This window comes from Acinonyx jubatus, chromosome B1 (genome assembly GCF_027475565.1).
Source record: "Acinonyx jubatus isolate Ajub_Pintada_27869175 chromosome B1, VMU_Ajub_asm_v1.0, whole genome shotgun sequence".
In the NCBI taxonomy this organism is placed as follows: domain Eukaryota; kingdom Metazoa; phylum Chordata; class Mammalia; order Carnivora; family Felidae; genus Acinonyx; species Acinonyx jubatus.
The window spans coordinates 179,264,573-179,336,661 of NC_069382.1; the positions used below are offsets into that span (position 1 = coordinate 179,264,573).

Consider the following 72,089-nt stretch of genomic DNA (forward strand, 5'->3'; position numbering starts at 1 on the left):
ATCCAAAATATACATAAAACTTAAACTTTAATAATATATTTTTAGATACTAAAATATATGATACTAAGACAAAACAAGGACTAAATTCGTAACAGATACAAGGCAGAATGTATACTATGTGCTAGGCAACATACCATGTGGGTTTTTTTTTTTAATGTTTATTTATTTTTGAGACAGAGACAGAGTGTGAGTGGGGGAGGAGCAGAGAGAGAGGGAGACACAGAATCTGAAGCAGGCTCCAGACTCTGAGCTGTCAGCACAGAGCCCGACGCAGGGCTCGAACCCACGAACCGTGAGATCATGACCTGAGCTGAAGTTGGACGCTTACCGACTGAGCCACCCAGGTGCCCTGCCGTGTGGGGTTTTTAAGATTTCATTTTAATTCCAGTTAGTTAACATAATATATTAGTTTCAGGTGAACAATATAGTAATTCAACAGTTCCATACCAATTCATGTGTTTTACTTGGATTGATTACGTTGCTAAACATGAACAATATTTGAGATAGGAACTATTATTATGCCATTTTTACAAATGAGTAACATTAAATTCAGAAGAACTAAGCAATTTTCTGAAGTATATCCAGACACTAGATGGTATTGTTAGGATTTGCAACAAGGTAGCCTTATTCCTGGGACTACCCCCATACCCACAACACTTTAAAAGAGCTTGTTTTCCAACAGTTAAACAGATATATTATAGCAAACTGAAAACTGAATGCAAAAAAATTCTCAAGTCAATTCTAGTATGGCTTTAGGCAATGTTCCCACACTGTGTGCCCTTGAGATTTTAATAAGCACTTGGGCAGAAAGGTCTGTGGTCAAATACATCTGTAAAGTAGCCTATCACGTTCCCCATCTTAGGTACTCAAATTGCATGTTTGAAGTTTGGAGAGTCTTTCTTAAAAATTATTAAATTAAGTAAAAGTAATTACATTTCTGAAGCCGGGAAAATTAATCAGGAGAATTTTTTTTCTCTTTTAAAGTGTGGATGTGGAAGTAGAAAAGACTTAAAATAATAGACATGGCATTCCAAAATAAATCAGTGGAATAGAATAATATATTTTTAGATACTAAAATATATGATACTAAAATAAGGATACTAATAAGATAATAAGAATTAGAAAATAGGATTATTTATACCTGGTGTGCTCTGATTTGAAAGGGCATATGGGCTCCAAGGACTTGCTTTTCTTTCTTTTTTTTTAATGTTTATTTATTTTTGAGGCAGAGAGAGATACAGCATGAGCAGGGAAGGGGCAGAGAGAGAGGGAGACACAGAATGTGAGGCAGGCTCCAGGCTCTGAGCTGTCAGCACAGAGCCCAATGTGGGGCTTGAACTCACGAACTGTGAGATCATGACCTGAGCCAAAGTCGGACGCTTAACTGGCTGAGCACCCATGAGTAGCTGCTTTTTCGCTGACAAGGCTGCTAGAAATAAAGACTATCAGACGTCACCCCAGACCCAGACAATCTGAATCTACTTTGTAATATGACACCCGGGTGACTCATATGCTCATCATTATTTTAGAAGGCCTGACTAAACTAAATCTTTCTTAAATTTAAAATGAATAGAATCACCGGGAAAGTTGATTGAAAACGCGTGTTCCTAGGCCCCACCTTCAGAGGATTTTAATTCATTATGTCAAGGGCAAGACTAAGGCCTCACCATGTTCAACAAGTGGCCCAGGTGATTCCAAAGTAACTGGTGGCCACAATACACTTTGACAGTGCTCCGGCTTTAAAGCTTCGTTAGTTTTGGGAATGTGAAGAGAAACAGGTTCAGATGAAGTCCCTTTGATGCCCTTACGCTCAGGAAGGAGTTCCTTAACTCCATTATTCCAAGCTGCTCATCAACTTTTTCATCCGCTAACATGGTGTTTAATGACTATCTCTATGCCAGTGACTTCTAATTCTCTGTCTGGATATCTCCTCCAAGCTTTAGGTTCTACAGATAACCACCTCTGAAACAACTCTCATTAGTGCTCTGTAGACCCCACGAGCTCATTATCGTCATGGTACGGTCTTTTCTGAGGGCACCACTCTCAATAATGCAAATATGAAATTGAAGTTATCACAGACATTTTCCTCTCCCGAGCTGCAAACCCTCCCCAACACAATCCCATAATCTTGCTGATTTGACTTCCTAACCACCTCTCAATTTTCTTCTTTTCATTTCTGTTATCATTACTTTCACTTAGGCCCCAATCATTTTTCTACTGGCTGACTTCAAAATCCTTCTAACTGATGCCCCTCATTCCAATCTCATCATCTTTGAAATCATCCTACCGAAAATAGCCAGATCTATCTAAATAACCAACCATCCTTCTTCTTGCAGAAAATCCCTTTAAACTCCTCATTATCCCTGATCCACAGCTGAAGTTTCTGATATAGGGTACACCCAGCCTTTATAAACTAGCATTAGGGATCCTTTCTACCACTCAAGCCTTCCTGCTTCGTCACCAGCAGCACCAAGAAGAAAACCAAAGCACATATATGATTTGTTATCTCCACCATGTGGAGATACTTGTAATGTAGCATAGATTTACCACGAGGAATCAGCGTCATAATGAAAATATAGTACAGTGAGTTATCTTCCTGGCCTCAATGCTCCATAAATACAAACTGGTGCTATTATCATATTATTATCATATTATTGAAGTTATCTGTTTGGGATCTGAATCTCCATATATCTTTATGCTAAGAAACCTCCTCCTCCCCTTCCCTCTCTTTCTTTACCCATATTTAGTTCGGTCCTTATACTTAGAAAGTGCTCAATAAATGTGTGTTCAATCACATTGAATGAGAATATCTCCAAGCCTCAAAAAGCCAAAACCACCTGTGCTAGCATCCAGAAGATTTCAGGAGATTAACTTTTTAATTTTAACCAAACTTCAATCACATTGAGGATTGAATGAAACAGTTAAACAGTGCTGATACTCATAAGTGTATAGTATATTCAAAATTCATTTTTCATGACTGTATAAGTAAAAATCATATGATGTTCTTGAGTCACAATGTATGCCAACTTATTTGATATTCATATTAGCCCCAAAAGGTAGAAAGTTTTCTTCTCTGGACGGATGACAACCAAAGCTCATTTGGTTAGAGGACTTTTCCAAAACAGAGCTAATAAATAATAGAGCTAGAAATTTAATCTGATCTCTGAATGTCAGGTTCTTTCTCCTATCCCAGACTGCAACAACTGCCCAACCCCAAAGGCTAGTCAATTATCTCCAACTTGTTTTTTCCCCTAGAATTTTGCTATAATAGATACCAAACATGAGAAATACCCACATGTTGCCAATTCTGTTCCAAGTCAATCCATTGATTACATTTTACATATTTGTAATCGTGCATTCTTCAACTCAAATAAAAACACAGTATGGGAGCATTGTTAATTTGTGCTTTGCACACCTAAAAGAAAATCTGCACTTTGAGTGTGTATTTCCAATGCTATAAATCATGCTGGTCCTAATGACTACCTTCGCAATTCACAATCCCCAGATTATTAGTTATATCCCTAACACAAGTACAACTTCAGCATTATATCTTTTTCTCATCCATCCCAGACCCATGAACATTCTTTCCATGCAGAATCAGACACCAAAACATACACTGTTCATCTTCATTTTTCTGGGGGTTTGAAATTTATCCAGTCTTTCCAATTTTTCATTAATCATGGAGTTAAACAGCATAAAATTTGGGAAATCCCTTAGAATATGAAGAGTATTCTCCACCATGATCATGAGTCCTCATGCTTAACCATGATCTTAAACATGTAGTGCTTAGTTTCCAGGCAACTTGCTTTCATAATTCTCATTTCTGAGGATCACTGAAAGGTTGACCCTGTGCAAAGATTTACAGTATTAGTAGTCCCAGGAAAACTCACCACAACCTCATTTGCAAGTTAGGATGCAGAAAACTTGACCAGGAAAATTCCATGGGCCATATTAAAGTCTCCTGGTGTTGTAAACATAGCATATTTCAGAGAAGGCTTCGGCCATAATCTCAGAAATACTATATACAAAAGTAAGGATTAAAGGCAGGAACTAAGACAGGCTCTCCCACTGAGAAGGTTAAGGTCTGCCTTTAGACAGGTGTGGTCACAAATACCTTGCAATGTTACCCAAACTGACTTAGTTATATACAGTAGCCATCTGCCGTCCACAGATCTTTATAAAATTCTCAAATCTGTTTATTCATAAAGACATTCAAACTGATGGAGGAAGAGAATGGCTTGGGCACTATATGTGTAGTAAGTTGAATATAGGGTCAGTGATATATTTCAGACTTTTGAGACTTTTCACCTTAAAATTCAGTTAATTCTTTTCCTAAAGAGTTTGAATTCCATCCAGTCTTCTTTTTTAAATTTTGTTGATGTTTATTTATTTTTGAAAGAGAGAAAGACTGAATGTGAGAGAGGGAGACACAGAATCTGAAGCAGACTCTAGTCTCTGAGCTGTTAGCACGGAGCCCAAGGCGGGGATCAAACTCACGGACCATGAGATCATGACCTGAGCCGAAGTCGGATGCTTAACCAACTGAGCCACCCAGGAGCCCCTGAATTCCATCCAGTCTTTAATACAAAGTAACATTTTCAGGTTTAGATTCTTGAATTGTCTATGTACATAAACAGTCTTAAAACTTTAGATGTTGAATAATGTTAGAACTCTTTCTCTCAAACTGATTTTGCATACTTAGAAAGTATCAGTGGAGATTCGAATGACAGGCGTAGGACCTGATCAGTTTTATGCACTGAGGCATGGAACTTATGTGTGCTTAATCATAGGACAGTAATGGTAATAATGCCTTCAGTTTACGTCTTTGGCTTTTGTTGTTTTGGGAGTATATATCCAACCTCCAAACTTTGGATCTATACACTATGTTTTCTAAGGTATATACTATTTATGAGGTGTGTGATTATATTACCACCAAACTGATTCATATAAAGCAGACTCCAACTCCCCAAGACGTGCTCTCATTTTCAACCAGGATTTCTAATAATTCTGTTTCATAATGATTTTTTTTAAATAAAATAAGACATGGTTAATGCTTTATCATAACAAAATATATCAATGATTTTAACCATGTTATTCAGAAAGTACAGTAGAAATGTCTTAATATTTTAGTAAATATAAATACATTAGTCTCCTGGCATAATGTCAAATATTAAACAAAGATTATTAATATAATATGTATTCCATGATATTACTGTCTATTGTTAATGACTCATTAGGCAAAGACAAAGGTCACTATTTGTTTCTCATTTCTGGGTAATTTTGAGGTGACAGCTTTGCATCTGTTCTTGTAAATTTTTTACACAGAAAAACTTTGGATGTCTCGCTGCCTATGAAAATAAGGAGATGTTCATTCAATTATTTCTATTTTCTTTTCTGCAACATAATTTTAGAAGATATGGTTTCAGAAAGAAAATGTAGCCATCTGTTCTGTTTGTTACCTGTTGACTCTGGGCTGTTGCTACAGATATCTACTTGTGTATTAGTCAGGGTCCTTCACAGAAACAGAAGCAAGAGGACAGAAAGATTTATATAAAAGGATTTATGATAAAGTATCGCCTCACGTAATTATGGAGGCTGACAAGTCACATGATCTGCCATCTTTAAGATGGAGACCAGGAAGACAAGGAGTATAGCTTGGTAGCCTGAGAGCCAGAGAGTGGATGGAGTAGATTCTAGGTAGAGTTTGAATGTATAAGAACCAGGAGTGCTGAGCACAAGAGATCAATGTTTCAGCTCAAGCAATCAGAGGGAGGGCAAATTCTCCCTTCCTCTACCTTTTTGTTCTATTCAGGCCCTCAGTGGATGAAACGATGCCCACTCACATTGAAGAGGGCAATGCACTTTGCTTAGTCTAGTGATTCAAATGCTAACTTCTTCCTCAAACACTCTCACAGATACACAGAGAAATAATGCTTAACCGGAAATCTGGGCATCCTGTGATTCAGTAAAGCTGAGACATAAACTCAACCATCACAATATGTAAATTCATTTCTTAAAATACAGTACAATTCTTCATTCAGAACGTGTAAATGAAAGTGCTACTTTTGGAATTGCTGATTTATAAAATGTTCGCCCACAATCACCTTGTGTGTTATGATACTAATATATTTTTAGAAGATAGATTTACTCATATTATATTTCCAAAGGTTGATAAACACAGAGGAAAACTTTGACCCAGAAAAAAGCTATGTCTGTGAGTGGTTTTGTATGTGTATGTTTTGTTCAGATAGGTTTCAAACAAAAAATGTGAAAAATAACTATCAAGCAGCTTATGATAATGGTACTTCAATTTTGCTCCACAACAATGCTCATGAATCTCAGTCTAGACAGAACAAACACCTGACAGAGGAAAATAAAAGAGTTCAGTCTAATAATCTGCTACTCATTGACCTCTTTTCTGAGATTCTCTACAGGGTGAGTAGTCTCTTATCCAATACATATCCCATTGCCACACAGATCTATTCTGCTATGTAATTGGTCACAAGGTATGTTTATAATGGACAATGGACAGAAGATGTAAGAATGGTGTCCTAGAAACTAGAATTTCTTACAACTGATAAAGAAAACTGAAATCCATACATTGATATGCTGCCTCATTAATAATGAAAATAATTTTGGATACAGGGATTCAAGTGAGACTAAAACCATGGACCTCATTAGGCTACAGATAATGTGTTTAACCAGACATTATGGTTTTCACATGTATTGAAGATATTTCAAAAATCAACATATGGTTGCTTGAATCTATTACCCCTATAAAAAAATGTTTTTTAGTTTATTTATTTTTTGAGAGAGATAGAGTGAGCAGGCGAGAGGCAAAGAGAGAGGGAGAGAGAAAGAATCACAAGGAGTCTCCGCACTGTAGAGCCTGATGTGGAGCTCAAACTCATGAACTATAAGATCATGACATGAGCTGAAATCAAGAGTGAGACGCTTAACTGATGAAGCAACGCAAGAGCCCTGTATTACTGCAATTTTGATGAAAGCTTTGCTGATTTTTCCAGAGTTCACTTTTAGTTTATAGGTAAGATAGGTATGAGGAAAAAGAAAGAAATGTACGATGTCTTTATTAATTTTAGTAAGATGGCCTTTATCTTGTGGTAACATACACACACACAAAGTTTTTATATGTTTAATTTACTTTGTATGACATCTAAGATTTTTGAAATATTTTCATGAGTTAGGAAAACACAAGCATTATTATCCATAGTTTACAGATAAGAAAAGGAAGGAAATCAGAGGTCCTAGTAATTGTCTAATTCTTTTTTTTATACTTCTGGTTCTAGATGAAAAAAAAAAACCACTCTCTTGACTGAAAGATCTCTATATGCCACACTAAAGTAATGGTGTGTGTGTGTGTGTGTGTGTATGTATGTATATATATGGTATATATAATATATGTATATATTATATGTATATAATGTATATGTGTATAATATATGTATAATATATATATGGTATATATAATATATGTATATATATATGCATGTAATTTTTTAAATATTACCTTATAATTCTTTACTTTGCACACTGGATTACTATGGAAACTTCATGTGACTAAAGCTTGTCTAATTAGTTGCTTTTGCCCAGAACACTGAGCTGTCATTGAATCAGCATAGATGACTGAAGAATATTGAGTTTGTTCACTGTGGTGGCATCTAGCAAGATCCAGGAGGCCCACTGTTGGAGGCACCACAGTGACTCTAGGCAGACTGTTCGTGCAGATGACGTGGCCCGTACTCTCTGATGGCCTTCTCAGACACAGAGAATTTTCTGGGCATTGCTCTCCAGACTTCCAATAATTTCATGAGCTCAGATATAGAACTCTACTAAATTGTATATCAGCTTAAGTTAGTGGGGGTTGATTTCTGAAATAGGCAACAAGATCGTGACAGGTGCATGAGTAAAGCACAAAACTGACACCTTCAGTAGATGTAAGAACAGCACATCAAAGGGCAACACATTTGGGTTCTAGTTTCAGAATTTTCACTTAATATCTGTATAAAATCTTGCTAAGTAATACACTTTCCTTGGACATTCCTTTTACTGTAAAAATGAAAGAATTTGGTTAATGATCTCTAAGATACTTCAAATATCTAATTTTCTATAATTTTATGATTTCTCTTGGTTTGGAGACAGTGAGTCAAAGTGGGATAAAGGAAATGACAAATGCATCAAGCCTTATGAACAATTTAACCCAACTCTCAAGTCAATTCAGCCTCTGAGTACATTAAGATTCTCTTCACGCACTCACTTGCTGTTATGGGACAGGATGAACTCTCAAGCAGTTTTACACATGTAGAGGCCAGGATTTATACATATATATATATATATATATAAGGTAGAAAATGCACAGGCTAAAAGGCTAAAGACTGGAGAGGGGAGGGGATGAAAAGTATAACAAACATTTGGAAGGAAGTAAAAACGCCTTTAAATTGAGTCCCAGAAAGGAATGTTGAGAGAACAGAGAAGTAATAGATGAAAATTTCCCAAAAGTAACAGATGAGGATTCAAGAAGTACAGCAAAACACAAAAAGGGTTTTCTTTGTAAAATGGCTGACAACCCAAGACCAAGATAAAATATTCAACACACACATACACACACACACGTCTTTAAAAAGAGGATCTTACTACATGACATTTACCTAAATTCACTGAAAACGTATGTCTACCCCAAAACATATACAGATGTTTATGGAAGCTTTGCTAATAATTGCCAAAACTTGGAAGCAATCAAGTTTGTTTTTTCTTTCCAATGGGTGAATTATTAAGTAAATTGTGGTACATTCAGACAATGAAATGTTATTCAGCATTAAACATAAATGAGCTATCAAGGCATGAAAAGACATGGAGCCATCGTAAATGCATAAGGAAAAGAAGCCAGTTTTAAAAAGCTACATACTGTATGAGCCCCACTAAATGGCATTGTGAAACAGAGAAAACTACGAAGAAATATAAAAGATTAATAGTTACCAGGAATTAGGAGAGAGGCAGGGATGAATGGGTAGAGCACAAAGTATTTCTAGGGCAATAAAACTATTTCCAATGTTCCTATAATGGTGGCTACATGTCATTATATATTATGAAAAAAAATCTGACCTCTAAACTGAAATAATAAATTTAGAAAACAATCGCATGACATTTTTAAAGTACCAGAAAAAAATTACTAAGTCGGAAATCTTTCTAGGATAAATAGTATGTAGAATGATGACAATATAAAGTGATTCCAGATGAATAAAAACCTGATATAAGTTGTCATCAGAAGATCTGCCCTAGCAGAAATACTTAGGGATCTCTTTAGGCCAGAGCAAAATGAGTTTAGGTAGGAACCTAAAAATATAGGAAAATACAAAAAGTAAAAGAAAAATATTGGTAAGTAGTTGAATGGAAATGAACATTGGCTATAAATATGATAATGTCTCTAAAAAGAAAATAAAATGCATGTGAGATTAAAAATCATGGGGTGCCCGGGTGGTTCAGTCAGTTAAGCATCGGACTTGTTTTTCATCTCAGGTTGTGATCGCGTGGTTCCTGAGATCTAGCCTGGCCTCAGGCTCTGCAGAGACAGTGTGGAGCCTGCTTGGGATTCTCTCTCTCTCCCTTCTCTCTTTGCCCTTCCCCCAGGTGTGCTCACATGTTCTCTGTCTCTTTCTCTGCCTCTCTCAAATAAATAAATAAACATTAAAAAATTTAATTATAATGAGACATGAGAAAAATAGAAAACAGAAATATGGTAGATCAAAACCCAATATATTACTGATTATGTTGAAAGTAAACTGACTATTATAATAAAGAGAAAAATTCTCAGATGATAAAGCTATCTATCTATCTATCTATCTATCCATCCATCCATCTACCTATCATCTATCTGCACACAAACACCTCTTTACAAGAGTCAACACGTGACAGGTGACAAAAAAGTTAAAGGTAACATGATTAAAAAGCAAAATAAGAAAGTCAAAGGAGTTGTAGTCAGATTCACTCAAATGGCGTAATCATTACAATGTTGTCTTGGGGTCCAGAGAAATCCCAAAAAGGACTAGTCCTAAATTTGGGGGAGTAAGGGTGAGAACTTACCTCACATTCCTCATACATGGAAAGGAACTTCTTTCCATTGCCCAAAAGAATCAACTAGAAAGAGCACATGCAGCCTCCTATACCCCTCACTCTTCTTCATTTGTCTGGTTGGGCAAAAGAAAACAAGAAGCCACATTGCTCAGTCCTTCTCTTTTCCTCTATCCTTTTCCAAGGACTTGGCGATAAGCAGTTCTACCAAAAATACCGAGGGTGAAGAGAGGGGAGAGACGTTCTTAGGAGGCTTGTTTCCCACTGATCCAAGTCTCAATCTTTAACTAGTTTTACCCCTAATAAAATTCATACATTGATCTCTAGCTTCTCCTCATAACTTATTTCTCACGTGGTATGTGATTCAACACTGGAGCGATTTAGGCAGGAGGCACATGATGAATCTTGAACCTCCAAACAAACAGGTGTGAAAGTTCTCAGGAAAGATGCATCTATTCTTGATTTTGTTTCTGTTCTCAAACACACTAAAACAAGCATGCTCATTTATAAACGAAATAAGATTAAATTAGTACCAAAAGCAACATTAACAACAGAGAAAATCTATTGTAGAAGGGCAACTTGAACAAGTGCATATAATTCTGGTAGGGTTTGTTCTCTGTTCTCTTGACATCCTTTGGAGGATTATCCCAGATAGGATCTGTGGTGCAAGATTGCATGAATGAATGTTAAGACTTGTTCAAAGCACGGTCCAATTACCGCCAAGGATTAATATTTGATAATCCATAGTATTGAAGGTCAACATGTATATGAATCTAGGTTCAGAACATAGGGAAGCCAGGATCTACCTACTCAACTGGTCTGAGATTGGACAAAAAAACATGAACAATAATTTCCAGGAAGGTTCCTAAACTTTGACAAATAGACAAAATTTGTTTTTCTTATTTTAATAAATTATACTTAATGGAAATTACTTATGGTTTTATTACAAGTAGCATTGATGGTAATCTTTCACCTAGTTTTTCCATTTTTTTTCTATTACTGAGATTATCAATGTTTACTGATTCTGTAGGCTCTCTCTGCCCTACTTAATCACAATTGTTCTTTCTTCTTAATGTTACAGTTTTTTTTTAAATCTTGTTACTTCTTATTACCAGTCACTCACATTTAATAATGTACATAGATTCACCTTTATACTTTACTTTTGATACCTTAGACTTAATGATATACAGTTGCTTGATATTCCTTTTTGCAGAAATGTGTCACTGCTCTGAGTTAAAGCTATTTTGAAATACCTTTCATCTTTTAGCATTTAAAAGATCTAAGTCTGCATGTAGCTTGCTGTATTTTTCTTTATTATTTACTCTTCCTCCCACGTTAATATCATGTGTTGAAATTTCTGCTGCTTTTTAAAATTCCTGCTCTTTGTTTTAAAATTTTCACGTCAACCTTAGGCTTCTTTATAATTCTCATACCATAAGCATTGTTTTACATCCTGTCTGAAAACTTTAAGAATACATTTACAGCCCACTTTGAAACTCTTAAAATTAACTCTTAAAATTATAGAAGCATATTTTAAACAATATAAACTTTAGAAGAAATCTGTTTTGAACCCCACATTTCCAATATCCTTAATTTATGATGAAGAAAACTGAACCACCAGAGAAGGGAAGTTATTTGTCTGTTTCACAGTCACAAAGACTTTAGTGTCAAAGTCATCATTAGAATTTCAGTCTTCTGGATACCAAGTTGGTACTGTTTCCATTACAACATGCTATTGTTTGTACAAGCCCTTTTATTGAACACTTCTAGGAATTTTGACATTTTCTCACCAACTGACCATAATCAAAATAAAATTCATAACTCCATTAACCTGAACACTCTAGAATGAACTCTAGAACTTTCTAAAATGTCACTATGTGTAAGTATGAATGTATGTATGTATATACAAACATACATAAGATCTATATTTATGTATGATATAGTATGTATATATATATATATATATATATATAGGATATATGTGTGGGTATATATGTACAACTATATATAATATACTTAATGTACAGGAATTCACTAAAATGTCTTATTTTGCCATCATTGTATACTCTTTTCTTTGTCAAACATAATTAAGAGAAAACAATTCAAATTTGTTATTTTTTATTAATACGGATCTTGTAGGTAATGAAGATATCAATAAATGTGAATTACTGTGCCATGTGTCCTTTCGTAGAGGAATCAGGCCAAATTTTTACTGATTCCAGAAAGGTAAACAGAGAGTTTCATAATTATCTCCCTGCAACAAGGATTTGCTATTATTTTAAATATTAAACATAAGGATAATTCCAGTTAATGGGCTTTTTTCATATTTGTTGGTTCAATGTTATTTTTATGTTTGATATTCTCTTTGACAAAAGAAACATCAATCTACTCTAATACTTGCTCTATTTTTAGAACCCAATGGTAAAAGATACAACTAAGTTAAATTTCAGTATGATTTGAACCAAATCTATGAGCCAAAAGCAGTATGGGTGGACAACTGCAAGAAAATGATGCAATTATAAGGATTACAAATTTTACCTTCAAAAAAATATTAGCTATTGAAAGTTTTATATTAGGAAGTCACACCATCCTTCTCCTACCCTATGGAAATGGAAATTTTTGCTGTTAATCTTTCTAACACAGTTCTGATCATGCTTGTCTTCTATTTAGTTTTCAATGGCTTCCCATCACCTGTAACAGTAATTGTTTCTCTTTACTCATTCATTGTCCCCTGCCTCTTTTGAGGTAATCATTAAATCTAGACATGTTGAACTTCTGCAAACAGAGTACCTGTTTCCAGACCCTCCACTGTAATCATTTGATTTCTTCAGTAGAATGTTCCATTACCCCATCCTCCACCCCTACTTCCTTTTACCTCTAATGCTCCTCCCAAATTCTCCCAAATCTTCTATTGGTAAATTTTCTTTCTTCATCCTGGGCCAAGCACAATTACACACATTTCCAATGTCAATCCCAAACATGTTGGTCCATCTTTTCTTTAGGACCCTCAGGACTTTGTATTTAAATCTCGTAGTATTTATTTGACTGTATTATGTGTTCGCAAATTTGTTTCCTTCACTGAATCCTAACACCAGCTGTGGTGAATGCATCTTTATAACCTTACATACAGTTGGTGTTCAGTAAATGTTTGTTAAATAAAAGAAGGAAGGAAGGAATTCATTGTGAGGAAGAGAAAAGTTGATGAAGACTAGAGAGATCTATCTGTTCTATCAGATGACGAAGTTTGTGAAACTGAAGGCACTAGGAATCTGAATAGCAGGAGAGATGCCAGAGAAGGATACATCAATAGTAATCTAGATGAAATTGTCTATTTGCAGGTAATGACTTTGCACTGAACCTTAATCTTGCTTAACCAGAGTTGGAAATGCGGGTGAGGGGTAGGCCAGATGAATTCCCTAATATTCTAACAAAAGTTTCTGATTTCTTCCAACTTAACTGTGAATATTGCCTGATTAACAACATGAAAATACTTTTAAAACAATTTAGAAACTGCAATATATTTCGTAATACTACCAACCAATTGATTTAAGGCAGCATGAATTCAGTGGAGGCAAATTACATAATAAGATCATTTAACATGATAGATAATTTAAATTATGATCATCTTGTCTATAATGTATGCACTTACTCTTCCTGAGCTTGTGAAGTAATGAGTACCTTATGCCAGCCAGACCTTGTAATAGCACTGATGGAATTTTTAAACAACTCTGTCACATTTATACCATAGCATACTAGACCAAGATGCCAGTAAGTTTTATAAAATAATGAGGTGCCCATATTTCTTCCTTGAAAAACCTGAGTATAATAAAACGTTTAATTTTGTCCCAAAAGAGATCTAGCCTTTGCCCTCAGATTCTAGAAGCTAATCTCTACACTCAAAATGTCATGCCTGATAATAACCTTTGTTCAGGGTGGGGGTTAATCATGCTACAAAGATCAATAATATGATTTAGGGTGGGGGTTTTGGGTCACACAGTCAGATGACCTGGAGACTGAGAGAAAACACTGGGCAATCAATTAATTAATCGTGACCTCAAGTGTCATTTGAGCTCCCCTGGTTGGCAACTCTCCATGCATACTGTCACATATTGATGCCATGAGAGTAATGCAATCATGCCTCCATGCGGGAAGGACAATGAAAGCTCTATGTTTAGTGTTTACCTGACTCTGCTCCATATACTTCCCTTGGCTGATTTTTATCTGTATCCCTTCCTGTGATAAACCATAGCGATTAATATAACAGCTTTCAGTAAGTTTCATAAGTCTTCCTAGTGAATTATTAAAACTGACAGTGGTTTTGGAAACTCCCCCACTCTTGCAAGTGGTATCACAAGTAAGAGGAATTTTGTGTGGACTGTGTCCTCAAACCTTATAATTGCCTAAAACTTTTGTACCTTTCAAACATTACCTAACCTACTCTTTATTCTAGGTCCCCATCCGTTATTTATTGTTTTATTCTTTGACATTATCTAGAGTGCTAAGTGTTCACCAACCAATTTTATTTAGAAGAAATGAAGAAGAAAGCTTATTGCTTTTTTTGTGTAGCTTTGTTGAAAAATACTATAAAACAACTCATATTTTTTTTTTTAGTGATCAATTATATGGTTTACCAATATTTGGTTATGGATGGTTTCTTGTCTATCGGAGCCAGTAGAGATCTGAATATTTAAGCGAACATTACAATAATGGTGGATTTTCGATTTGATGAATTTAACTCTTAGATTCTAAAATACCTCAGACTTAACATTTCTGCAACCAAAACCATAACGCACCCCAGCCAAGTCATTCTCCCATGCAAAAGACGTGTTAATAGTACTTTCAAAATACCAATTGTACAAGTCCAGAACCTATGAACAAACCTTGCTACCTGCCTGATTCCGGTACATGAATTATAACTAAATCCAGGCAAATTTATTTTCTCAGCATCTTTTAGTTCAGCCCAAACTCTCCATCTACCAGTGAATGCCACCAGGGCCCAAGCACTTATCATCTCTTGTCTATACTCAGATTTTTTTTTTTTTAATTCCACATATAAGAGAGATCATACAGTATTTCAGTATTTGTCTTTCTCTATCTGGCTTATTTCTCTAAACATAGTGCTATCAAGGTCCATCCATGCTGTCATAAATGGCAAGATTTCATTCATTTTTATGACTCAATAATATCCTATTGTATGTATATACCACAATTTCTTTATCTATTCATCCATCAACGGATACTCTGGATTTTTTCCATATCTTAGCTATTGTAAATAATGCTGTAATGAACATAGGGATGCATATATCTTTTTGAATAAATGTTTTTGTTTTCTTAGGATAAATAACCAAAAGTGAAATTGCTGGGTTATATGTTAGTTCTATTTATAATTTTGGGGGGAAATTCCATTGTATTTTTTCAGAGTGGCTACAACAATTCACATTTTCACCAAAAGTGAACAAAGCGTTCCCTTTTCTTCACATCCTTGCCAATACTTAATGTTTCTTACTTTTTTGATAATAGCCATTTTAACAGGTGTGGGGCAATATCTTAATGTGATTTTAATTGTCCTTTCCTTTATTATTGAGCATATTGAGTATCACTTCCTGTATCTATTGGCCATCTCTAGGTGTTTGAAAACATCTCTATTCAGATTTGTCCATTTTTTAGCCTGATTTTGTTTGTTTAATTATTTTGAGTTGTATGAGTTCTTCATATATTTAGAATATTGGGCCCTTGGTTTCAGGTTTTTCATTCAGGTCTTTAATCCATTTTAAGTTAATTTTTGTGTATGGTGTAGGTTTTGAATATGGTCAAGTTTCATTCTTTTGCATGTGTCTGACCAGTTTTTCCAATATCTTTTATTGAAAAGACTATCCTTTCTCCATTGTGTGTTTTTGGTTTCTTTGTTGTAAATTAATTGACCATATATGCATGGATTTACTTCTGGGCTTTCAATTGTTCCACTGATCTGTATGTTTTTATGTCAATATCATACTGTTTTAACTACTATAGTTTTGTAATATAGTTTGAAATCAGGGAGCATAATACCTCCAGCTTTATTCTTTCTCCAGATTCCTTTGGTTCATTGGTTTTTCATTTGTTTATTTTTTGTTTGTGTCATTCAAATATTAATATTATTCTATTTCCTGGAAATATGCCATTGGAATTTTTATAGGGACTATATTGAATCTGTAGATTGCTTTGGGAACAACCTTTTAATAGTATTGACTCTTTTGATCCATGAGCACATAATATCTCTCCATTTCTTTGTGTGTTCTTCATTTCTTTCATTAATATTTTGTACATTTCAATATACAGGTTTAACCTCCTTGGTTAAATTTATTTCTAGGTATTTTATTATTTTAGATGCAATTATAGATGGGATTGTTTTATTTATCTCTCTTTCTGATAGTTCATATTAGTGTATAGAAATGCAACAGATTTTTCTGTATTGATTTTATATCTTTCAACTTTACTAAATTTGTTTATTGGTTATAACAGGATTTTTAAGTGTATTTTCAGGATTTTCTATCTATAAAATCATGCCATCTGAAAATAGTTTTAACTCTTCAATGCCATGTAGGCCCACACACCTATCATCTCTTGCTCAAACTTTGCAATAGCTTTATTTTAAACAATTCAATGATGAACATTTTCTGACACACAGAAGAAGTGAACTAATTGTGCAGTGAATAGCCTAATATCCATCTGCTAGTTTCTACATTTTAGAGTTTTGCTCTATTTGCCTTACACATGTCATATTTCTTTTTTTTTTTTTCAACGTTTATTTATTTTTGGGACAGAGAGAGACAGAGCATGAACGGGGGAGGGGCAGAGAGAGAGGGAGACACAGAATCGGAAACAGGCTCCAAGCTCTGAGCCATCAGCCCAGAGCCTGACACTGAGCCATCAGCCCAGAGCCTGACGCGGGGCTCGAACTCACAGACCGCGAGATCATGACCTGGCTGAAGTCGGACGCTTAACCGACTGCGCCACCCAGGCGCCCCACACATGTCATATTTCAATGTGTTCTCTAAAAATGTTATGACATAGATATTATTAGCTACATTTTATAAAAATGAAAAGTGTATCAAAAAGGTTAACCACCTTCCCCAAGTTCACTGAAATTAAACAAAACAAAAGAAAACAAAACAAAAATAGATGAGTTGTTTATTTGACCAGAAGAATAACTGAGCAAATGCATATGTGCTTACTACAAAAAGAGGGACTCTTCAGATATTCTTGCCAGGTATCCAAGAATGTTGTCAGAACTTTGACTATATAAACGAAGTCTCAGGCCAATAGGTGTGGGCATCATGAAGTAGAACTCAATATACCAGTAGTACAGGTGCCGTCTAATATTCACAGCTCCACTTCTGCATTAAGTGGGTCAGGAAAAACACGTAGAAAGTCTTGTTGGTTCTCAACATTGGGAGTTACCCAGGTGAAACTGGAAACTAGCTCTTATACACAGAGGTTAAGGAGAGATGGAAGAAAGACCACGCCATATTGGTAGGTAACACTTTTAATAAGCGAGGGAACTTACATATGAGGTTTATCTTGGGTGATCCACAAGATGAGTACATCTTCACATTCACCCACCAGAATCTTTAAAGTTTGTAGAGAAGCCTTAACGGGGTTTAGTTACATACACCATGCAGATGCTCCTGACAACACATTAATTAATCTCTCAAGGCTGCCTCCTTGAAATGGCTCTGGCTCTGGGAATAGTAAGTCAGAGGTACATTCCCAGGACAGGGGAGAGGATGAGGAGCTTCTGATTGCCTATGTCCAGCTTGTGCATCACCAGATAGTCACATTCTGTTGATGACCTCCTCCGCATGCCTGAATGCCAAGGGTTCCATATCAGATTTCTATTGCTATGTAACAAATGATCATACATTAGCAACTTAAAACATACCTGTTTATTGGCTCACGGGTCTGCAGGTAAGAACTCTGGGCAGGCTTGATTGAGTTCTTTGCTTTTGAATCTTACAAGGCAAAATTAAGGTATCTGGTGGGTGGGCTTTTATCTGGAGGATCTGGAGGAAGAATCTGCTTCCAATCTCATGTCAAGTGTGGACAGAATCCACTTCTTAAAGCTGTGTTCTAATGTCTTTGTTTCCGGGGGCTATCTTCAGCTTCTAGAGATCATTTACATTCTTGCATATGTGGCTGCCTCCTCTATCTTCAAACAAAATTTGGTGTTTTTACATTTCTTTATTTTTGAGAGACAGAGAGACAGAGCACGAGTGGGGGAGGGGGCAGAGAGAGAAGGAGACGGAATCCAAAGCAGGCTCCAGGCTCGGAGCTGTCAGCGCAGAGCCTGATGTGGGGCTCGAACTCATGAACCGTGGGATCGCGACCTCAGCTGAGGTCGGTCGCTTCACCGACTGAGCCACCCAGGCGCCCCAGCCTTCTCCATCTTCAAATCAGTAATGATGATTCAAGTCTTTCTCCTGCTTTGAATCTCTGTGAGTTTCCCTTTGGCCATCAGCCAAGGAAAATTCTTCTAAATAGCTCACATGATGAGCGGTACCCTAATGCTCTCTCTTTTGATTAAAACTCAGAGTCAACTCATAACCTTAATTACATCTGCCATGTAAAGTTACATAATCACAAAGGTGATATATCATCACATTCACAGTCAGAGATTTGGGAAGTTCGTATTAAAGGACTGCGGGTTACCTACGTAGAAATTTGTTTTGACAAATCCTTACAAATCCTTTCCTTTGTCTATTGAGATTCTATAAAACATTAGGTTACGGTGCTGTGCTGTTATGATCACAATTTTGTCATATGTACATTTAGTCTTGATACATTGTGGTTTCTGTGCAGAAAGAAAACTTCGGGTGTGAAATGTTTGAGCTGCCTCAGGCAGATTTTCCATAGGCAGAAGGTTATAATGAAGATTGAGAAATACTGACCCTTAATACCAAGGACGTTTCTTATAGGAATGTTAGGTTCCTTGCAATGCTTTACTTTTACTGAATATGACACAACTTGGTCTACAGTGGTGAATATTTAGAAATGGGACAAATTTGGCTTCCTGTGTCCTAATACACTTGAATGACTTGGCATAAGACTGGCCACTTATCTGTGTGTTTAAGCGTACTGGTTTGGAAAATTAGTGTACTTGAGTGTGATGTTCGCCATGCTTGCTTATTGATGTATGAATTCGATCAAGATTGACTCAAAATATGTTTTAGTGTATGTTCTATAAGCTGAAGTAAGCTCTCAATGGGAAGCACTCTGATCAACTTACAGAAAAGCAACTGATAGCCACTATTATTAACATCCTCATTTTGTAGATTCTGAAAAACTGAGTTATATCTACAGATGATTAAGCACTTGTCCAATATTTTTCAGCAGGAAAGTTATAGTTTGGACCTTAATAGGGCAGTTTGACATGTGAACACTTTGTACCTGACCACATCTCTATATTGTTTCTGAAAGGAATAGAGTCAACTGGATAAAATTAAAATAAAATGTTATTGTACCAAATGCTCATTTTTTTCATGTGGAACTTCAGGATTCACTATATGTAAGAAAATAATTGCTTATAATTCACTTGTTAGAAATAAGTGAAAATAAAATTGAAATCTGAGATAATCCTCACTCCAAATGTTGTTATCAATTAATAAATCTCTCCTTGTCAAGTTCTTTCATGAAAAGTCTGTCATTCTTTTTAGCTAGAAAAATAAGCACAAAGGTCACCCTGTCATGAATAAAGGGAGTCCATAGACTAGTGAGAACTTTCATTTCCAGGAATGTATCCTTTGTGTACATAGGTTGTGAATGCCTCTCAAATCCAAGAAATAGTTTAAATAAAATGGTGCCAATTCAAAATTTGAGAAAAAAAATCACTTATTTGTGAGAATTTGAGTGGTTCTAAAAGTAGTCAAAGGACGTTTCCATAATAATATCATAATTTAGTTATCCACATAGAATTTTAGAACTTAGTGGGAACACTGAAATTGTGCAATTAAATGAACATATTCTAACAATGAAGAAGCTATAAACTCAGGAGATTACTTAGGTGATTTTTAGCAAGACTCATTGGCAGACCTCAGATAAGACACTACTAAAAGCTTCTAGACTTTTATCAAACTATTTCCCACCTTATCAAACTATTTCCCTTCATTTCAGAATAATAAAATTGTTCCATTTAAATTAATTATATAGAAATGTCTCCCAAAGTCTAAAGGCTATGTAAATAAGAATTATCTCAACGAGTTTGTTAGAAATTTAGACTTTTAGGATTTATCTGTGTTATACTGATGAGAAAGTCTGGAATGGCTACCATAATAAGCATTTTTGTAAGCTTTTTTTAAGGTAAAGATTGAGAACTACTGCTCTTTAAAGTATAGATCATTCACTTGTTTACTCATTGTAATGCAATAGAAAGATTCCTCCTGAGTTCACTTTATTTCTTCAATGATTCTGAAATTTACCAAATTTTATTTCCACATTTCCTTTCACAATTTAAAATGAAAATCAGCTGTGCATTCATCGATTTTAAAGATAACTATTCTGAAAATCTTAGTAAATTTGTTGTATTTGAAAGCATATTTGCATGCAATTAATTAGGGAATCCTATGCATTATAGCCAAAACTTTCAAACAATGTACAAACTATCTTTAAATATGTTCTTTCTTATTTTTAACCTTCATAATATTGCAGATTATAATTGCTTTTATTCTGAAGTTTCAATTCCTTTGGAGATAATTTGGTATATGAGAAGTCTCATTCCTGGTTAAAAACCTACATGTGATTTTTTCCGGCTTGATCATAGGCAATTGTAAAGGCTTGGGAGGCCATGGTGGGGAAATTGTCCTTCTCATATCCAGCTTGGTCCACACCCAGTGGATCACATTCTCTGAGGTGAGTTGTAGTCATAGAAATAGGCCCTCATGGACTGCCTTACTCTTTTAGATATTTGCATTTTTAGTCCAGGTGCCTTCATTCCTAGATCTTTTCATTTGAAGCCATGGGCATTGGTCTTCTTGGACCTCCCTGAGGCCCCCTTATGGTGGATGAGGGAGAAACCTTAAACTTAGCCCCACTCTTACTCAGTGCCCACTATTTTTCCACTTGTACTTCTTTACTTTGCCAATTCCCCGTAGTTCATAAAATGAGTGTAGCCTTTTGTTCATGGTTCCTTCAAAAGTAAGACAATCCCCATGTCTACGCTGATCCACATGACTCTTAACCAGTGTACCATTCAATGGGAGAAAATAGAGTTGGCTTTTCTTTCCATTTTTTTTAATGACTCTTGCTGATGCCGTCAAAGTGACTAAAGACTTAATACTTCATGGCTTGTTGCTTTAATTGACCACTCTGACACCTGGCAGCTCCCTGTCTCTCCTTACTCAGGTGAGCTCCGGACAGTATAAAATCATATTCCTCTCTTATTTAAGGGATTATCCTCTTTGGCTTAGGTAATAATAACAACGAATTATTTGGTTCTGATTCTGGTACCCTCAGCACTCTTGGTTCTGAAACCCAGACTGGTGTTAAGACCATTGGTTCTCTGGCTTGCAGACCTTCAAGCTATTCCATAGGTTTTCTTGAGCTTCTCCAGGTTGCAGTGGACACACGGTAGGACTTCCCAGCCTCCATAATCAAATGAGTCAAGTCCTTATAATAAATCTCTTTAGGTATCTAGGTAGAGTAGATAGATGTAGGTATAGTATAAATATATATCTCCTATTGGTTCTTTCTCTGTAGAACCCTGGCTAATATAGATCTTTAGTGACAATTCACTATGGGCCTTTTGCTAATAAGATTTAGCACACCCGAGCACAGTGCATAGAACACTGATATTAAAAGTTTGCTTACTGGCACCTCCCTGTCCCTTCAAAGTGCGTATGTTGAAATCCTTACTCCCTATATTTAGGAAAAAGGTAACTAAGTTAAAATGAGATCACTAGGGTCAGCCCTAATCCGATATTACGGGCTGGCATCCTTGTAAGGAGAGGAAATAACAGATAATGCAGAAGGAAGACCACGTGAAGGCTCTGGTAGAAGACAGAAGACGGTCATCTAGAACCTAAGAAGGGAGGTCGCAGAAGAAACCATCCCTTCTGACGCAATGAATTCAGACGGCTAACCTCCAGAGCCGAGAGAAAACAAATTTCAGTCATTTAAGGCACCCACTCTCCAATACAGTGTCATGGCAGCCCTAGCAAATCAGTATACCATCTTTAGAAGAGAAAGCTGGACAAACCCAAACTCAATGACTTTTCTCAGATGTATCGATAAACGGATATTGCAGGGAAGATTGCCACCTGAAATCTAGAAAGCTAGAGGGCTCCAGAGAGTCATGGCTGAGATCTGCTCACATGGAGAAGAAACTGTCAGAGCCATAACTAGTGGAAACACAGAAGTGGAAATTTGACCAATTGCTGGAGGCTTCGTGTGACTTACAGTGACAAGAAACTCTTGGGAGCCTTTGTCCTCTTGCCACACACATATGTAGCTCCCCTCACCCTCTACCTCGCACATGTACACATCTTGCCAGGCATTACCTCCAGGAAGAGCCCAGGCTTTCAAGCGTGGGCTGTGCATGGCAGCTTCCTTCCAAAGACCACACTGAAGAAGGGGGCAAAAAAGAGTAATTGTATCATAAAGAAACGTGACAAGATCATCTCAGCAAGATGCTTACTGTCAACAGTGAGGCCACATCCAGCGTATGTACCTTTGACATGTTGTGGTCAAAATGGCACTGTACCTCTGTGGCTTTCCCCCCAAAATTCATAAACTGGTTCTTATCATGAGAAAAATATCAAACAAATGCTAGTTGAGGAACATTGCAGAATATCTGACCAGTCATCCTCGAAACTGTCAAAGTCACGAAAAGCAAAGTGAGGCCCAAGGCAATGTCATGGCCAAGAGGAGGCTAGGAAGACATAAAGATTAAGCGCAATTTGATATCCTGAACGCTATTCTGGAACAGAGAAAGACCTTCAGGGAAAAATAAGAAAATGTCCGTAATACAGACTTTAATTGATTTATAAGAAGTACTTGCGAGATATTTGCTTATGGTTCTCCCTCCTAGCCTTTATATATAATTGTTTATTATAATTGTATATTATATAAAATTGTTTATATTATATGTTGTATTTTAGATGATATTTATATTATGTTAAAAATAACAGATATATGCATCAGTGCACATTAACATACATCAAAATACATTGAAACAGTACAGGAAGATATACAGTGTAAAATGTAAAAAGTAATAGTTTTCCTTCTCTCCCTTCCTGCCCCTATTCCCGTCACATACAGTGTTTGTGTATCTGTGCAGCGTTTTCCTACATATCTACATATTTTTACAAATTTTAACAAATCAGATTCTACTACTCATATTGCTATGAAACTCGTTTTAATTTGCTTAAAAATAAAAAAAAACTAAATTTGTTTACCTGTCATTCTACTAGTTATTGAGCACATACAACATGAAGAATATGTTTCCTTCATTTTTGTAAACTTAACTCTTACAGCAATATCTGGCCTGTAGTAGGCAGTCAGTAAATATTTGTTGAATGAGTAAATGGATAATTTGCATTTCTCAAAGAATAACTCACCCACTGATCATTTAAATGAATGTTGTGAGACACAGTAAGTTATTTTGGAGCTGAAAAGTAAATTAGAACTTTTCAGAATAGAGAGCATTCATGCAAATGTGTTAGTCTTTAAGACTATATATATATATATATATATATATATATATATATGGAGTTTAATATCTGGAAACATAAATGAGATGAATTGACCACAGACCAAATGAGAACTTTTAAGCAGTTGGTTCATATTTTTACTTTTGCATTATTTTCTCAGTATCACATTTTAAGCTGCATGCAGAGAAGGAAAATATGGATTTTTAAAGTCATATTTAGGTATAATTCTCACATTTAAAAAAATCTCAGTGGAATTCCACAGACTATAAAAATTTAGCATTCTCATAACATTTCTGCAATGTCCCAGTGCACTTACATTCTCAAGGTTTTCTCTGGCTCCTTGATATGAGTATGTTCTGCCCGTTACATAGAATACACCCAGATGTGAAATTCAGCACTTACTTCATTTTCCAGAAAACATTAATGCCTACACTACATAGGAACATATGGCAGGATTTAAAGAAAACCTGAAGTAGCACAGGAAGGTGGTTGATTTGGTTTCTACAAATATTTTGAACGTGAACTGGAGTCATTATGACTCTTAAAAATGTCCGTTGGCTTTTATTCAGTGCATTGAGTGCGAAGGAGAGTGACAATTTCACTGGCCTTATTATTACTTTGTTTCAGTTTCCCTCAGTCTTGCTGGTTCCCTCTTCTACCCAGAAAACCTTCATTCTTTGGGTAAAACACATTTTCTGTTGTGTGCAGAACAACCACAAACATTTCTTTTTCAACTGGCCCCAAGCCAGCGCACATTGACGTCCTATGTCCCAAATTATGTCCTATGTCCATTGACGTCCTATGTCCCAAATTAATAGCCTATCAAGGTCCTTTTTTCCCCAAATAAAGACAATTCTTAATTGAGAGAAATTGTGCCAGTTGTTAAAATAATTATGAAATCATAAAGCCATCACTGCACCCTCATGTCAAAAATAAATAATAGTGGAATAGGGGTATATAGTAAGGGTAAAGTGAGTAGAATTAGTAAGTAATGACTTGGAATATAAGGAGGAGAGGCAGAGTCAATGCATATTGAGGATCTTACATAATAAAACACCTTTCACAGAATTCTTGATTTGGTCTAAAAAACAAATATTTGCCTTTGGAAGGACAGCAATTGAAATACTGCTTTACTACAGCTGTCTTGATAAATTGTCTTTACGACTTTATTTTTTTCTTATTGAGGTATAATTTATATGTAAATTATATAGTTTCAGTTGTTCAACATAATGCTTTGCTGTTTATATATTGCAAAACAATCACCACAGTAAGTCTGGTTGATAATATATATATATATATATATATATATATTTGTTAGTTTAATAAGTGGCATACATAAATACAGAGCCCTCCAGAATGCCAGTCCTAACTGACATCTTCCAAAGTGACACTGCATTGATAAGAACTCTAATGATCCCTTTCATTCAAGGTCCAACTCTAAATCCCTAGCTGCGAGATCCCGCATCTGTCCCATCAAGTTCTCTTTACAAGTAGAGTTTCAGCCTCCCTCTTTAATTGGCTTTCTGGTGACAGCCCTGCTTTTTCTGAACATTGCTTGGTAGGTGTAAAACTGCATTTGATTAAGAAAAAGGAAACGCTCTTCCACATTTAATGTAAAAGCAAAAGTTACATTTCAAATTCTCCTTAAATATTCAGTGTCAAGAAGTGTAGTTTTGAAAACGTTTTCTAGATACTTCAAGGCCATCACAAGAATAAATATTTTGTCCCAAATATTGCATTTAGTGTTTCTTTTACGGCGTTTTCAATCTGTGAATTTTTTTTATATTTTCCGTTTTCCTGAAGAATGGTAGCTCTAAATAATTGTAAATACCTACAGACAAGGGTTAATACATATTTATATGTATATATAGCCTAACATTCATATCTTAACCTTTTCAAAACCTGCCGACTATTGGCGAATGTGTGTTTTATTCAGTCAACCTCATCGTTTTCTTGTTTTATGCCCAAGGCTTAGCAATTGGAGTTTCAAAGCATCAAGCTTGAATGTTTTTGACAGATGTGAAATTTTTGCTTACTTTAAAGATTTTGTTTTGCAAACTGACTTTTGTCACATTTTTCCCTGTTCATAATCACAAAGCTATATAAATCTTTGTGAATTAATATTGTTATGTCTTCAAACCCCAATAGGAGTAGGGCATTTTTCAAAGCCTAGGGGGAAAAAAGCTCTGCCTAATGTATGTAGATTTGTTTAACAATCACTTTTTCTTCTTTTAATACATTTAAATTTGAAAAGATAATTCATGCAAATGAAGAACAGACTGCAAAGAACTACTAGTGTATCTATAATTAAGTTTAAGAGAAGTTTCTGTTTTCACGGCTTTATGATTGTTATTCAAGTCAACAAATGCTTTATAGAACATAATTTTCTTTCACTTCAACTCTTGATTTTAAGAAAGTTAGGGAAGAGAAAAGAATACATTTAAAAATCTAGTTCTTATTTTCAGGTGCTCACATAATGGGGAATGGTCACGAAATGTGATTATGTTAATACATCCTGGCTTTGTTGGATATCGCATAATCCTGATGAAGACAGGCTTTTCATCAGGAGATCTGTGTTCTAATTCATATTTTGTGGTTAATTAGCTGTGTGATTTTGAACAACTAATCTAAACTCTTTGGTCTTATTGTCTCAGTCTTTTAAGTCATGCTGAACCACTTAGTTTTCAGAGTCTCTTCTAAATGTCATTTTTCATCATGTTGTAATTATCAAAGCCAAATTATTACTTTCCAGTGCTGAGGGTGGGGAAATGTTTGAGAGGTCATTTCATTCCCTGTTAGCATCTGGGATCTTAATTCTGCAACTATGGAGATTTACTTAAGGAAACACATTGATATTGCGAAATACTGCTTAGCATTATATAAAAAGGAATGATTTTCTTTTATATGAGCAATGACATATCTTTGAATATCTGGGAAGAGTTTCTGATTCACTTCTAGGATACAGAGAGAAAAAAATAAAAATCTGGACCTTTGGTTTTCTATTACATTCAAGGAGATTAATAGACAATACAGGTATGAATATTAGCTATAGCAGAAATTACATATAAAAGTGTCCAACTAAATTCACAAAAATACCACGGTGATATTTAATACATTTCTCCTGCCATTCTTCTTCCTATTCCTGAGAATTGTTATTAAAAGATTCCTTATGTCTTCTATTGGATCTCTGATATTATGAAAAAAAAACAGTTGCGTATAGTGTTTACCATATGGTGGTTTACATCTTTGAATTATATTATGAGATTTAGGAGGGGTGGCAAGATGGAAAGAGTCAGAATTCGGTCTCAGGAATTAGACGACCTGGCTTGCCCCTTACTGTCCGTGAGACAGACCACGGAATGTTAGACACGATATACAACTCCTCTGTCCTCAGTTTCCATGTCTGGACAATTAGAATAATACTAGCACCATAGTAACATTGACATATTTAGCACTAAGATATAATGTTGAACGAATAGGTGAAATATATATATATATTTCATATATATATTTCATATATATATATGGTTCATATATTTCAGCTTCTAGAGATCACTTACATTCTTGCATATGTGGCTGCCTTCATATATATATTGAATTATCATTATTGAGCACCTAGTGAAGTGTGAGCACTTGATGAATAGTATTACCAGTGCGTGGACAGATCATTTCCATATCATATAGAAACTCGGAGCACCAGTATGAGAGTGAGAGCAGGGATAATTTAGAAATAGGATTATTTACCATTCTGTTTTCTACCATATTGCAAGATTCTTAAGAAGGAGGAGATGTTAGAATTTTATGTTCAGAAATACTAATAGCAAGAGCACTTATGTATGGTAGCCTTTTATGTTTCATGGAAATGTAGATATCTGAAAATTATCTTGAAGTCGCTAAAAAGAACACTCATAAGGAGAGTAAGATTGGGTATTTCATATTTTGGGCCTTTAGCTTCATCTGCATGTAGATTAGCTCAAAATAAGGGTGGAAATGAGCTTCCTAGAGGCACAGTGCAATGCTTTTCAAAAAGATTGGAGAATAACCCAATTGTCTGAGAAGAGGTCCAATGAGATTGTTTATATTTAGAAGGTTGAAAAATTATGATCTAGATCCAAAGATATAAATTCATGCTATGCTCAGGGATGATGCGGTGCTGAGCCTGGGAGTTGGTAGATTCCCAACCATCAGTATGCATCCGACTTTCCTCCTCCTCGAGGATGAACTGCACCCATGAATATGATAAATGAGACTGACCTCATGAGGTCAATCAATAAAGGGGATTTGATAAGAGGGAGATTCTCCATCATTGGCTCTGAAGATGGGAAGGGAGAGTAAAATGGCAAGAACTTGAGAGTAACTTCTAGGAATTGACAGTGGCCCATGGGCAATGGGAAAGTGGGGAGCTCAGTTCTACAACCACTTACTTATGCCAAAAGGCTTGTGACCTGGGAAAAGGACTTTGAGATCCAAAGAGGAATGTAGTCTGGCTGACACTTTGATTTCAGCCTATGTACTCTGAGCTCTCAGCTATGTCATACCAACTTCCTGCCCTGTGGACCTGTGAACTAATAAATGATTATTATTTCAAGCCACTAAGTTTGTGATAATTTGTTACACAGCAATAGCAAACTAGTACATGAACTGAAAAGCTGTCAAGCTCACAGTGGTTGATAAAAGTTTTCCAAGGTTCTAGTTTTCACGTGACAGCTCAATTTATATCAACAACTGCTGCTAGCTGAGAAGCTCTCTTCATTTCTTTGGAGAACATGTGTACCAAAATCCCAAGTTTGAGTAACCATAGTTTTTCAGACATTTTTTTTTCAAGTAACAGCAAGTAAAATACATCACCACTGCTTTTTCATCATCAGTGCAAGTGTCAATGTAATTTAAAATGTTCTCATAATTTTATGGAAAAAAAATATCTTCAAACAACAAGGAATTGTCCTAGGGACCCCCAGGTGTTCATGAACTACTCTTAAGGGCTACTGGTTTAAAACAAAACATTGTAATGGAAAGCAAAGGCAATCATCCATCGTATTCCAGAATCCACTTCTTGATCTTGGAGGTCAGATGACCTCCTTAGGCTTTTTTTTTTTTACCAACACAAAGAGGACCCAATTAAAATAATACAATGTTAGATGGAGACTACTGTCAAGAAAATTTGCATTTTCCTCACGGTGCTTCCAATGCCATAAGACTGGCTATGTTGTGGGTCCTTCATGACCCACAGATACTTTTACTAGGATTTTAAGAACTCCAGAATCATACTTACCTCTCACCAGCCCTGGAATTTTCCATAGCATAGCTTGCCCTTGTAATTTTACGTTTGTCCTGAAATATTTTTGTTGTCTTCTTGTGAACTTTTAGCAAGTTTTATGACGCTTAGAATGTACTCATAAATATTGATAAAATGAGCTTTATGAAACATCATTGTGCCATGTGCATGTCTGAAAGTTGGTATTATAAAATTCAGAAATATCATAGATAGATATCAAATAGAGATGAGATATTTTATAACTTTGCCAACTCATCTTTTTCATACAGGGTCTATTTCGGTCTAAATTCTGGACACATGTTTATTTACAAGATGTAATAATTCTATTCAACAAATTATATCTATAACACAAATTAGCATTCAAAGTTATTCTGACAAGAAGAGATCCTAAGCAATGAATATTAAAAAGTTAAGTGAAAGATTTTTTTTTCTTTTTTTTCTTCTTACTTCACTGATATTATCTATTGTGATATTAGGCATCTATATTCCAAACACTGATAAAAATTGACATAATATGCTCACAGGAATGAGGAAGCTACAAAATGAATAAAATGGAGATTCTAAATTCCATCATGGAGAGAGCTATGAACTTGAGGATTCATAAGAAACATAAAAACAAGAGATGTGTCCATATCACAGGATTAGATCTGTATCTTTAAACCATTATGAACTCTAGTATGTAGCTGGTAGGTATTTACTTATTTCTTGAGCTTTTCTTAAAACTGCTATTGTGTTCTTTATAGTTTTTTTCCTATTCATCTCACTTCTAACAAAGACATCATGTTTGTAATCTTTGCATCAGAAATTTAGTGCTTCATCCTGAATTGACAACCAGAAATTTCACTGAACAATATATTCCAGCCTACTTTTACAGAGCCCCAAGCTTTCTGTATTTCGTGCCATCTCCTTTCCGTTGTTTCAAATTCTCCCATCCTCCTCACCCACCTCAGAATCTTCCCAAAATTATTGGTTTTGTGTGTCACCTCAGAAGATTGTTCTAGCTGTATTTGTGCTCACTGCGGCAGCACGTGTAGCAAAATTGGAATGATACAGAGAAGGTTAGCATGGCCTCCTGAGCAAGGATGATAGGCAAATTCATGAAGCAATATTTAAGCCACTGTGCAAGGTTGGTATTTTCATCCAGTGAACCCAAAGACGCAAATGCTGAAGGAATCATCACTTAGGTGAGTAGTGGGAAATGAAATTTACTTGACTTGAAATTCCACATCAGAGTTCAAATACAATCTCCACTACCTAAAATAGGTGATCTTGAGGAAGATGATCCCCCCAAATTATTTTATTCATCTGTATCAGGGATATAATATTCTTTCTTCTATACCATTTTCAATGATTAAATTAAATCATATTAAAATGCTTGGCAATTTAAAAGTAACCCATGATTGTGAGTGTAATCGAATTCTTTCTTCTCATTATCCTTTGATGGTTTTTCTTTTTCTCCTCACTCTCAAATGTGCTCTGCCCTTGGACTTCTTCAGGTTATTTCTCTTCACTTGGAAGTTTATTCTCACTGACTTGATATTTTTATCCAATATGACTTTGATACAAAATATATGATGATGATAATCACCCCAAACTTTATACCTTCAGTTTGGATGTCCCTTGAAATTTCAGACCTGCATATCCAATTGTCTATATGATATCTTTCTCATCCCCATTACTTATCTCATTCTGTCTACTCTAAATTAATGTGCACAAAATTGGTATATCGATCTTTCTCTGCAAACTTGCTATTGTTACACAGACTTTCCCATGTTGTTCATGGGAACTCTATCTTTTCAGTCACTCAGGGAGAAAAAAAAACAAACAAAAATCATGAAATCATCTCTGCTTTTTTTTCTCACATCCTGCCAATCAGGATAATCTGCTGTCTCCATGTTTGTAATATATTTAGAATTTCACCATTTCTACTGCCCCCACGCAAACACATTGAAACAGGCCATTATCATGACTCATTAGCCAGCTAATGTTAATGTTCCTGGTTGCTGACACATGGTTCTCTGTAAAGCTACCAGACTGACCCCACAGAAACAGTCATATCACTTTATCCTTTTGGGCAGATCCTTTAACACCTTCCTGTCCCAGAGTCAGTTCCAAAACTCTGACAATAGCTTACTTTTTTATCAGCGGATCAGGCATGCTTCTGAACCAAAATCATTTTTTTTTGTTTTCTCCACTTTCTTTACACTCTTCTTTGATATATATGAGTGGTTTGCCCCCATACCTATATCAGAATGCTGCTAAATATTTTTCTTAGTTGGTCCTTTAGAGACAAGTAAAATTGTCTCTCATAACAAACACACTTCGTATCTTCTATTCATTCTCTATTTTATTCACCACTGTACTTATCACCAATTAATACATACCTTCTTTACATTCTACTTCACCCAGGTATAAATGTGACTTTTGTGAAGATAGCGATTTAATCAGTTTCATTCACTGATGTCTCCCCCATGCCTAGCATTGTTTCTGGTACTTAATAGACATTTTCGAATGAATGGGTGACTTGAATTTATGAAGATGATAAAACTCCCACATACCAAGTAAACATCACATTATTCCCCTTCTACTTCTTTTTGTATTAGGTTATGCAGTTCTTTATTGGGAGTTGTTAATAATCATAACACAATGAAAATGGAATAAAAATTGGGGGTAATTATGATAAATCAGTAATGAGTGATGTTCATCCACAAATTTTTGAAAATACATTTCTCTTAGTCTGGATTGATGTAAAGTTAGGCCTATTCATTTGGTGTCCAAAAGTTATTATAGGTAAGGCATTTGGGTGGCTCACTTGGTTAAGCGTCCAACTCTTGGTTTGGGCTCAGGGCATGACCTCATGGTGTGTGGGTTTAAGCCCCACATTGGGCTCCACACAGATAGTGTGGTTCTGTTTGGGATTCTCTGTCTCCTTCTCTCTTTGCCTTTCCCTTGCTTTCTCTCTCTCTCTCTCAAAATAAACATTTTTTTAAAAAGTTATTAGAGGTGATTTTGGTACCAATAACATAATCAAAATACACATACCTTTAAGGTTTTCTAGATATGTAAAAATGCATTGACCATCTCAAAAATGTAAAAGAAAGCAGTATATTTATCTGACTAAATGACTACTCAGCAATTCTCTTAACCAACACACACACACACACACACACACACACACACACACACACTTATATTGGTCAATGTGAAATAACAAACAAATCCTTGCTTTTACCTTTGTTAAATTTTGGGTGTGTGAATAATACATTTATGTTCTCTTCTATATAAAAACTCTATATCCCCTTCAAAGACATGTTTGAGGATTGTGTATTAATTAACTTATTTAGCATATGCAGACTCAACACTATTGTTAATAAAGAAAGATTCAAGCAGAAGTATGTAGCTCCCACAGAGCACTGCTGATTCATATTTGTAGAAGGAATATATTTCCAAGAAAATTTTGTACTCTAAAAATACTGCTTGCAAACCTCTTCCCAGATTTCTATGAAGGAGGGAAGGTTGCTGAGAAACCAGCCCAGACTATTTCTCGACATGGCTCATTTTTCAATTATTATTCACAAACTCTATAGGCCACCCTGAAGTGTTTAGTATTTTGTCTCCTATTTCCCAATATAACCCTCATTATTTCTTTTGTGTTAGTTTCTTTAACTACCCACTCTTTTCCTTGTCACTGATTTGATGATTCTTTCACTTTGTTAGGCTTTATTCATACCCTTTCTTTAGCCTGGAATGACATCTCAACATCTCCCCTTTACAACAATATATTTTGTCCATACCATATGTCCTTATTGAATGCTTTTGCCCTGTTTGTGGTTGTTGTTCTTTGCTCCAACAATAAAAACATAAATTCTAGCCGATGCCTAATAAATATTACTGTAAAGGTAAGTAACAGAAAAATTAATAGTAAAATGCATAAACTAAAATATACTAGAGATGTAAACATAAATATACCCACCTCCATTCACTGCAATTTAAATTTACAAAAATCCCAGAAAAGTAAGACAAACTAAAAATAATCAACATAGAATGATAATGATCATACTGAATATAGAGTGCAAAACAAAATTCTTATTACCTAGATATTTTTAAATGTTTCTTTATTTATTTTTGGAGAAAGGGAGAGAGACGGAGACAGCGAGCACAAGCGCACTAGTGGGGGCGGGCAGAGAGAGAAGGGGAGAGAAAGAATCCCAATGAGGATCTGCACGCTCTCAGGGAAGAGACAGATGTGGGTGCCGTCTCACCCTGAGCCAGAATCAAAAATCCAACACTTAAGCGACTGAGCCACCCAGGTGCCCCTTACCTAGATACTTAAATAACAATTTACCATTCCTTCCCCAAATCTAGTTTTAAAAGTTTTGACTTGGAAAAACTTAAACTTTGTAAAAGTAATATCCAATGCAAAATCTCACAGGGATAAAAGTTGGAAATTTTTAGTTCATTTTTAACTGCATTATTATTTTATTGTTAAGGAATCCACTTCTGTGGCGGTCATGAAGCCCAAGCTGTGTTAATAGTGACTTCTGGAGGTAATTACACCAAATTGTGGACCTTCTGGTTATAAGCATTGTCTCCTCTCATGTAGGCCTCAATGAATTTTGAAAATCTTAAATGAATTAAAGACTTTGTAGGATTTATATAGGAAAATGATCATGCAGATTATATCAGTAAAAAAAAGAAAAGAAAAGAAACTTTAAAAACATAGAACTAGTTTAGTTATTATGCATTGAAAATTTAAGAAGAAATTAATTTGGTTTAGTATTTTATGTCCTAGAAAACATAAGTGAGTTTGGTAAGATTATTAAAATATTTGCTTTCATTTTATAACTAAAAGTTCAAAGTGAAGGTATAAAAGTTATAAATATCAAAATGCAAACTTATATAGCAGAACTATATATAAAACACTAAAATCGCATACTAATTTTCTTGAACCATCAGGGAGCGGAGAAGAGAGTAAGGAAACAGCCTGAAATCAAAGGTATGGTGTCATTCTTCCAGAAGAGATGGAACATGAGTATTGACTCACCTCTGGCCTCAGGAGAAAGACAGCACCTCCATTCAAATAGATAAGAAATAGATAGATAAAGGTAAAAAAAAAACTAAAAAACAAAACAAAACAACAACAACAAAACTAAACTGCTTAACAAATTACTAAAGGTTGGATGTGGGCAAATGAGACAGTAGAGAAATTGCGAGTGCTAGAGATTCAAGGGGAAACAGAAACCTCTTATAGGTTCTTCTTCATGGGCTTCTGCTGGTTGCTCACAAGAAAAAAGGGTGTGGGAAAGAGACTGGAGAAAGTCCTCTTGGGCGGTGCTGGTCTACAGGAGGGAATAGCCACCAATACAGAAAAGAGTGACATTTGACATAGGCCCTAAGGAACACAACCCTTAAGCTACTGAGGAAAAGGTAGCAAATCCTGGCATCCAAGACCAACAGTAGCTGGGAGAAATATAAAAAAAAGAGTCATTGAACCCTACAGGAAGGGCAGGAAATTATCCAAGTCCCAGACCATTAGTGATTTCCCAATGCTGGAGGAGGAGGATGAGTCACAGAGAAATTACCACCTGTCTGGCATAGGGACAAAGGTCCTGCCTAAGAATGAGACTGAATGGGGACAACAAAGAACCCTCTATGACACCCACCATGAGGTTAGCAAGTATCAAATAACAAGTGAGAGGGACTACTGCTAGAAAAGGACAAGAGGGTAGAAAGAGCCTATCTGCAATACAGACATACAGGAAGGTGTAAGGCAAAAGACTGGAACAGGAAAATCATGAGAAAGACCCTAACCATCCACACCCTAAGAAGAAAACTGAATGGAGAAATTTTAAGTTGCTCTGAACTGAAGGTAAAAATAACATCAACAGACTACAGAATCAGTTCAACTGTCTAAATTGACTCAATCCTCATTCTGTGAATTTTTTTTTTTTTGCTAGGCAAAACTTGTTTGATGTGGGTAAAACAGTGGTTAGAGGAAATTTTATAGAAATAAGCACTTTGATTAGAAAATAAGAAAGTTCTTCTATTAGTCATCTAAATTTATCTCCTTAATCAATTAGAAAAAGGAAAGCATATTAAGCCCATACCAAATAGACAGAAAGGTACAATAAAGAAAATTGAAGAAAACAATGACTTTAAGAATAGAAAAATTTTAGAGAGTAGTCAGTGAAACTGAAATTTGGCTCTGAGAAGATCAAATAAATTGATATACTTCTAGCCAGATTGAGCAAATAAATCAGAATACAATACAATAAAGAAAAGAAGACATAAATTTCCAGTATACAAAATGAAATATGGGGGGAGGAGCCAAGATGGTGGAATATTTTTGTCTGTCTCACATCCCTGAAATACAGCCAGACCAAAACTAAACCATCCTGCACACCTGGAAAACTGATTGGAGGATTCACACAACAACCTGCACAACCTGAAGCACAGAATTCAGCAGGTACGGGGTGTGGAGAGGTGAACTTGGGGAGTGAGAAGGAGCAGGAAGGGAGGTGGTTTTGTGAGCAGAGAGAGGATGGAGACTGGGTGGGGGGGCTGAGAATATGGGAAAAGCACCCCTCCCCAAAAGCAGCTGGAGAGAAAGCAGAAAATTGGAAACAGCCACAGGACTAAACTAAAAAGGGAGAAAGGAGAAAGGACAGGGTTTAAATTCCATTAAGACTGTAAACAAGGGGAGCACAAAGTCTGCAACTCTGCAGCTCGATACCTGGTGGTGCTCTGGTGGAAAGGGAAAATCCCCAGGAACAGAGTGGGGTCTGGGAGTTTCTCAGGCCACACAGGGAAAAGCGGCTCCACTGCTGGAAGGACATTTGGTAGAGACTGTTGAAGCCACCTGGTCCCAGCAAACCCCAGAAAATGGCCATATTTGCTGGTGCTGGAACAAGGTCATTAAGGGTGAAGCCTGGTGCCGGATGTGTGTTGTGATCGTCCATAATCCCTGAAATGCTGCTGCTACACTATCTTGTAAACTTTTTCTGGGGCGGCTGGCATCTGGCCAGTGTCGGGGCACCAGCAGCAGCAGGGTCCAGCAAGTGTTTCTGGGTGCAGTCGACATTCGGCCATTGCTCATTCGGCCATTGCTTGGTCAAAGCCTCAGGTCCTTCAGAAGTAAGGGGCCGGGGAAAACAGCCGCTTCTGAGACAAAACTCAGAAGAGAGGTACTGCCTGGGGCTTGGTCACAGACAGTGAAAGAGCGGCGAGTGGACGAAAGCTGAAGACAGAAGACCAGTGTGCGATTGCTGATTGGGGAGAACAGAGTTCTGATACTAGAGACTGAGTAGCTGGGTGACGCCATTTTCACTGCTCCTGCACATGTGCATACGCACCTACGAGCACCACAACACTCCACCCCAGTAGGCTAGCAGCGCAATCTAGTGGAGAACGGAGACATTACACTGAGCCCCGCCCAACTGGACCAACCTCGCTCTTCAAGAACACAAGTCTCACCACCTACTTACTTTATGGACTGTAAAGCACTTCATAGTCTGATTTCTGGGGGAAAATGAAGTAATTTCAGTCCTATTTCAATCTGTTAGCAGATCCATGTATTCAATTTTCTTTCTTTTTTTCCCCTCATTTTAACTTCTTTTCTTTTTCTAGAATACAGAAAAAGAAAAAAATCATTTTTATATTCAATTTCTATTAAAAATATTTTTCTTTAATTTTTTATACTATATTCTTTACTTTTGTGTAAATTTTTTCAACTTCTATTTTATTCCCATCATCTCATTTTAGTCTACTTCAGGGTATTCATTTTTTCAAATTCTCAAATGATTTCCTTTTTCTAACCCCCTTTTTTTTCTCTAATCTCTCAAACTACTTTCAACACCCAGACCAAAACACACCTAGGATCTAGCATCATTTATTCGACTTGTGTGTGTGTGTGTGTTTAATTTTTTAATTTTAATATTTTTTAATGTTAATGTTTTAAATTTTAATTTGTCTACCTCATTAATTCCTTTTCTCCCTTCAAAATGACAAAATGAAGAAGTTCACCCCAAAAGAAAGAGCACAAAGAAACGACAGCCAGGGATTTAACCAACACAGATACAAACAAGATGTCTGAACCAGAATTTCGAATCACAATAATAACAATACTAGCTGGAGTTAAAAATAGATTAGAATCCCTTTCTGCAGAGATAAAAGAAGTAAAAACTAGTCAGAATGAAATAAAAAATGCAGCCATGAGCTGCAATCATAGATGAATGCCATGGTGGCAAGAATGGATGAGGCAGAACAGAGAATCAGCAATATAGAGAACAAACTTATAGAGAATAATGAAGCAGAAAAAAAAGAGGGAGATTAACGCAAAAGAGCACGATTTAAAAATTAGAGAAATCAGGGGCTCATTAAAAAGGAATAACAACAAAATCATAGGGGTCCCAGAAGAGGAAGAGAGAGAAATAGGGGTAAAAGGGTTATGTGAGCAAATCATAGTGGAAAACTTTCCTAACCTGGGGAAAGACACAGACATCAAAATCCAGGAAGAACAAGGGACTCCCATTAGATTAAAAAAAAAAAAAACCGACTTCAACAAGGCATACCATAGTCAAATTCACAAAATACTCAGGCAAGGAGAGAATCATGAAAGCAGCAAGGGAAAAAAGGTCCCTAACCTACAAGGGAAGACAGATCAGGTTTGCAGCAGACCTAGCCACAGAAACTTGGCAGGCCAGAAACGAGTGGCAGGATATATTCAGTGTGCTGAATCAGAAAAATATGCAGCCAAGAATTATTTATCCAGCAAGGCTGTCATTCAAAATAGAAGGAGAGATAAAAAGTTTCCCAGACAAACAAAAATTAAAGTTTTTGAACACTAAACCAGCCCTGCAAGAAATTTTAAGGGGGACTCTCTGAGGGGAGAAAAGATGAACATATATATATATATGTATATGTATATGTATATATATATATATATATATATATATATATGTATATGTATATATACACATATATATACATATATTCATATATACATATATGAGTATATATACATATATATGAATATCAAAATCAACAAAGATTAGAAAGGACCTGAGAACACCACCAGAAACTCCAACTCTACAAGCATCATAATGGCAATAAATTCATATCTTTCAGTACTCACTCTGAATGTCAATGGACTCAATGCTCCAATCAAAAGACATAGGGTAACAGAATGGATAAGAAAACAAGATCCATCTATATGTTGTTTACAAGAGACCTAATTTAGAGCTAAAGACACCTTCAGATTGAAAATAAGGGGATGGAGAACCCTCTATCATGCTAATGGTCAAAAAAAGAAAGCCAGAATAGCCATAATTTATATCAGACAATCTAAACTTTAAAATAAAGACTGTAACAAGAGTTGCTGAAGGGCATTATATCATAATCAAGGGCTCTACAGACCAAGAAGACCTAACAATTGTAGACATTTATGCACCAAATGTGGAGCACCCAAAAATATAAATCAATTAATCACAAACATGAGGAAACTCATCGATAGTAATACCATAATAGTAGGAGACTTCAACACCCCACTCACAGCAATGGACAGATCATCTAATCAAAAAATCAACAATGAAACAATGGCTTTGAATGATACACTGGACCAGATGGACTTAAAAGATATATTCAGAACATTTCATCCTAAAACAGCAGAATATACATTCTTCTCCAGTGCACATGGAACGTTCTCCAGAATAGACCATATATGGAGACACAAATCAGCCCTAAGTAAGTACAAAATGATTGATATCGTACCGTGCATATTTTCAGACCACAATGCTATGAAACTTGAAATCAACCACAAGAAAAAATTTTGAAAGGTAACAAATACTTGGATACTGAAGAACATCCTACTAAAGAATGAATGGGCTAACCAAGCAGTTAAAGAGGAAATTAAAAAGTATATGGAAGTCAATGAAAATAACACCACAACCCAAAATCTCTGAGATGCAGCAAATGTGATCATAAGAAGAAAGTATATAGCAATACAGGACTTCCTAAAGAAGGAAGAAAGATCTCAGATACACAACCTAACCTGACATCTTAAAGAGATAGAAAAAGGACAGCAAATAAAACCCAAAACCAGCAGAAGACAGGAAATAATAAACACTAGAGCAAAAATTAGTGCCATTGAAACAAACAAACAAACAAAAAAACACCAGTAGAACAGATCAATGAAACCAGAAGCTGGTTCTTTGAAAGAATTAATAAAATTGATAAACTACGAGCCAGTTTGATCAATAAGAAAAAGGAAAAGACCCAAATAAATAAAATCAAGAATGAGAGAGGAGAGATCACAACCAACAGAGCAGAAATAAAAACAATACTAAGAGAATATTATGAGCAATTATATGCCAATAAAATGGGCAATCTGGAAGAAATGGACAAATTCCTAGAAACATATACACTACCAAAACTGAAACAGGAAGAAATAGAAAATTTGAACAGACCCATAACCAGTAAGGAAATCGAATTAGTAATCAAAAATCTAACAATAAACAAGAGTCCAGGGCCAGATGGCTTTCCAGGGGAATTCTACCAAATATTTAAGAAAGAGTTAACACCAATTCTCTTGAAGCTGTTCCCAAAAAATAGAAATTGAAGGAAAACTTCCAAACTCTTTCTATGAAGCCAGCATTACCTTGATTCCAAAACCAGACAGAGACCCCACTAAAAAGGAGAACTATAGACCAATTTCCCTGATGCACATGGATTCAAAAATCCTCAATAAGACAGCCAACCAGATCCAAAACTACATTAAAATAGTTATTCATCCTGATCAAGTGGGATTTATACCTGGGATGCAGGGCTGGTTCAATATCTGCAAAACAATTAATGTGATTCATCACATCAATAAAATAAAGGACAAGAACGATATGATCCTCTCAATAGATGCAGAGAAAGCATTTGACAAAATACAGCATCCTTTCTTGATAAAAACCCTCAAGAGAGTAGGGATAGAAGGATCATACCTCGAGATGATAAAAGCCATATATGAGCGACCCAACCCTAATATCATCCTCAATGGGGAAAAACTGAGAGCTTTCCCCCTAAGGTCAGCAACAAGACAGGGATGTCCACTCTCACCACTGTTATTCAACATAGTATTGGAAGTCTTAGCCTCTGCAATCAGACAACACAAAGAAATAAAAGGCATCCAAATCAGCCAGGAGGAGGTCAAACTTTCACTCTTCGCAGATGACATGATACTCTATATGGAAAACCCAAAAGATTCCACCAAAAAACTGCTAGAACTGATCCATGAATTCAGCAAAGTTTCGGATATAAAATCAATGCACAGAAATCGGTTGCATTCCTATACACCAACAATGAAGCAACAGAAAGAGAAATCAAGGAACTGATCCCATTTACAGTTGCACCAAAAACCATAAAATACCTAGGAATAAATCTAACCATGGAGGTGAAAAATCTATACACTGAAAACTATAGAAATCTTATGAAAGAAATTAAAGAAGACACAAAGAAATGGAAAAAGATTCCATGCTCCTGGATAGGAAGAACAAATTTTGTTAAAATGTTGATACTACCCAAAGCAATCTACATATTCAATGCAATCCCTATCAAGATAACACCAGCATTCTTCACAGAGCTACGACAAATAATCCTAAAATTTGTATGGAACCAGAAAAGACCCCAAATAGCCAAAGCAATCTTGAAAAAAACAAAACAAAACAAAAAACAAAGCAGGAGGCATCACAATCCCAGACTTCAAGCTATACTACAAAGCTGTAACTATCAAGACTGTATGGTACTGGCACAAGACAGACACTCAGATCAATGGAACAGAATAGAGAACCCAGAAATGGACCAACAAACGTATGGCCAACTAATCTTTGATAAAGAAGGAAAGAATATCCAATGGAATAAAGACAGTCTCTTCAGCAAGTGGTACTGGGAAAACTGGACAGCGACATGCAGAAGAACGAACCTGGACCACTTTCTCACACCATACACGAAATAAACTCAAAATGGATGAAAGACGTCAATGTAAGACAGGAAGCCATCAAAATCCTCGAGGAGAAAGCAGGCAGAAATCTCTTTGATCTTGCCTGCAGCAACTTCTTACTCAACGCGTCTCCAGAAGCAAGGGAAACAAAAGTAAAAATGAACTACTGAGACCTTACCAAACTAAAAAGCTTCTACACAGCGAAGGAAACAATCAGCAAAACCAAAAGGCAACCAATAGAATGGGAGAAGATACTTGCAAAAGATATATCAGATAAAGGGTTAGTATCCAGAATCTATAAAAAACTTATCAAACTCAACACACAAAAAACAAATAATCCAGTGAAGAAATGGGCAAAAGACATGAATAGACACTTCTCCAAGGAAGACATCCAGATGGCCAACCAACACATGAAAAAATGCTCCAGATCACTCATCATCAGGGAAATACAAACCAAAACCACAATGAGATTCCACCTCATACCTGTCAGAATGGCTAACATTAACAACTCAGGCAACAACAGATGCTGGTGAGGATGTGGAGAAAGAGGATCTCTTTTGCATTGTTGGTGGGAATGCAAGGTGGTTCAGCCACTATGGAAAACGATATGGAGGTTCTTCAAAAAACTAAAAATAGAACTATCCTACGACCCAGCAATTGCACTGCTAGGCATTTATCCAAGAGATATAAGTGTGCTGTTTCAAAAGGACACATGCACCCCCATGTTTATAGCAGCACTATTGACAATAGCAAAGTATGGAAAGAGCCCAAATGTCCATCAATGGATGAACAGATAAAGAATATGTGGTATATATAGAGTATTACTCGGCAAAAAAAAGAATGAAATCTTGCCATTTGCAACTACGTAGATGGAACTGGAGGATATTATGGTCAGTGAAATTAGTCAGAGAAAGACAAAAATCATATGACTTCACTCATATGAGGACTTTAAGAGACAAAACAGGGGCACCTGAGTGGCTCAGTCGGTTAAGTGGCCGACTTCGGCTCAGGTCATGATCTCACGGACCGTGAGTTTGAGCCCCGCATCGGGCTCTGTGCTGACAGCTCAGAGCCTGGAGCCTGTTTCAGATTCTGTGTCTCCCTCTCTCTGTCCCCCGTTCATGCTCTGTCTCTCTCTGTCTCAAAAATAAATAAACGTTAGAAAAAAATTTAAAAAAAGAGACAAAACAGATGAACATAAGGAAAGGGAAACAAAAATAATATAAAAACAGGGAGGGGGACAAAACAGAAGAGACTCATAAATATGGAGAACAAACTGAGGGTTACTGAAGGGGTTGTGGGAGGGGAGATGGGCTAAGTGGGTAAGGGGCACTAAGGAATCTACTCCTGAAATCATTGTTACACTATATGCTAACTAATTCAGATGTAAATTTACAAAAAATAAAAAATAAAATGAAAAAAAGGGAAATATAGGGGGCATCAGTTCAGATCCTACAGACATCAACTATGAAAAGGTGGTACTATGAATAACCTTATGCCTATAAATTTGACAACACAGATGTAGTCAACAAATTCCTTGAGGAGTTCAAACTTGCAAAGCTCATGAAGTCTATCGAATAGAGATAGCCTAAATGGATATCCTGAAAATATATATCAATTTTCATTATTTCACTCTTTATTGGGGACCTTCTATGAGTGTTACCCAATAAAAATGAAAACATGAGTTCAAACAAAAATCCATACACAAATGTTTATAGTAATATTCACAATAGCTAAAAACTTCATACTGTCTTCAGCTGCTGAATAAATAAGCTATGGAAAGAGTAGACTAAAGAATACTACATAGCAATAAAAAAATAAATGAACTACTGATATATACCTGTAGAATATTATAAATCTCTATTGATTGAGCTACATGAAAGAAGTTAGGTTCAATACACGTATACATACATGCATGCATATATACATATATATTCTACATATATATTCTACACACATTTATTCTACATATATATTCTCTCTATATATGTATATTCTACACATATATATTCTATATATATTCTACATATTCTATATATATATATTCTACATATATATATATCTACACATATATTCTACGTATGTATATATTCCTTCATATGTGTATACACATATATATATATTTCCTGGAAGGAGAATCTTTCTCTCCTAACTTTAGTCATATGCCTGCCCTCTGACATTGTCAAGCCCTCTGGAGCCAGATGGAACATGGAAGGATAAAATTCTCAGTGGAACATTCGAATGGTCTTACTAAAACATGGATGAAAGAATATGTGTATAAAAATTATGATATCTAATTATATAATTATAATTAAAGATATAATTTTGTATAATTCAGTGTCTATACACACACACACACACATATATATATATATATGTGTGTGTGTATAGACACATACATACACTGTTTGAAGATAAAAAACTCATCCTCACCAAAAAGTACACAAACGTGCTCAAAACTTTCTATGGAAACTGGCATAGTGTATCAATGTCATGTATAATGAAAATTTTCCTTAAAGTCAACCCCATTTGAGGCTATTTCTCAGGTATTTGATACTCATTAACCACTTATTTTCTGTTACAGTGTTTACATAATGAAAAAATGCTTTAATGAAAAGTGAAATTTAATGATGAGGTTTGTACTACAACCTGCTCATAGGAGCATAAAGACAGTAAAGAGATTTACATATTGACCTTTATTCAAGGTGTTTTCACTCTTAGTCTTGCTAGGTTCCTATAAGAAACAGATACAAAGGAGAAAGTTGACATACATCGTACATTTGTGTGACACATAAAATATAACTAGTATTTGTGTGAAGTACTTTCTGAAATGCATGGAAAATAAAATAATTAGTAGGCAAATAAAATTGATGCTACATGTAGAATGGCATTTCATAAATTCTGAAGTCAGTTCTGGTCTGATACCTATGATGAGCAACAGATCACTGCAAGCTGAGTTCCCAGGGAGAGGGGGATCCCAGCCTAGCTGGAGCTGGAAGGAGGTTGCTTTTATTTTATACACCCAGTATTTGGGCGCTGGATGAAACACATCCGAATGCATGGAAGAGTATGTTATTCCAGCAGGAAGTAGCCTTAAGAAGTCACTAAAAAGTGACATGAAAGCAAAAAACCAATTTCAAAGAAAGTCACCAAATCACTAGGATTTGTATGACTTCCAGAGAAATGTAACCAGTGGATCTTGGTGAGGAAAACTAATGTTTATTAAACAACTTATTGTTAAACAGGAGCTTGTCACAATTATTTAAGTTATGACCACAGGAGCTCTGCAAGTTCGGTGATAGTGTCCCTAGTTAATATAAGAAGACACTAAGACTCAATGACCTTTAACCTGTCACGTGGCCCTAGGGCCTATTAAGTACATGAGCCAGCCTTCAAACTGCCATTTTATTGATTCTGCTCCATCGGTTTTTCATCTTCCATAATTGTTGCCCACATATTCTTTCATTATATATAATGAAATACCTATATGTTATTATGACTGTGGCAACAATTTATTGGTTCTCAGAGTGTGTAGGACATCTTAAAACCCCAAAATGTATTCTCATAGAGTTCTTTTAGAGTAACTATTTTAATTTGTGTGGTTTTTCTCAAGAACTGAAATTTGAATGCTAAATGTCCCCAAATCCAATTCTGTGTAATGCAAATTGAAGATACCAATTATCTTCTGTTCTAGAAATATTTCCGCAGCCTAAAGCACCGCATGCAAAAATACAGATCAACATATTCACCTTGGGGTCTTGACATTTGCAGAATGACCATTTGCTTAAATTCATTCAACAGTCATTGTTAGTGAAGCACCGGGGATGTAATAAGCACTCAAGAAATTCACAAATGGCCAAAATTTTATTTGTCTCAATCCTCCTGGAAATTGAATTGACTGCTCAGGCTTCAATTTTGCCTTAGCTGTGAAAAATACACTTTTGAAGAAATATATTAAAAATTGTTTTGTTACACATCTTACCTCAGACCCATGAGTCTGGATTAGAGCTCAGTAGAGTCACCAAGGATATTGTACTCCCTCAAAATGAATTTCAGTTAAAAAAAAATTTACAAACATTGTACTAAAAATAATAATAATAATAAAAGCAAAGCAGCACAAGGCTAAAACTTCCACTAAAGGAGACTTTTACTGAAGACTCTTCAGACGTATTTCAGTGTGTTCTACTCTGAAGGGGTCAGTACAGGCAGTAATAGAAAGGGCACAACAGCAGAACTCCATGCAAGATATTAAAAATCAACTTGAAGAACAGACAAAATAAAAACCCTGCCCTTGTGGTATATCTAATAATATTTATACATGCTATGTAACAAGAGGGAAATAAATATGAGCTGTTTTACCAAGCTAAAGAGAAATGAAGGCTATAATAAGGAGCATTAGTGATGATGCCCATATATTTGCCTGAGGTTTTTCAAACAGATTGAGATGAGCCACCTAATAGAATCAATGTAAATAAAAGCTCGCCAGTGTTTGTTGCCTGTGAGGTGGGGCAGTTCTGGTGGAGAGAAAGCACATTATCTGGAAAAATATGCCATTTAAATAATTGAGGACACCTGATGCAAAGAAACTAGGGCCAAGTTTAGTGATTTTTCTGTCCTTTATTAATTGTTTTTGTGTTCCTCCATTTTTAGTGACCCAAGAAAATTAAATGTGATTATACCTGCCAGTTGCATCCTCCAGGAAGGTAAAACTGTTTCTATTTTGAAGAACATTTTAAAAATACTTGGTCCACTCTTGGCTTAAGTCATTATGAGTAATTTATATCCAGTATTATACTACTAAAAAGTTTTTATTTTACTTAAAAATGGTGTTTCTCCTTATGAATGCTTTCTACCAAGAAGGTTTAACTATTGAGCTATGGAATTCTTGAATATCAAAAATTGACCCACGACACCATATTGTCAATGATTAATATATTTTATTGTAGAATGTATTAAATGGATCTGGAAAGTATTATAATTCCTATAAAATGTAGCCTATTTTATATTTACTGCAGCTGTGCTAATGATTTCAAGTCTTCTAAGAATTCACCTGGTCCTATAGAACTATTTAAATCAAAACCTTGTCTTGATGATTTTTCTAAGCATCTGAGCACATGAAAAATAAATATATATGAACATCTGCACATACATGAGTATATGCCATATATTGCTATATATAAGAACGTACATAATATATAGGAATATATACATTATATAATTTATATGATATACTATATATATATATAATGGACACAGTGGCTTCTGTCCTCAGGAAGCTTATTGTTAGAAGTGAGTAATTAAGGGACATGACATGACATGTTACTCATTGGAACCTACAGGATGCTTGGGGACATATGAAAGGGTACTCCAACCTAATTTTGCCAGGAAGAAAGGTCTTGGATTAAGGCTATTTTTAAATTGAGGTCCTAATGAAATAGAGGGAGAAGGAATGGGGAATACATTCCAGGCTGAAGAAATGGCATATTTAGAGTCAGCGAGTTACAAAGTGAATGACATATTCCCAAAATAAAAAGCAGGTCAGTGGACTGGAGAGGACAGACCAATTGGAAGTTTGTGAGAACAAAGACCGGGAGGTTGGGTAGGAAGCTGAGTGAGGATCATGTATTACACACTTGGGCTTTATTTTAAAGAGTAAGAGGAAACTCCGGAGGTAGTGAAGCAAGGACATGTTATGATCAAACTTTAATTTGGGGAGGCACCTGGCTAGTGGAGCATGCAACTCTTGATCTCAGGGTTGTCAGTTTGAATCCATGTTGGGTGTAATGATTACTTAAAAATAAAATCTTCAAAAAGAATAGTTTTGGAAAATTATTCAGCTACAATGAAGAGATTGGGTGTTAAGAGCAGTGATAAAAGATGACAGAAGTATACACAGGGGAAGTAAAAATCTGGTGCAATAGTAGATAATAGCGATACTATGGAAAATCCACACATTGGATTTTTCCTTTGGCATAACCTCTTAGTCTCTATTTGTACCCCATTATGGCTTGTTAAGTTCTTAATGCCTGTGGAATGGAGGAAAAAGCAGGACTTCTACCCTGAAGAGTCCAAAGATGGAGGGCCCCTTTTCCTTCCACATGAACTGGCTGGCATGAAGTTTCCTTTATTAGTGTCTTCCAAGTACGTGACATTATAGAGCAACGACCATCTGTTTTTGACTTCCGCTGAAACTTATGAAACTGACCCATGTGTAACCCATGTCTTTTTTTTTTTTCTTATAGCTGATCTTGAGGGACTCTTCATCTGAACACCGGCATTAGCTGAGGGAGGTATACCTATGCTTCAGTAGTGATGACCTTGGCTACTTACTCACGCAGCATGTGTGTGCTTTTTGATCTTGCTTCGACTCAGTTCTGATACACCTCTTCCATGGTGTGATGGATTGCTCCTAGGCCCACCTGATCCTTGTGGCTCTCAGAGAATCCAAGTCATAATGGGAAATTCCAGATGTGTGGTCATTTGGTTTTGCATGACCAGGCATTCTGTCTCTAGAAGCTGTTTTTCAAAAGACATATTATCTTCTGCTGCAGGTGGCATGGCCCTGCTCCAGAACCTGAGCATCACAATTCTCCCATGAGGCTTCTTTAAGTACCACATGACATTTTTCCCTCTCACAGATAGCTCTAACACCATAAATTATTCCAGATCCAAATCAGTAAATTTTTTCTCACTATGTAGACATATAATCCATCCCCTTTGATTAATTACCCAAAGAATCTCACCCCACATCCCATGCTTCCCAGGATTCCCCAGCACAGCATGGCTAGGTCTGTTGACTCTTCTTGTTTCCCTATTGGGCCCAACATGGGCCAGCTGGATTAATCAGCAATGTAAGAAAAAGGGAGATAAAAGAGGAGATCCTAAAGGGAACACATCTGTCAGGCGAAAGGCTTTTGAAATATCTTCTAGGCAGGGGAGTAGAGTTAACTGGAAGAGATAGGCTACTTTATAGTCTCAGAAGTTTCAGGGATAGCAGGCGGTTCAAAACACTTGCGATCATCCACCCAAAAGGCCCTATTCCTATTCATTTTCTAATTAGGGCTCTCACCTTGGCATAATAGACATCCTTGCTTGGCATTTACCATACTCTAGAAGACAGCCACTCTATTAAGTTCTGAGCCTGGTCCTCATGTTTCTTTACTCCCTCTGTAAGAGGAGAGAACTTTTGTAAGCTGCCAGAGAAGCCCTATAGCTTTCCCACTCAATCTTCAATTGTTCTTTAATCCCCAGGGTCTTTTGTCATATTTAGCTAGGGGTCAATGCCATTTAGCAATAACCTTCCAAGCCCACTGTCTTTACAGTTACTCTTTGCCCGTACTTTTCAAAAGTCTGACAAATTGCGTCAACTACTACATTCTCTCCTACCTGTAGACCATCTCAATTCACTGACAGTGAGAGTTTTAACAGTTGAGCTGCTGCCTTGTGCCAGGGATGCCTTGTGAGTGCCACCAAACACCAGTGACTGGGATAAAAGTGATTCAGTCCTATAACCCTATTTTATCACCCCCTTACTTGGACCACTCCTGACACTGGCTATCGCAGATTATATTCTCCAGAATCAGAAGCTGAGATGGAGTGTGGCACGTAAGATGTTTAGGAGGGATCAATACTTGTGGAAAGGAGGGAAAGAAAGCAAGATTGGGCAGAGGAAAAAGTCTATGCTGCTGAACGACAAAAAACATAGCTAATTCCACAGAAACTCTGGCGCATAAGTGGCCCATCAGTTTACTCAAAAAGTGAAAAGTGGAACTACTCTATGATCCAGTAATCACATTACTGGGTATCTTCCCCCAAAATACAAAAGCACTAATTCAAAGGGATAGATGCACCCCTATGTTTATAGCAGCATTATTTACAATAGGTGAATTACAGAAGTAGCCCACGTGTCCACCGATTGAGGAATGGATAAAGAAAATGTGATGTGTGTGTGTGTGTGTGTGTATACAATGTACGTGTAAATATATGTGCATGTGTATACACATGATTTGTATATATACAATAGACTATTATTCAACCATAAAAAAGAATGAAGCACCGCCATTTGCAACAACACAGAGCTAGAGAGTATAATGCTAAGCGAAATAAATCAGAGGAAGACAAATACCATATTATTTTGCTCATGTGGAATTTAAGAAACAAAACAAAATAACAACGGAAAAAAAAATAGATAAACCAAGAAACAGACTCTTAACTATAGAGAACAAACTGATGGTTACCAGAGGGGAGGTGGGTGGGGGCATGACTTAAATAGGTGATGGGGGTTAAGGAGTCACTTGTGACGAGCACTGGACATTGCACGGAATTGTTGAATCACTATATTTGCACACCATAATATGAAACCATATGCTACCTATACAGGAAATAAAACTATTTAAAAAATGGCCTATCAGAGGCATCCTGGGCCAAATGCCTGGGTCTTTCAACCCCTACCATCATCAATTGTTGAGTACGGGCCACTTTGGGTAGGATACGACCCGGGATAAGGTAGCTCTTTTCAGTTGAGGCAAAGAACTGGCATCCTTCCTTGAAAAGAGATCAGACAGTACATATTTGTGTCTACCACATTCCTCCACCTTTGCTCGTCCCTAAGAAAGCATCTTGACGAATTTGGGGATGAGGAGTAGGGAAATCATAAGAAGTGATTTAAACAGGTCTTTCCATTCATTTGAGGGTCATATAGAGTTCTTCTAACTTCATTGATTCTGGGCACCTTATGGGGCTTAGACTGTGAGGTTAGTTGTTGATACAACTCGTGATCTGATAGCTGTCGCCTTGACCCAGGACCAGCAGCCTCCATAGAGCCTCCTACTCAGTGTCACCAGGTTCCCTCCATTGTAAAGAAGCCTCTGAACCTATCTGCCCCTGTCCCTGCTAGTTTACTACAAGTCACTAGGTTTCACTTGGTTCATGGCATCCGTTAACCAGAAAGTCCCTGCAACGCTTGCTAGCTCTCAAATGTTCTGCTTTTGAAATTCTTCTTGATTGAAACTTCCTCATTTAGAAGCTGGGGAAGGGGGCACCACCTTCTGTACATTATATATTCCCATTGATCCACTATTATTTCCAACTTTGTAGTTAGATTGGGCTACATGACTACTTTGGGCCAATGAAATATAAGCAGGAAGAATATGCATCACCTCCAAAATGAGGCATTAAGAAGCCCATATAGAATTTTCCAGAATCTTTTTTTTTCTTTCCAGAGTAAGTAAGGAAGCTGTATGTTACCAGGGATGGAGCCTCCACCCCTCATCTCTGGGTGACTGTACAGCTTACAGACCCCAAAGCTGAAAATGAAACACCAATGAGAAATAAATATTTGCTGTGCTGAACCATGAAGACGTGGCTGTTACTTCTGAATACAGTTTAGTTTGTCTTGATTAATACACAATGCCACAAGGAAAGTGAGATTGGACCGGAGAAACTCAAATGCCCCCTTTTGTCCAATCATGTCAGTCTGGGCTGGCTCTGGATTGTTAGAGGTGAGGGGCTGTCTTGGGGATGAGGCAGTTCACAATTCATCTCCATCTGGATGGGAAGTGGGGAGAGCTCCTGCCTTCGATATTATTACCTTCAGTATATCTACTACCCACATCACTAAATCCCGGTTCTGTCCTGGAGAGTGGAAAGTCAATAAAACAAGTTGGCATATATATAAAGTGCTTTGAATAGTGCCTTGGGCACAGTAAGAGTGACAAGCGTTAGCTCTTGCTAGTCTCTAGAATTAAACTTCCTAAGAGGAGAGATTTTCGTCCATTTTATTTGGTGCATCTATCTTAGCACCTGCAATCCTGACTAAAACATAATATGCACTCAATCAGTATGCGTTAAATGCATAGTAAATGAAAGAATTAAATGAATGATAAATGAGTGAATATAAATATTTGATTTTCCCTCCTTCCTCTCTGGACCTCTATCCTTGCTTCTTTTAACATATCAAACCCCCTAATGCCCAGAATGAGGCAAATACTTTCCTTTGACTTTCTCTAGTCCCCTATGCTTTATCGCCAATGCCAGCTTCGTTGCTACATATTGTTGCCCACTGGCATCTTCTTTACTCTGCGGAAGCAATGTTCATTCTAGTCAGTCAATCCTAATTGCCATCCTAATTGAAGAATCTCCCTGCATTTGAGCTTAAACCTCATGCAGAGATGGAAGGCAACAAGAACACCATGATGAAACCATGGTGATGAAACCAATGGGGAAACCAATGGTGAAAACCGTGACATGAATGGTGGTGATAAAATGTTTCCCATTACATGCCCTTTTACTTTTATAGCATGAAGTTGGTAACCTACACCTCTGTCTGTGCTTTCTAATGGGACACTTGTAGACAATGTTTGTATTATTAGGATTTTATTAAGACATTTACTATAGAACCAAGTGCTGTACTATAATTGCATTTACCTGTTTGGCTCTGTTTGTCTTCCATTGTTAGATGGAAATGCAATATTTCCTTGCATTTTCTACAGTTATCAAAGGTTTAAGGGCACTATCAAAACTAGATTCTTGTTTGTTTATGCATCAGCCTTAAAAAAATTCATGTCTCCCTGATTTCATCTCTCAACTACACTGATGATCACTTTCTATGTCAGGCTCACACCTGCTTTCCTAGGACTTGACCTCGCTAATCTCCTGAAGGTGCTCCTTTCGTGTTTGGATCCCTTATCTTTCTGTTTCTTGATTTCCTCCCTGCTTTTTCTGGAGCACATCCTCACGTAGTTCCTGAAAAAGAAAGTGGAGCCATAAACTGTCAGATTAGTATTCCACTGCACCGGTATGGAATTCTAAGGTAAAAACACTTTTATCTCAGGACACTAAAGGTGCTGTTCCCCTACGTTTAATCTGGCTTAAGAAATTTTGATCCCAGCCTGATTTTTTTTTCTTCATGAGTTTATAATATTTTCTTGTTCAAGTGCTTTCTGGTAATTTCTTTATATTGTTATGAGATTTCCAAATGTTATATCTAGGTATGGATCTTTTTTATTATTCTTTTGTTTTGTTTTCTAAACACAGGATGGATGGGTCTTCCCTTCCTGAAGACAATGTCCTTCAGTTCTGAGAATTTCCCTTTCATTAGTTTTGTGGTAATTTTCTTTCGGTCCATCTTTTTTTTCCTTTTTTCGTTAATTTATATTAATAAAATGATGGATCTGGATTGATCTTTTATGCCTTTTAACTTCTTAAAATATTTTTTCTTATTTTCGTGCTCTAATTTCTAGATTACCTCAAATTTGTGCCATCACCATAACAGCACATTTATTTAATTTCAGCAATTGCATCGTTAAAATTCAATGTGATCTAAGTTTTCAGCGCATTCTCGTTTTAGAGATAACTTTTTATTAGTAAATACTTTTGAAAGTGTTAATAGAGTTTAGGGTAAAATTATTGTATCTTGATTAAATTTAATTCTCTCTTTCACCTGTTCCTTGGGGTCATTGTTTTTTTCTCCTTACTTTCCTGGGTTACTGAGAGTCTTACAATATGTGTGTGTATCCTTGAATAATGAATTGTTTCATTTTACATGTTTGTAAGTCCTTGTAAGTGGAGACATATCGTATAAATTAAGTGACTTAATTATTTTTCATAGAACTTACGTGGCTCATATTTTTATATGATATATGTAACTATTGGTCATTCATTTTTATTGCTTCTGCCAAACTCCCTAGGGACATAGGAACTCCCTTTCAACAACATTTCTGCCTTACGAGTTTCAGGCTACATGAGAGCGCCTGGGTGGCTCAGTAGTTGGGCCTCTGATTTGGGCTCAGGTCATTATCTCATGGCTCATGAGTTTGAGCCCTCCTCATGAGTTCGGGCTCTGTGCTGACAGCTCAGAGCCTGGAGCCCGCTTCAGATTCTGTGCCTCCCTGGCTCTCTGACCCTCCTCCCTGCTCGTGCTCTGTGTATCTCAAAAAAAAATTTTTTTTTAATTTAAAGAAAAGAGTTTCAGTCTACATCGAGAGTGGGAAACCTTCGAGAAAACTGGATTGTTGCGATGTGTTTTTAAGGTGTACTATTCTACCTTATGCAAAGACAGTTGGGGCAAGCACAATTCCTCACTCCTCCTTGACGGGTTTTTTCTTCTCCAAATTCATTCAGGGATAACACATCCTGTTGTGGTTCTTGGCAGTATGTAAGATATCTGGTACTGCTTCCTATAGAGATTGGGCCCCATGCTTCGTTTCTCTGGACGGAGGCCAGATTCAGAATCTGCTTGGTTTTTTTTTTTTAAGCATTATTTCTCTTGTCCACCTGGCACAAGAAGTTAACCTTACTGTTTTCAGTAAAAGGTTTTTGTAAATATGTTTTGTCTAACATTTTCAGGCGAATCGTTCTCAGAAACCATGTATATTTAGCAAACATGTTGCAGGAAAAAATCCCCACTATTTAATTATTATTTTTAATTTTGCAAATGCTGGGTTGTTATAGAATGGAAAGTGGTCTCAGATGGGAGGGATGTGTTTGTGAGTGTGCTGAGGTATTAATATTTCGTGTATACATTTTCAATTAACCCCCAGTCTTCAGTTTCATGCTTCACTACGGGGCTCTCTGGGCCCCTCTGGGATGCATCTGTGAACATCAGCTCCCTGGAATAAATGTAGTTTCACTCTGCCTTTATGATGTGACTAAAGTTTTTTTTTTCCAATCTGTTTAATCACTCCTCCAGTCACTTCTTATTTACAGAAATTTGTTAAAATGTCTTTTCTTTTAAAGGCATCCCTCTTGTTGTTTTTATTGGCGTAGGTCTGTTATGTTTAGAGAGATCTCTTTTCTATCATTTAATAGTATCTCGGGAAGTACATGGCATAAAATACAGTAGTTTGGTTTTGTTGTACTTAAAACACCACAGGTCCTTTATTCTTTTTGACATTTTAATAGCTTTAACTTAAACTATATTATATAATCATCATAACCACCATGTGAAGGGTGTTACCAATCTTGACATTTAATGGCAAAGAACTTCCAAATCAGGACGACATAGTTACATAGGAATTAATTCCATAATTTTGTTTGCTTCGTATCTTGTATACAGGTAGAAGGAAACCCTCTGTTTTCTTCTCAGATGAAAATAGTCCTCAATTCCAAACCTAACTCTCACACAGTAACAACCCAGGTCTTGAATGTCGGTAGATAAAATAGCAGTCAGGAAAACAAGATTTAGGCACCGGGTTTTACAGGGCAGAGAACAAGAACCCCAGCATGAACCTTGGAGCCATTATTCACAGTGGGGCAAAACTGAGACAAACCACTTAATTTATCAGATCATCATTATCATTATCTCACTGTAATGAAATCCTACATAGATTTCAATTGCAAATTCAATTTCTTGCACATTTCAGAAGGATTATATTGTAAATATTAAATGCAATGCCAATAAAACAATTAATACATTGCTTAGCACCTAAGAGACAGTCAAAAATGATTTCTGTTTCACGTTTCCTTCCCTGCCTTGTCCTTCAGTTCTCTTCCTTAGAAGAATAACTGCTACAAAACAAAAATATTGGCTAATTTGATTCTTGGTAAAGCCCGCTGCAAGAAACAAATTTTGTCTACCCTTCCGGCCCAGGTTTTTTTCCCTCTTATCAAAACCTACCTCTTGGAGTAAACTCGAGTCCCTAACTCAGCAGGTGCTCTTGTAAGACTGAGGTGAGAAGCTGAGTCTCTGTGTTAGGTAAGGTGTAAATAATTTTATTTTTTCAAATGAGTCACACTTTGGATTCATGCATTGGCTAAACTGTCAAAAATCGATTCAGATGTTAAATACCATTTCGGATAATTCTAGATGACCTTTAGGTTTTGGAAAGCAAATTTAACAATTATTCATCTATCAGCTTGCTAATGTGTACTGGATTTTATACTTTTGCATTATGCATACATTTCAAAGGTATTATATAAAAGCAGTTTATTCCTCATGCATTGGAAGTGTCTTTCGAACACAGCTGGGAGCTCTATTCAGCCATCAGGCTCCCTCCCTCACCATAATCTCTAGGATCCTTGCAAAAGACTGCCTTTTGATACTTCTCATATTTATAACAACAATCTGGATGTGATTTCTCACCCTTCCTAGGGAGTTACAAATAGACAATCAAAGCTGCATCTTCTTTGGGGCTGAGGCATTCACGGAGATAACAATAGGAAAACAAGTATATCTCCAGGAAATGATCATCATGGCCACCATGCAGTTTATTTTAAGCTAGTATTTTCTATCAAAAGATTTCTATCTGTAGAGGAAATAGGTAACTATGTGGAGTCTTATTTCTTCTTCCGTTCAATTCAGGAGTATTATTATTATTAACGCCTCCCATGCTTAACACACGCTGTTAGGTATAAGCATTAGGTTATACAAGGTAACATGACACAGCTTTACTCTCTAAATATATATACTGCAATGCAAAATGTTTCAAATTCCATGGGCATAAAGAGTGTCTGCACCTGGCAGGCGAGGATGGGCTCTAAGCCCATAGAACATCTGACATTTTAGGTGCAATGAAGTATGAATGTACAAGTATAAAAGGTAACAAAACTAGAAAAGTTAGGTGAGATGATGTCATGAAGAATTTTCATGAAATTTCAAGGCATTAGAATTTTATTCTTTATCCGGGGAGGAAACATTAAAATGTTTAAATCGACCCAGGACATTAGTAGTAGTAACTATCAGTAGATTCATATGGACGCAAAATCGAGGCACAGAGGCCACTAGGAAAGAGGCCTGCCACGTTTCAAATAAACAGCGATGGGTTAGAGTTGTGGCACTAAGACCGGACAGGCAAATTATAGTGTGAACTTGAGTCAACTGGATTTGGTGTCTGATTTTTCAAAGGAGGAATAGAGAGAACAGATGAACTTGTGAAGCAACCAATTCTTCAAGATTTGCTTTCTCAGGGTGCCTGGGTGGCTCAGTCAGTTAAGCGTCCCACTCTTGACTTCAGCTCAGGTCATGATCTTACCGTTGTGAGATCAAGCCTCGCATCAGGCTCAGTGTAGAGCTCAGAACCTGCTTGGGAATCTCTCTCTTTCCCTCTCTCTCTGTCCCTCCCCCACTTCTTTCTCTCTCTCTGTCTCTCTTTCTTTCAAAATAAATAAATTAATTAAAAAATAGCTTTCTCGTATTTACACTGTACTATCATAGCTTGGAGTGATTAAAAAAAACGTCTGCCATCCTCTTTCACTGTTACGGTCCAAATGATCACCTTTTTGAGCATGCACTGAATGAAGGCCAGGAGACAGGGCTTGTGGCTTTTCATTCCAATGGAACAGGACCTATGGCATGAGTTCAACAGAGAAGTTATACGGCATAATGTGTAGCTGTAGGCAAACAACAGATACCAAGTGAAAAGGGGCCTCTATAGATAAATTACTCTGGGAAACGTTGAGTTAAATGATGTTAGAGACGTTCTTATTCCCAAGGTAACTCCAGACCTTTAATATATTAATGTTTTGCACAAGTCTTTAAAAGCAGCAGTAGGGTATGCAGACCCTCCCATATGAGCATGAAACCACTTTTTAGAGGGATACTTATATGGACTAACATTGTTTGAAAGGCAGTTGCTAAATACAGTGCTTTCTGAGGAACAAAAATGCTGGCCTCCATGGTGAATACCATTTACCTTGGAGTCAAGTGATCCAATTCATACCAGAATGTACACTTTACGCTGTACGAAAATGACTAGGAATGATGAAAACAATGAAAATGGCTCTCAGCTTCCTTCAGATTAATCTCCGAATGACGTTTCTGTGACGTGTCTGCTGAATGAAGATCAGGAGAATGGGTTTGTGGCCGTTGCCTTCCTAAGGGAATGACACACATACCATGAGTTTTCTAGAGGAGACCATTATACTATTTGTTGCTTTATCAAAGAACTGCTCGGCCTGTGCCTTAACAGAGAAAAGTGCTACCTACAGTGACACTAAGGCCAGGGAAGTTAAAATCCCGAGTAATATATGATGAGCGACATCCTGGACCCTAGGCACGAATGGTTCAGCACGGCAATACCCTAACCCCCTGTTATAGAACGTAAAGGAATGGTTTTAGGAAAATGATGCTGTCAAGGGAAAGTGAGTAGTGTTGATCTCTGGATATTTAACTTTGATCAACCCTTCTTTTTAGAAAGGGTGGTGATAATATTTTCTTAAAAGAGAAAACTTTCAAGGAGAAGGTATTTATTAAAGAAATCTGCATTCTCTTATCTTTGTGGTCTTAATCAACTGCAAATTAAATTTCAGATAACTTCAGGACTCCAGGCTATCTATTCCTGAGATAATTTAACCAGATCGATAAATCTGGACATTCTGCATCACCCTCTACCTAAATGCCTTCCTTGAACTAGTTGCGTCAGAATTATTTGTCAGGACTCTACGAGAATCCACTCCTTATGAATCAGAATCTCTCAAGATGTGGCCTGAGACTCTGCAGTTTTAACAAACATTCAGGTGAACTTATGCACATGGTATTTTGAGAAACGCTACATTAGGTTTTTCCTTGTCCTAAGAATGTATAATTTTCACTATCATTTAAACAATGTCCAAAGTACAGGACAACCAAAGACAAACATATTCATCAGCTCAGTTGGCCACATACTGTGTGGTCTCATTGTGATGGCTTCAAAGTTGTGTAAAGGCATTGCCTCTGCTCTGAAATATTATACACACTCATCTGCTTTTGATATTAAACCAATAAATAAAAAGAAGTTGCTTGGGATATTGCGAAAGTCACAAAAATATCATTTGGCATTTCTAGAATTCTGTTCCTGCTGGTAAAAGTTTGTGTGTGTGTGTGTGTGTGTGTGTGTGTGTGTGTGTGTGTTTGGAAGTCTAGCTCTCGAAAGTGGTTTACAATTAGTTTATCCACTGTGGAGGTGGATATAAATGATAAGAGTTTCATATACAACGTATTTTTAATATGTAATTCCTCCCAAGCCTTCTCAAGAAATGTCTATCAAATCGAATAGTTGATGCACTTTGAACATTTAGCTCCAAAAAGAAGATGACACTTTTTGATTAGTTTAAGATTTATATGCTAAAGTATCTGTCACAATAATAATAAAATCTGACAGTGCAGATCTTATGGGTTTTCACGTAGCAGAGGTAATGTGTTCCTTGGAAGATATAAATGACAATTTGTTCAAATCAGAGATTTTAAAAAATTTAGACACGCATGGGAGCTCCAAACTTTATATTTTGCCATTTCAGAATCATTCATTTAACAATATTTAGGTCGTGTCAACCATATAGATTAATATTTTGTTTGTAAGAATGAATACAGGTTGTTATTATGCAATCATATATGTTTTGGTTATTAACATTTTCAGAAAGGTCAGGTGCCAATCAGCTCAAATGCAGCTACAAAGAGAGATGTTTTAGGTATCAAACCTAATGTAATTACTCTGTGCTACAGCTGAATTTTCTGTGCTTTCTTTCTTTCTTTTTTCTTTTTCATCTATTTTCTTTTTCCTCTGGTAGCTGCAGCATGCGAAATTCCAATCCTTTCTGCACAAACGTACTAAGAGATGCGCATACTTCTCCATCTTGAAACAAATAGGAAATAATGCTTTCTCAGAAAAGCGTGTAGAGAATTGATGTGGTACAGTCACTGACTTTCTGCATCACACAAAAGCTCCTTGTTCATGCAATTGTGCCCCAACTAGACTGCATTCTTGAGTGAAGGGCCATGTTTTAGCCCCCATCACCATTCCAGCGTCCTGTACTAGATCAAGGCTGTGCTTAATAAATGCCTACCAAACACCACTGAAAGGTAAGTGAAATAGTCTCCTACATATCATCAAACCGCAGAAGTACTATAAGGTAATCGTACAGATATTTAGTGAAGTTATAACCACAAATACTTCAGTGTCGACATTCAAAGCAAAAAAAAAAAAATAATACGGAGAACAAACTGAGGGTTGAGGGGGGTGGGGGAGAGAGGAAAGTGGATGATGGGCGTTGAGGAAGGCACTTGTTGGGATGAGCCCTGGGTGTTGTATGGAAACCAATTTGACAACAAATTATATGAAAAAGTTAAATTAAATTAAATGCAAACATAGACTATCAAAAAAAAAAAAAAAACAAAATAAATGGTGGAAAAGCCGCATTCCAGGTTTCCTTTAAATCTATGTTCCCAACTATTTCAAAAAACTGTATTTTTAGTTTTAAAATAACTAGGAAAAAATGTGGCCTCTTTGGGCTCTATTTAATGCTAAGAGATAATAATTTATCTTGAAAGAATTAATATCGCTTCTAATGTGCCTTATATAGTCTCAAGATGTAGCTTATGGTGTGGGAGTTTAGCTTCTTAAGGCCTAATTTTTCTACACATGGAATGCTTACTTTGGTTTCTTTACCTAAAGAGACCTTTAGAACAGTCATCGTTTTTTATTCTCTAAGCACATTTCGTTGTCAAATCGTATTTTGCATGAACACTGCAGAAACATCGAGTTGCACCCTCAGGGAAAGAATCTCATCCCATCTCCAGCCCAAGAAGGATTAATCACAGATAAGCATAAGGTGAAGCTATGGCATCTTACAACATCACTAAAATATCTTTACGTAAACAGAGTGCCAAGAACTTTCAGGAAGAAAAGGAGAGGCTCTCATATTGGAGCTTACATTAGAAATAAAGTCTGCCTCCACAGGAAAAGTCTCTGGGGGAATTTGGTGGGGGTGGTGGGGGGGGATGTACATAGTCAAACTCCTTCCACAAAACCATACAACATGGTGGCGACATATACAACAAGGAAGCTCACACACACACACACACACACACACACACCCCTCAACTTTTTTGGATCAGGGTGTCTCCTATTTCAGTTCTCCTGTCCTCTTTTTTTCCTTGTAGGAATTACAAATCTTTACTTTTGTTAGTCTATAAACCTTACATGAGGTAAAATAAGTTTTCCAAAGTCCCAAATTAAACCTTGTGCGATGTCAATTTTTAAAATAGTCGTAACAACAACAACGACAAAAACCAGTTATGTCAAGTCTCATCCAACCAGCAAACCCCTCATAAAACCTTGATAGTCCATCATGTGGACAATTGCACATTAAATAAAAAGAAGAAAACGAATTTGGTGCACGCATACTTGTATGGGTGTATGTACATGCAAGCCATGCATGTATGTGCAATCTCTTGCTTTAGGGGCCTGTTTAGAAGGAATTCACAATTGCAGGGATGGGTGTTTAGGTAAGTCTGGAAAAAACAAGGACGAGAATTGAGAATAAGCCCTTTGTAACTCCTTTTATTTTGCTTGGGTAGGCAATTCACGTAAGTAAATAATTATAAAAGTATGCAAAAACATTCCGTTTAGCCTGAATGCGCTGGTTAACGTTTGAGTAGTAAAGAACACAAAAATCTTGGTGATATATCAAGAAAGGTAGCTATCTTGCTCCTTCCATATATCCATTGCTTATAAGCGGGGGGGGGGGGGGTACTCTGCAGATTTTCTCTGAATCACAGCAGCCATCATGTTGAATATGGCTGGTTACAGTGCCAGAGAGAAGGGAGAAATCTCTGTAGAGACTTGTTCTAGAAGTTAAAAGCTCCATACCAGAATGACGTAAGAGATTTCCATTCATAATTTGTGGCCAATTCGTCACACCCATCCCACAGAAGATCAGCAAATACCATCCTACCAGTTGACTAGAAGGACCAAAGAACCAGGTTTGAGTATTTTGCACTGATGATACCCTCTCGTATGCACTTCGATCCTGTGAACAGGTCCTTGCAACCAGTGCAGAAAAAAAGACAACTAAGGTGGCAAGTCCGGGCAACATGGCTGGCATTTTCTCTGGAGGAGAATACTCAATTAACTCCGTCTCTTTGTCCAGCACTCTCGACCACTTCTCATTACCCTGAGTCACTTTATTGTACAGCCTGACAAATTGCCTGGCTCATCCCTGAGATTATGAGCTCCCTAAGAAAATTTACCATTTCTCATTCCTTTCAGCACAGGGCCTGACATATTGTAGGTACTCAATAAATTTAATAAGTAAATGAACGGCTCTCAGAATGCCTGGAACCTTTTAATCAGAGGGTTGAGTAAGATTTACACCACACTCAATTTTTATTATTTCTTACAAAGAAAACTAAACTGTAGATTTTTATACGCTTTAGTCCGCTTATAGAATTAACCATCTCTATAGTTAGTCATCATCTTTAATACCCAGGCTCTGTTATTCTCATATTTGATGTCACAATTAAGCAGAGAGTTTTGCAAATGGGACATGTTAGAAGCCAATATCTAGTAACAAGAACTGGAGAATTCAGTGTCAAAGACTATCTATATCATGCAACCTAGATGTTTAGAGATCTAAACATCTTATAAATTATATCTCAGAAACATATACATGTACATTGCAACACAATTCATCTCCAAAAAGTGCATGTTTTCTTTTCTGTCCCCTCCTTTTTCTTGATATTTGTATTAAATATTGGATCTGCCCCACCGTGTGAGTGAAATACTGACCTTTGACTGAAGATTGAGAACTGTGCCCTTCCTTCTTACACAGAGAAAGAGCTCAAAATGATCACCTATTTAAAAATTCCAAATGCATGCCCAGGAAGTCTTGTTTACTAGTTATTTAAAAAATATAACCTTGGCCTCCGCCACAGGGCCAATTTTAGATAAGTTAAGTTAGGTAAGGGCTTATTCATTTTAGAAATGAACAAAGGAAAGATGTGACTAAAGCCACACGAGCGTTACTCTACTCAATCATGGAGTAATATTGCCTTCGTAATTTTGCTTTTCATACTGCTCTCTCTATCAATCCCTTAGATGATGAATAGACCCAGAGATAGTACAATCACTTCCAGATAGAGTGTTTATAAGAATTAGCCAACAATAAAGTGTGGTAACTAGGGTATTTTTTTTTTTTTTTTTTTTTTTTACCGTATGTTGCAGCTTAATGAAATGTAATTGGCTTAAACCATTCTAATCTTACCCCCTGCAAAAAACAAGATAGGGAGACGAGTGGTGGGGAGGGATAAGCTTTCATAAATGTTAAGTCTAAATGTAGGGCAAGTTTCAGGTAAGGCTTGATTTAACAATCATGTAAGAATACTAAGAATCTTTTGTTTCCTTGTAATCACTCTCGCTGGTCTGTCCAATGTCCCAGCCAGGGTGACAGTATCATTTAATTATTACTATTTAATAAAACACCACAAAACTAAGTGGTTTAAAAGAGAATGATTTGTTATTTATCACAATAATGTTGGTTGGCCATGGTTCCTCCAATGCACTTCCCGGTGAAGCTTTATTAAGCTGAGATTCAGCTGAGTTGGAAGTTCCAAATGGCCTGACTTACAGGTCTCACAGCTAACGTTGGCTAGCGTCTTGAACACCATAGATCTCTCTCTCTTTTTTTAAGTTTATTTATTTTTGAGAGAGAGCAAGAGAGAGACATAGTACGAGTTGGGGGAGAGTTAGAGAGACAGGGAGACACAGAATCTGAAGCAGGCTCCAGGCTCTGAGCTGTCAGCACAGAGCCCGATGCGGGGCTCAAACTCACGAACCGCAAGATCATGACCTGAGCCAAAGTCAGATGCTTAACCAACTGAGCCACTTAGGTGCCACCCTCCCCTTTTTAATAAAGTTTATTTATGTTTGAGAGTCATGGATCTCTTCCTTGTGGTATATCATCACTGTAGGATGGTATACCAGTGATGAAGCCAGTGAACTGGCTTCTTTACATGGTGGTCTTAGGGCAGAGTCCCAAAAGAATGAAAATGGAAGCTGCATGGCTCAGTCTCAGAGTTGTACAACATCATTGCTTTTGTGTTCTGTTGGTCACATCAAATTTTAAAACCAGCTTAGATCTAAGAGGTGGGGAAGAACACCCGTATTTTGCTGGGAGCTTTGGAAAAGGCACCGTAAGGGAGCATGGCCACAGGAAGTTTTGATTCATTCTTCCATTGTGTCCAAATAGTTGCTTTATTTCGAATAAAGCATATTTTCACACAATTATTCAGGGATTGGCAATGTATATTGTAGTGGTTCTTGCACAAGAAGGGAGAGAGATTAATTCCTTTACCTGAAGCTCTGGCAAATATCTGACCCATTTTTGAGCCAAGAGAATAGTCCTTAAGTCAGTTAGAACCGAACACCTGCAGCTGTGAGTTGAATAAGCAATAGTCAATCTACATGGCTGATGACTAGAAGTGGTGTTTTACCAAAGGAGATTAGGGCATTTCTTCCAGAATAAGGAAGATCAAACACTGTATCTCAAAAGCAAACGAAGCTCATTGTGCACTGCTAGGAAATGAGAGTAAACTTTAAATCACTCAACAAAAAACACTCGTGCCTTTTCTTTTTTTAAAGTTTTTTAATGCTTATTTATATTTGAGACAAAGAGAAACAGAGCATGAGTCGGGGAAGTGCAGAGAGAGAGGGAGACACAGAATCAGAAGCAGGCTCCAGGCTCCGAGCTGTCGGCACAGAGCCCGACGTGGGGCTTGAACCCACAGACGGTGAGCCGTCTGACCTGAGCCGAAGTCAGACGCTTAACCGACTGAGCCACCCAGGCGCCCCTCATGCCTTTTCTGTCACACCATTCCTCTTTCCTGATTGACACTTTGCACTTAAAATTATGATAATTTGAATTAAAAGCAATCATCCTCCATATATTCTTTGTGTGACTTTACTTATCCTCGGTTTCTTCAAAGATATGAGTAATGATCGTGATAAGGATGTTGGGGGAATTAAATGAGATAATCTATGATAAATAACTAGCAGAGTATCTTGACACATAAAATTCCTGAGTCACCCGCGTTGCTATCAGCATCAACAACATCGTTATCATCACGCGTTGCTATCAGCATCAACAACATCGTTATCATCACGCGTTGCTATCAGCATCAACAACATCGTTATCATCACGTTTAAAAAAAAAAAAAGCTTAGTAACAATTATCTATAAATGTATTTATTTTCTAAATAGTTCCCTTTGACTGAATATTTTTACTTTAAAAATTGTTATGACATTTCTATACGTGAATCATTTCAATAAACGAACACAATTAGGCTTTCAAAAAAAAAGTGAAGTAACAAAATCCTGTCTGGGTTACGCCGAACCAGTTTTCATAGATGCATTCTAGAAACACATATAATACTTCAGGGCTTCTAAGGAAATTTCCTAACCACAGGTATAGCATAATCTAAGTCCATCAAAAGTCACTGACTATTAAGTCTGCACGTTTGAAGTGTCCTCACAGAATGATTTTGCAAAGAACCAGGGAACACTGCAGCTCAGGAAGTTTAAAGATTACCTAGATTGTGCCCTGGGATCATTTCAAAATTGGCCAAAATGGCCAAAAGCGGCACTGAACAAAAACTCTTCTCTGAATTTAAGCTTGAAATATATGCATGTGTTTGATTGCACATTTCTGTAATATGACTTACACGGCCTTGTACCGAATTTTAAATGACAAAATAGAAACCAGATACAAGACGGGGTTGACAGATAGGCTTAACTCCATCTGGGGCTGTTGTTTATTCTCTCACTTTTCTATTTCCAAATTTCACTCGATCTTCATTTCTGGTTTTAGTCTCCTCTTGATTTGATTACTGAGGATTGAGAATCTGTTTCTAAAGTAACTCGAGAGCTGAAAGCCTTTCCCTTTCAATCGCGTTTACTTGGGGCAAACAGACATGTATTGGTAGCTGTGTCCTCAGGCCCTATTTCATCCCAGCAGCAAACACCACTCAAAAGTATGAGAGCAGCTTGCATTAGCTCTAACATGCAAGCTCTCTCATTGCCTCGGAGACACTCGGGCAATTTATGATCATTTGTTGCAAAGAGCCTCTGCCGTTTCTCTCGGCCAGAAGGAAAATAGCATTCCTCCTCAATTGCTTCTCAAGGACTCAGCTAATGCAGCCCTGTGCTCTTCTCTGGATAGAAATATCTACAAAGGCTTTGAGAGCTCAGATCAAGTATTTTCACTCCCAGCCACCAAAGGCGTTCTGCCCCCTGCCTGCCTCAATTACAGGACTTTCTAGCTAGCAGAAATAGGCAATCTGAAATTTCTTCTAATGCTCCTGTCAATATTGAACTATGGATTGCCTGAGAAAGGCTCATTCTTTTCCCTTAGTGGCTCAAGTGCATTGTGAAGGGTTGTGAAGAGCCTGTGTCAATCTGGGACGTGAGGCTTAGAGGCTCTGCTATATCCAATCGCTAATGGCCCCCACTCCATGCGATACAGGATTCCTGACCTACTGCTGGGTGGACAGAGGGGATACGTGTCCCGGTATGTGTACCTCTTGCAGAGGATGAGAAGGCACCAGCCAAGGAGCTGGCAAGAAAGATTGGGACAAAGTAGATTTTAGAACACGGGTGGTTATGACAGTAATGAAGCCTCGAAAGAAAAAAAAAAAAAAGATTCCGCATTCATACGTGTTAGTAAAGAGGGCACTGACGGAATTGGCAGGCCCCAATGCTTCGGATGGCTTTTGTATTCTCTAATAGGAAGCTATCCAAGACTATCTGAGAGTTCCCCAGACCTGTGGGTTCAAAAAGAAAGTAATACCTCAATGTACACTTTCCCTTAAGTTAGTAGAACTTCTTCAAAGCATTTCTGTATTGAAAGAAACCCAGTCATTCTGTATTTCTAGAACCGCGATTCTACCGGGTTTGAGATTGGGGGACCCACATTGTTAAAGATAGCGTAACTTGCTCCTGCATTGTACAGTTAACTTACAGAGGATAATTAAGAGTATGAAGATTATGAGGAAAAAGCCTGTGCCTCTGCAAGGCATCATTAGCTATATAGGATTTCCAGTTTATGTAACAATGAGACCAGTTAAGCGGTTGTTCGCCTTAAATATCTGTCGTTTTAATAGTCTGCCAGTTTTATAACTGCCACTTACTCCATCGTTTTTAGCCAAGCCACTTGAGAAAAATTGTCCTCTTTGTGAATTCTTACAAATATAAGAGCCACAATATTATGGTCCCCACATTTGTCCAAATCGAAAATACAAGATCAGGCCTTAGCCCTTCAAGTGGCACTGATGTAAATGTTGTTAAAGTCTAACGGGCTAGAGAAAGAGGAGAGAACAATAAGAGTCTTCATATCCATTGAAATGAACACCCGTTCAAAGCCATTTTCAAACAGAGAAAACGTCCTTTAATCATTAGTGAGTTTTATCTGCCCCTCACCAAGCAAAAGGGAGCAAGCACCAGTCTCAGGGGTTATTCTGTGAGACACCCCCATTTCGTATCAAACACTCACTGAATAACTAGGAACAGGGAGAGAAGACAGACCCTGCATTCCAGGAGCTTATCATGTGGTGGAGGGCACCACATGCCGACAGTCATCTATACCAAGAGGAAAAATTGACTACGGTGTAAGTCAAGATATAAGTCAACATGGCACAGGGTACAAATGAGAGAGTGATCGATTGCAAACGGGGTTGTTTGGAAATGTTTTACAGAGGATATGGAATCTGAAAGGTAAACTCCGATTGCCGTGTGAAGAAAGAGATCACAAATATAGCAGAATGAGGAAAAAGCAGAAAACGTGAGAGAATACACACAGCTATGAACTGAACTTGAAAGACTTATTCAGGGAATAAAGTATAGAGTAGAATGACAGAAGCCTGGGATATCCATAGGGTGTGTTAAGACAGGGGCTAAAACATGAGAGTCTTCATTCAGAGAAATTTATATGCATTGCAGATAGCATATATATTTTATATTGTGGTAAGATACAAATAGCAGAAAAGTTTCAAATGTAGCCATTTTTAAGTACGCACATTAGTGTATTATCTATATTCATATTACCGTGTACCCCTTCAAGACGTTTTCATCTCCCAAACTGAAATGCTACACCATTTAAACAACAACTTCCCAACACCCCTTCTCCCCCAGCCCTTGAAACTACCATGCTACTTTCTATCTCTATGAACATGACTACTCTAGGTACCACGTATAAGTGGAATTATACGGTACTTGTCTTCCTGTGGCTGGTTTATTCCACTTAACATAATATCTGCCAGGTTCATCCATGTTACAGTGTATGTCAGAATTCCATTCCTTTTTAAAGGCTGGATAATATTCCACTGAATGTACATACTACATTTTGTTCATCCACTCATCCCCTGGACACTTGGGTTGCTCCCATCTTTTGGCCACTGTGAATAATACTGCTCTAAAAATTAGTTTACACATATTTGCTCAAGTCCCTGCCTTCACTTTTTTTGGGAGGGAGTATGTACCCCGAAGTGAAATTGCTAGATCATAAGGCAATTATCTCTTTAATTTTTTTGAGAAAACACCATACCATTTGCCATCGCGGAAAGCCATCTTACATTCCCAGCAGTGGCGCACAAGTTCTCCATATCCTTGCCAACATGTGTTATTTTCTGTTCGTTTCTTTGTTGTCTAACAGCCACCCTCATGGAGGTGAAGTGATATGTATGCAGGCTATTTTAATTATTTTACACAGCAACCTGGCAAGAATGGCATTAGTACCCAAATTTTATAGATAAAGAAATAACCCGAGAGACCTAGAATAACTTCTCCAAGTGTCTTCATTAGTAAATGGCACAACTAGAAGGATAGTTGCAGGTGGGCGTGTAAAAATACAAAAGCATGTGTTTATCCTGATAAGAACTTGGGATTTATTTCGAAAGAAATGAATTAGTATGTGTGGCAGATGTGACAGTAGATGCCTTATACTCCCACACTGTGCACAGCCTCAGTTCTAATCCACTTGTCTTGACTCATTTCATACGTAATAATGCCCCCAAGTGTTTGAACTCATGATCTGCTTCCTCCTTTAGAACGTCTTTAGACCCTTTTCTTCTAGACCTTCTTTCCTAAAATAAGATATGGACTCTCTTTTGCATTTGGTTGTCTCATGCCACCATGGAAAGGTTATATATGATTCACCAAAGCCCCAGGCAGTAACAGTACTCAGCAAGATTACCCCGAAATATGATTCTCGCCTCGTTTTCTCTGGAACCTAGAGTAGCATGAAGGAAGAGTCAAACTTTTTGTAAGATCATTTTGGAAGCAGTGGGAGCAGTAAGTGGTCTAGGACAATAACTAAGAAGCTATTATTAAGAATTAAAAGGCAATGAAGATCTGTTCTAATGGATGTGTAGTACACAGGGATATAGAACTGAGAGGAGATGAAGTCTCTTTGAAATGGATGGTCGCTTGCGGTTCATGGAATGGCAAAACTACCAGGCTAGATAAGGGAACAGAAGTAAGTTTAAAGAAGTGAATATAATAAATCAATGTTTGGATCCCTAAAATGTAAAGTGAATGAGGAGATTTCTCTTGGAAAATATTATTTAGGGAAAAGAAGATCAAGGATAGTTTGTTGACTTTCTGTGTCAATGCGATGGGGCCACAGGGTGCCCCAATAATGGGCAAAACATTTTCTATGCAAGTGTTCTGGGGTAACAATAACATTTGAATTGGTAGAGTGAGTAAAGTAGACCTCCCTCCCTAGTGTGGGTAGCCCTCATCCAACCAGTTGAAGGCCTGAACGGGAAAGAAGGCTAACTATCCCATAAGTAAGGGGAAACTACTCCCACCTGATTATTTGAGCTTGGACATCCGTCTTTTCCTGCCTTGGGACTGAAACTGAAACATCAGACCTTTTCAGATCTCCAGTCTGCCAACTTTTGGACTATGCTATACCACGGACTCTCCTCGGTCTTTAGCTTGCCTACTGTAGATCTTAGAACTTAGCCTCCATAATCACACGAACCGATTTCTGAAAATAAATCCATCAGTCCTGCTGGTTCTGCTTCTCTGGAGGACCTAATTGTAAGAGTCTCCTGCCATTGGGGGTTAAGAGCTGGGCAAAGAAGAGTAAAAGGGAAGGTGGGGATGAAAATACATTCAGATAAATACAATGTCCTAAAAGGCAAGGAAGACAATAGTTTTGAGAAATAATATGATCCATAATATTAACAGCTCCTGAAAGGTCAAAGGGAACAAGGGCAAGAAGAAGCCATGGGATTTGACCATTGAGTATTTATTAGTGAGGGCCCTAATATATTAGTACTAATTTATTATTAATACATCTTATTATTATGTAAGAGCAGTTTCAATGGCATAGTGGGTGCAGAATTGGATTGCAAGTGACTAAGCAATGAGCCTGAAATGATTAAACATAACAAAATAAATCACCTGTACTGCAGAGAATGCAGCCAGCAAACTAGAGGGGGGAATAGGAGGCAGTTTAAGGAAGGGAGAGGATCAATATTTATTTTGGCACCTGAGAGAGTTGAGCATATGGAGAAGGAGAGATAGAAAGTGAGTGGAAGAGACATATTTGTAGTCCTAGAGGATGCAGAAGGGCAAAGAAACCAAAATCACATAATTAGGAGGAGTCTTGGGAACTCATAGGGTGAAACATGGAAAGGAACAGGCACTTCTTTTGGGGAGACTTCTTTGAAGAAAACAGTGAGTGAAAAGTCAGAATCACATATAGCTGTTAGAGTAAACATACACCTTTAATTAGATGCAAACATTCATGTGTCAAAATTGGATATAACCCACAGCCAGGATAACACCAAATTAAAAACAAAAACAAGACATTTGATATGTCAAATGGTTACTAGTTATTATGTCCCAGGAATGTCCCAGTCCTTTATGCAGCATGCTAATAATTCCTCAAGACTAAGCCCACGAGGTAGACTTACAGTGCCCCTGTTTTAAGGAGGAGTAAATTGGAGGATGTCATGCTAAAGGATCTGCCTGAAATTAGTGAAGTGACAATACAATCACTTGTTTAAGTAGCATGAAAGATGACGCCCTTTCCCATACAACCATCATGTCCCAACAGGTAACATTTGGGGGAAGGAAAATACCACAAAATATCGTAATTGTACAGCAGAATATAGTCTGTGTATAGTGATTCACCGCAGGTCAATAACAACAAATATTTATTGTATATCTGTTATTCCACACAAGGGTGAGAGAATGGGGGTTAGTACATGGGAGATAATTAGAGGAATAGTTGCCAATTAATGAGATGCTCTTCACATTTGCATCATGCAGGAAGTTACTATAATCATCCCCGCCTACTTTTCCTAACCACAATTCTCCACATTATGTCTCTCACAGCTCTCCTGTACCCTTTTCCTTTATGGCACTTTCATTTCTCATAGGCACCAGCTGTTTCTTTCATGATATAATATATTCTATCAAGTATTACAGTTATTTGAGTTTATGTTTATTGTTAATATGATCGAAAGGAATGGTAGATTTCTGAAAATACTCAGCAAGTGCATATGTAAAGGTTACAGTGAATGTAAAATCAATAGAAGAATGAGTGAGAAGTCAGTGACTTAAATAGAATATATATTTCTATAACAAGGAAAAATCAGGCATGTCTGCTTGAATTCAACCACTAGATTGTTCCCAGCTTTTCTGATGAAGTAAACAAGAAAAAATGAATAACAGATTCATTAGCCATAAAGCTCCAGTCAAAGAAATCACACACACACACACGCGCGCGCACACACACACACACACACACACAATTAGAAGGAATTTGATGAGAAATAGAAGCAAACTGTTCCACCAGTTAAGAGAGGAAAGTTAAAACTGACAAAAATATCACCACTGCTGGATGAGCGAGTTAGCAGTAGAAAAATCATCATGGTGCTGGAAACACTGAGGGACAAAGAAGAAAAGAAGCCAACAAAGAATAATTAGACATTAACCGCATGTGAGCAAAGTAGGTTCTGGTATTTTCGTAAGTTTCAACTTAAGGAGCAGCCATTGCCACTCTCTGGAATCAAAGCAATTTATCATCCATGAACAACTGCCAGCAGGAGCATCACGGGGGACACACTGAGGTTGTGCTTGAACCAGCCCTGGGTTTTCATATGAAAGTATTGAATTTATCCGTAGTGTGGAGAGTTGCTTAAGCTCAGTGTCAAGGGAAAAGGCCCATCTTATTAGGAGTGATGTTATCTTGGTTATTGTAGTCTGTCATAGTCTAGAGGAGCTGAGAAGGAGAGACACATGTAGCTGCAGTTGCGGACAAATTAGAATTTGGTTTGAAGAAGCCCTGTGTTACTGACCTTGTAGTTTCCACATACAGGGCCTAATTTAGACCAGATTTTTGAGGGGCCAGAGATCACATCTCGAATCCTCACAAGCTAAAGTAAATGTGCTTTAGAACTATGTATATAAACAGTACAACTCTGTTTTTTTTTTTTCTTTTTAAAGATCGGAACATAGTCCCACTGTCAACCTATAGAGAAGAACACCCATAAATATGTAATGAGCCGCTGTGTGCATATAAAAAAGCCTGCACACATCCATGAGAGAAGGGGAATGTTTGGAGGGTGGAAAAGCAACCTGAGATGCTCTGAAGCTGAGGGCACGTTTCGGAATTTTTTCAAAGGGCGTATCCAAATGTACCCCTGGCTGTGATCAGGTAAAAGATTGGCATCCTTCATGGGAGTGTAATGGGCTGTTCACACGCTCCCCTAGAGCCTCATGTGACAAATGAATGGGTTTGCATGCGGGCCTCCAAGAGGCCGGCTGTAATAATCCCCGATGGGGATTTTTATCACCGTTTAGACAATGGGGTTGTGTTTTCTCCTCTTGGACACAGCCTCTGTGGCAGGGTAATGGGGATCAGCTTTAGTATAGTTTCCTTTAGTCAGAGTATAGCTGCAGCATCTGTTTTGAGATTTTTCTGTGGTAGGTATTTTTTACCTGTGGTAGGTAGGTATATATAATATCATAAATTCCTGACTATCGATATGCCTCCACCCCCACAACTCCATCACCATCCCTCCCAACCTCGTGCATACACACTATCTCTCCAGGGCTGAGGATCAAAAACACTAGAGTTTTGTCCAGGAAGACTTGTATGGGGCAGGGATGTGAATGGAATTAACTTCGTTGCCCAAAGTCTCTCAGGATCTGAGTTTAGAAGTTGGTAAGAGAGTCCTTTGGGGTCAGGGTGAGCTCTTACACTCACTTAAGGTCAGCGTGAGCTCTCCCAGTCTGAGGGTTGCAATGAGATCCAACCTCAGTGCCTGGAAGGAGAATGGAGAGAACAGGCAGGATTCGGATACAGA

The 72,089-nt window shown here is 37.1% G+C and overlaps 1 long non-coding RNA gene and 1 other non-coding gene across 2 annotated transcripts; both read left to right on the forward strand.

Annotated features, from left to right (window-relative positions):
• Positions 1-30,052: 30,052 nt before the first annotated feature.
• Positions 30,053-30,156, forward strand: LOC113600877 (U6 spliceosomal RNA). Its single transcript, XR_003421982.1, has one exon. It is a non-coding gene; the product is annotated as a U6 spliceosomal RNA (small nuclear RNA).
• Positions 30,157-33,531: 3,375 nt separating this feature from the next.
• On the forward strand, positions 33,532-50,377 carry LOC113600164 (uncharacterized). Its single transcript, XR_003421161.2, has 5 exons — positions 33,532-33,590; positions 34,000-34,039; positions 45,674-45,726; positions 47,266-47,313; positions 50,245-50,377. It is a non-coding gene; the product is annotated as an uncharacterized LOC113600164 (long non-coding RNA).
• The last annotated feature ends 21,712 nt before the right edge of the window (positions 50,378-72,089 follow it).